The sequence below is a fragment of the Pelmatolapia mariae genome, linkage group LG23, assembly GCF_036321145.2.
Source record: "Pelmatolapia mariae isolate MD_Pm_ZW linkage group LG23, Pm_UMD_F_2, whole genome shotgun sequence".
Taxonomy (NCBI): Eukaryota; Metazoa; Chordata; class Actinopteri; order Cichliformes; family Cichlidae; genus Pelmatolapia; species Pelmatolapia mariae.
Window position 1 is genome coordinate 25,474,067 of NC_086246.1, and position 56,696 is coordinate 25,530,762.

The following is a 56,696-nucleotide window of genomic DNA, read 5'->3' on the forward strand; positions in this document are numbered from 1 at the left end:
CCACAGACCCTCTTTAGTAAATGTGGAGTAGCTGTAAAAGAAATATTAAAAGTTTAAAGGAGCACACATCTGAAACACTCAGTAATGGCAAAATGCTGGCCCCTGGTGGTGAAAAGGTTAGTAGGGTAATGACAAACAGTACCTTTAACCTACATTCTTTCTAATGCCCAGCAGGGGGCGACTCCTCTGTAAGTCTGATTGCATAGAAGTCTATGATAAAAAAAACACTGCTTTTCTCTTAATCTGTGACCTCAGTAAATGCTTTCCTCATGGGTTTATGGTAAACATTGTCCTAATCAGAGGAAACTGAACCGCCCTCTTGCCCAAATATGGTCGCCTCTGAGTGAAACTGAAACTCCCGGTAATTAAAAGGAAGCATACTTAAAAAAATAAGCCCTCTTAAGAAACTTTGGCATGTTCGCGCACACACCAAAAACAGCATTTTGAGCCATTGCTTAAGGCAGAATAAGAAGGTATGTGACTAATGGGGCAGAAAGCTCTTTGTAGTCCTCCAATAACAGGTTGTAGTCATAGTAACAAACCTAACATTTAGTGATAACAATGTTTAGTGTGATTACATATTAGCTTCCCGCTGCAGGGCGGAGCTCCGAAAGCTACTCGAGAACTCGAGCCGTGAGGAACGCTCGTCCTCCAGGTGCCACCGAGACACCTCTAAAGAATTTTCTTCTTCTTCTCCTTCTCCTTCTTCTTGTGTTTGTTTTCTTCTTCAACTTCTTTTTATTTATTTTGGTTTATAGAGATGAATCCCTGCGCCGACCATTTGCATCAGCGTCACATCAACACATTGTGAAACCGGCCGATGACTCACTCTGACGCAGGTCCTTTTCGCATACCTCCCATCATCCTCTCCCTCTCTCCTCCCCCTCTGTCTCTCCACGCGCACGCACACAGACACACACACACACACGTGGACAGATTTTCTCAGGAGAATAACTCAGCTCATGAACACCCACGCCGTTTTGCTGCTCACAGTGGCAGCCCTGCTCAAACAGCCACCCCTCCCCTCCCTGTCCTTCCACCTCCTCCTCCAGTGCAAGTCACTGCTCATGATGATGATGATGATGATGTGTTGCCGCGGCAACGGCAGGAGGTGGGCGGCTCCACGGGCGGTGGGCGGAAGCCAGCCGCTAAGCGGCGTGGGAGGGATCTGCCGAGCGCACCCATCACCCTCATTTTGAAAGGAGCAGGAAGCCGACTGCTTTAGAGAAGGTGTGGGTGTTGGTGAATTATCGCCTCTCCTCCCTGCAGCTTCGTTAGGGATGTTTGTCTCCCCTCCTTCCTTGCTTCCTTCCTTCCCTTCCTCTCTTTTCTTCCTTTGTCTTCTGCTTTTAATGCCACATGCAGAGAAAACGCAGCTTAAACTTTGAGGGCTGCTTTGAGTTGGCCAGTTTTCATGAGTCCTGGAGTTGCTTTTTTAAATTTTTATGCATTATAGCAGAGAAAGAAAGAAACACGAAGCCAGGCTTTAAAAGAAGTTGTTTGTAGTTTTTAAATGACTAGATGAAGTGAAGAAAAGCAAAGCAGGACTGTCTCCAGTCTTTCTTGCTTCCCCTCCCCTTTAATGAAATTTCCCAGCCGTCAGGGTCACACTAGAGTCAATGTAAACACATCAGTATGTGACTTTTACAAAGAGTGAACGTTTGACTTGGTTTGATCATGAACATAGAAAAGATACACATGGAAGTGTAGGAATAAGCTGGTCTGAAAATCAGGTAAATACAGCCTCAAGGTGAACAGCAACATATGACATAAGACATGTTTAGACATTATTTATCTCATAAAACAAACAAAAATGCAGAAACTGTGTGAACAACTAAGTGCACCCCATGATTCAGCAGCTTGTAGAAGTACCTTTCGCAGCAGTAACTTTACACTTGATCAGTGTGGAGGAGTTTTAGCCCGCTCTTCTTTAGGACATTGCTTCAGGTCATTGAAGTTCATGCACAGCTCTCTTAAATCCACACCACAGCATTTCAGTCAGGTTCAGGTCTGGACTTTGACTTTGTCATTGCATCACCTTAATTCTTTTCTTTTTAAGTCATTCAGTTGTAGATAGGCTGCTGTGCTTCAGATCATTATCCTGTTGCATGAGCCAGTTTGGGTCAAGCTTTATCTGTCAGACAGATGTCCTCAAATCTGAGTCAAGAATATTTTTGGTATACAGAGGAGTTCACGGTCGACTCAGTGCCCAAATCATGACCTCTCCACCGCTGTGCTAACAGCTGGTATGACGTCTTTGATTTTTTGCATTATGACCAAACACCTTGATCCAGAAGTCCTGCAGTTCGTTCAGATGTAACTTTGCAAACCTAAGCAGCGCTGCCGTGCTCTTTTTACAGAGTAGAGACTTGTCTCATGTCAAATTTTTCTGATTGTACTGTCACAAACTTTAACATTTTACATGCTAACTGAGGCCTGTAGAGTCTGACATGTAGCATTTGGAGAGAATTTGCTGGGACGTCCACTTCTGGGAAGACTGTGGCATTGTTAACATGCACCTGAACACTCCAGACCAGCAAACTAGCAAAACATCTGCTTTATAGAGGTACTATGGGTTTTCACAAGACTGTTTGTGTATTTTGGCTCAGTTTCTGTTAAATAAATAATGACACGGTGTACTATGTCGTGTGCTGTTGTTCATTTGAGGTTGTATTTATCTCATTTTAAGTCCCGCTAAGGAGTATTTTCATGATGTCCTGTGTTGGTACAATCTTGTAACTTAAAGAGGTAGAGTGTGCCTTCTTTCGCATGAGTTTTTTTTAATGTTTTAAGAGAAATAAAATAGGAGAATAAAAGAAGCTGCTGTAACACAAACAAGCACGTTACAAGCAGATTGTATCATTAAAAGCCTGAAGTTCTTTATATTCTTTGGTTTTACAGTAAGTAGGAGGTCATCAGCGAGCTTGTATGTTCAAACCTCTCGGCTTAGAACGAATCCTCTGTCAGAAATGTGCACATGGTCTGGGACATGTTGGGGCACATTTAATCCCACTGATTTTATTTTTAGAAGCTCACGATTGTTCACTAAAACGCCTGCAAGGGCTGCAAAAGTATGTGGACACCAAAAGATGTCTTATATAGTCCAAATGAACAGCAGTAAAACAGCAGGTATTCATCTGCCGCCACTTGCTGACAAACCTCTCCTCAGCCACAGTCAGTCAGATCATCTAGTTTAGCTCAAATCTGCATAAAAAGGGATTTTTTTTTAACGTAAAAATGTCGATTCCTGTCAAGTAAAAACCCTCTGCGTGCAATTGGTCGGAAGTCCCCTTTGCTTCTGATCACATGGAAATCAGATTTTCAGGCCAAATTCATGAATGTTTCATGTTCAAGTGCACTGGAGGCTTTATTAGTCAGCTCTAATTTGTTTGTTTTATCCTCTTTTGGCTCTCCAGGTGGGTGGAGTTTAGCAAGATAGAGTCAGATAAAAAAAAAAATGTAAAAAAAAAAAGTTTGGGAAAAGTAAAGCAAACACTTTCCGGTGAGTAATCTGCGGTGTAGGTCATTATTTAGTGATGGGCGTCGAGCTCCACCCACGCAGGCCGCAAAGGAGGTCAAAACGAGCATTAAAATGCTGCCTGACTCAGGAGGAACAGGCTGATAATCTGTAATCTGGTACACTGAGCTCTGCAGATTGAATTAGACCTGAGTGTGACACTGTTTGGGAAATTTCTGATGTGTTTTTCTGTGTTTTTTCTGCAGAGCGTGCATGTGGTTCCCAGATTTCTATCTGCAAATCATCAATCTGTCACTTCATGAATGGAAAGTGGCTCCTACACGCCTGTAAGCTAGTCTCACATCACTTTCTAACCGGGAGATGGCACTGTAGATGTTTTTTTCAAGGACACACACACACACACACACACACACACACACACACACACACACACACACACACACACACACACACACACACACACACACAAGGCGACAGTCTGCAGAGAAAGCCCTGAATGTGTGCAACACCAAAATGAACCACAAGGTGGCAGAGCAGCACAACGCATCAGTGACAGTCCTGCACAGGGCTGCTTTAAGCCTCTTTATTCCTCACCACTGTGCAGAGACGTGATGCTTTAATATTTATTTAATCACTTTTATATCTCAGGTCTCTTCCAGGGTGTGTTTCCTTCCAAAGAAGAGCTTTGAATGTCCTTCAAGAAGCCTGGAGAACTATTCCTACTTAAAGACATGGCAAGAAAGCTGCCTAAGAGAGTTCAGACTGTGCTGAAGAATAAAGATGGTCACACCAAATATTGACTTTCAAACTCATTACTTGTACAATCTCTGATTTTTCCTTATATACTGTATTTACATGTATGTTTGCACATGCTTCAATAAATCACTTCCTATTTTCCTACCAAAGTATAAAGAAATGAGGGGTGACTCAAGATTTCTGCACAGCAGTGTGAGTTATATAGCTGTGCAAACTTGTTTATTTGAATCATCTGCACATGATTTCTGCAGGCCAAGCATGAAGACTCATGCACATGAGTCAGTCAGGAAATATTAGGCTTAAAATATTTCAATATAGTGATGTTTATGACATTACTTCACTTATATTGTGTTTATTCTTAAATTCTTGTATATGTGTTATGTGATTTCCAGCATTCGTGTGGCACAAATAATAACATTTCTACAACTAAGAGTGCAAAATGTGCATTTAACTTAAAATGAATGCAGACTTCATACTTGTGACTCATCCGATAATTTGTTTTTTTCTACTTAACTAAAACTGGATGCCTAACTTCCATTGTATCATAAAACATATACTTTCTGTCTCCCCAAAAGTTATGTCTGTGCTACAGCAGCCACAAACAAAGCCTACATGAAAATGGAGTGGATAAAGAAGAGTGGGCCAGTAAAAATTAAAAATAACATGAACAAATAGGTCTAAAATGTATCATGCTTAACATAAAGCAGTTCAAATAAATAGAAAACGTGTAGTAAAACAATAAAATAGGAAATTAATTGAATAAACAATAATAAATGTAAATAAAATACAATGAAATGCTTTGTAAAAACGTGACGTAATACAATATAGTGGCTCTATAAAGTAAAAGAGCTAAAAAGATTAACTATAATAGATTAAAAACAGCCATTAAATGTAGTAAATTCAAAAATATGATTGTTTCTGTTATTTATTGTGTTTATAAAGACAAAAAAATATCCAAACTGTGCCTAAAACATATAAAAATGGGCAAATACTTATAAATAACATAAAATTGTTCGCTAATTACGGGAAGTGATGGAGATAACAGGACCAAAACACGATTCACAACCGTGGGCGGGACTGTTAGGACTTCTCACCAATTAGGTGCGCCCATGGGTCAAGCCCGTCCAATCACAGCTCACGCGGTGGATAAGGTTGGTTGTATCCCGCTGGGGAGCTTTTTTCCGCTGTTGAGTCAGCGGGAGAACCGTTACTCGACCGATACAGCGGCGCTCTCATCGGGAACCGACCTCTACGATCCCTCCACGCGGTCCTATAGTAACTCCACTGCACAGTTCGTCTGTACCACAGGGTTGAAATGTTACATCTTCGGTCTACAGTAACGCTCAAGGAGTTATTCCAGACTCAGCTGAAGCGGCCGCTCACAGGTAGGGTCGGCGTTAAAGCAGCACCTGCTCCCGCCGCCTGCTTCAGCACCCTGAGTCCTGATGGACGGTCACCGGGTAGAGGACGGTTTTCTGGCTGGAGAGCCCCTCAGCACTTGGCCAGGAAGCACGCATTGAGAGGCTTTTGCTCCAATGACTCCACCGGCAAGGACTCTTCAACAGAGAAGTGAGTAACGTTAACAGTAGGACGAACTCAATAGAAAAAAAGGAGCATTTTTAATGGGGCGGTAAACAATCATGACATCAAGGTGCCTTTACCTTGAGGCTTCTCATTTAAAAAAATAAACCAGTTTTACTTACAGAAAGTACGCGGAATTTAAGAAATGCGTCTAATTTCTCATTGTATTTAAAAATTAATCACTTTACGTATAACACTTGCACAAAAAGGGACGTTATTTGAATTTAGGCTTTTTACAACGTAGTTTGGTGCGAAGGGTCTAACGCGCATCACGCGAAGTGGCTAGCTGCTAGCTCGGATGCTCATGTAGCTCAGCCTGCTAAAGGCTGGCAAGGAGGGTTGAGTTTGCCGGGAAACTGTGCAGGTCAGGGGCTGTAGATGAGGGGGATTATGGGTGCAAGTGATCGGTGATAGTGCGCCCTCCTACGGGCTCAGGTCAGTGGAGAGCTCCGGTAGGTAGCGATGGAGGTAAATCCAGCAGCCATTATCGGACAAGTTTAATATATCTAAGATGACTTAGTAGTTCCAGTATGAACCTTAAGGATGTTTTGTGGCATTAACTTGCTCTAAGCGGGTGGCGATTAGTCAGAATGTACTCAATGGAAACTGGTGGAAAGGAAGCTTGCCCCACATGCAGTGGGGCAAGCCTGATATCGTGACCAGCTGCTGGAGGCTGATGCCTTCATCCATCCAGACTCAGGGAGGCATCAGCTTGCACCAGGTTACCCAGCCGGGTCAGTTTAAACGAAACATTAAGGACAACTGAAGCTGGTTAATGTTTGGATCTCCACTCCACACCGAGCATCAGCTCCATGCATATTCAAGGTCACCCACTATTGCTTCCATAGCAGTGCAGCTACTGACCTGAATTAATACACTTATCATTAATTATAAAGCACAGTGTATGCCACATGATGAGAGGCAAAGTAAAGCAAGTCTAAAGTATAGACGCTTGTTTCTGCCTCTGGGGGGGGGGAGAAAAAAAACTATATATATATATATATATATATATATATATATATATATATATATATATTATAAATAAATATATAAACAAACTGCTGGGTAGAGCCAAGCTACAACTTCCAGGTATTTCAGAGTGAGTAAAAAATTTTGAGATACTAACCTGAAATTGTCCCTTATGGATGCCAAAAAATGTTTATTCAGTGGTTGAAACGAAGTTTTATTTTAAATGCCTCTAACTACCGACATAAATATAAGTAGAAAAATCCAGTGTAAATCATTAATAACATTAATAATAACAATAAATTAATCTTTTACATTACTAATAGCAAAAAATAAATAGCACAATGAATCAAAATAAAATAAAGATAAAATAATGAAAACATAGACACAAGTTAAAATCAGTTTTTGCCATGTTAAATGTTTAACACATATATAGTTGTGGACATGTTCTAGGGTGGAACGATCGTACAGCATACATCTTTAATGACTTTAGAAAACAAGAATTTTGTGCACAAGTTTGTATTTATTTGGGATTTTCTCTAATCCACACAGGGTTAAAAGTATACATACAGGCTCAAATATATACATACACTCCCACTAAATGTTTCTTAGCATGTTGCACCTTGATTGGGTGGTTTTGATAGCCATCAACAAGCTCCTGGTATAATTGTGGCTGATATTTGACCAGTCTTCTTGGCATTTCATTAACGTTGGTTGGTTTCTTGGCACAGACTTCTTGTAAGATCCGGAATCAAATGTGAAATGCTGCTCCTCACACACAAGGTCTTGAATAATCAGGCCTTGTCTTATCTTAGAGACCTCATAGTATCATATTACCACAGTAGAGCACTTTTCTCACAGACTGCAGATTTACTTGTGGTTCCTAGAGTATTTAAAAGTAAAGTTGGAGGCCGAGCCTTCTGCTTTCAGACCCCTCTTTCTGTGGAACCAGCTTCCAGTTTGAGGAGCTCTTTCTTTTCCTTTTGTTTCCTTTCCTTTTCCTGAATCCTGAATGTCTCTTTCTCCGAAAGTGTGTCTTTGTCCTGTCTTCATCCCCTCACCCCCATCTGGTCATGCTGGTTCTGCTGGAGGTCCTTCCTGTTAAAAGGGAGTTTTTCCTTCCCACTGTTGCCAAATGCAAGGGGTTATCTAGTTTTTGTGGTTTCTCTCTATTATTATAGGGTCTTTACCTTACAATATAAAAGCTTATTAAGGTGACTGGTGTTGTTGTGATTTGGCGCTATATGAAAAAAATTCAATAGATTTATTATGAATGTCAGTTTTTATTTCTGTTATGAGACCAAACAGATGAGCGTCCCGTAATTTCTATAATGATGCTGAAATGGACAGAAAAATGTCAAAGTAAAATACAGAATTAAAAAAAAAAAATGTATGTATGCCAGCTGGAAAAAAAACGATCTTCCAAATATAGAAATAAAAAAAATGAATAAGTCCTAATTAGTTGTATCAAAAATAGTATAAATTAGAATTAAATAAATTAAATTATGGATGATTTTTGAAATGTATTATGTTTTTGTTGTTTATTTACGTAACTGGTTCCTCCACAGATATACACTGTCATGAATCATCTTTCTTTAAAATCATGAAATTCAGCTATACTAAAAGTTAGCCTACTGTCTATCAAATACATAAGTAAATAAATAGAAAAAACAAAAGAAAATACAGACTAAAAAAAAAATAGAAAAATCTTGGAGATAAAAAGCAGTACAGAGATGAGGTGCTGTGTTTTCATGTAGCGGCATATTAATTGATTTTTGTGTCATTTTAATTTAAATTTGCTCTCTTTTGGACCTCCGTACAAATACAGTGAATGAAAATATGAGTGTCAGAATTTTGAGTATAAATTAACTCTATCATCAGGAGAGGGGGCTGCAGGACAGCCACAGTGGAGGGTTTATAATTTCATTATTTTTAGAGGCAACTCATTAAGAAAATATATAAAGATGCACATAGTTGCTGAAGATCCAGAATGATAACCAGCTGGCCGATCATTTCTTCCCCTCGGAGCAGCTCTGACACCAGCCTGTCTCCTTAGAGAGCTTCCATAGTCATAAAATGCCTCATTGCCCCTGCAGGACAGAGTTGCCCCACTTGTTTCTGTTCACGGACAATTTGCTGAAGCTACCGGCGGCGTTCAGGCCGTCGCTCTGCTCAGCTGACTGGTTGTCAGCACTAGCGTGCCTCCCCCGGAGGTTAATCCAAGTCTGAGCCAAGCTTCGGCTTGTTCTGTGAAGATCACTGTGTGAATTTTATCTGCAGCGTGAATCTTGGTGAGCAAGCAGGTTCATCGTCTTCCTGAAAAACTCAACGCTTTTGAGGAACTCAGTGACTTCTCTCTATTAGGCAGCTTAAAGGAGCTTTGTTTACGTGTCAGGGATCATACATAGACAGCACATTTAGCTTCCAGGTAGAGCTGGGCGATATAAGATTTTTTCATATGACAATATGTTTTTTTCATTTCAGGCGATAACGATATATGTCACGATATAAGCCAAATTATAACGGCGCTGGCACGGCTGGCAGCCTTAACCCAATTTCCCTCGGGATGAATAAAGTATAATCAATCAAATAACTATATTTGTAAGATTTAAATGTGCAGTTGCTCACGAGTAAAATGTGAAATAATCTGCAGCTTGTTTTGATTTAAATATTTATTTCCCATAATAAGTTCAACAGGGTAGATGTACTTAAGGAACATGAGACTTCAGTTTCAGATAAATAAAGGCAAATATTGCAAACTACACAAAAGGCAGCCGCTAAAGCATTGAAGTTTCAAAATAGAACAAACAAAACAAACTACTAAATTGTCAATTCCACTTAGAAACAAAATTTTAATTCTAAAAATAAATCTTAGTTCGTTTTACAGAAGAACAGACAAAATTGACTAACTTTTGTCAATATCAAATAAACTGAGAACTAAAAGGAAATTCTCAATCTCTCCTTGTTGTATAGCTTAGCTTTTCAAACAGTTTTAACAGTTACTTTAGTCTGACAAAGCCGAATGACGAATTAGCGCTTTCAGCCAGAGATTGAGCATGCACCGGTTTATTGTATTTCCAGACTTGCTTTCGGCACAATTTACAGTGCGCGCTACTCTGTTTTTTGTCAGACTTGAAATAACCGAAATACCTTCACACTACGGAACTTCCGTTCGACAATCTCTCCGGCATTGGAACCATCATCGTTTTTTTCTTCAGTAACCTTCGCTCACGCTCTCGGTTGATTTTTCTCTAGTCGGCACACTCATTTCCTTCATTACCCGGGCAGCCCGGCTGCAAAAACAAATACACATGTGCGGCTTGGCACTTGTGCTGTACGTAACAAGTCACGTGACGTGACGCTGCGGCTGTGATTGGTTCGGCTCTGCGCTACTTAATTTGGATTGGCTGTTCTTTTTTTTTTCTTTTTTTTAAGAGGACAAGAGGGATGAGGCCTATCGCAATAGTTTCATTTTTCTATCGAGAAAAAGTTATTTCGCAATAAATATCGTTATCGTTTTATCGCCCAGCTCTACTTCCAGGTGATTTCCATCTGCAGTTCCTGGACAGCTACACACAATATTAAATACCCTGTATAATATAAAGCCTTATAAAAGAGAGTAATATAAGAAGATATGCAAAGAAAGTCTAAAAATCCTCCCAACCATACTCCCACAAAACACATTCTAAAACCTTCACATAGCCACACTCATCAGTTTATGTCCATAATAGGGATTGATTATTGGGTTAGTTTTTCAGTATTTCAGGGTTCTTGTGGGTCATTAAATAGCAGTCTCCAACATCCAACAAACCATAAAAATGTAAAGATCTGTAGTTTAATCTGTAATATCTGTTGTTTTGTTGCTGATCAGGCAGTTCGATTAAGGACTCAGTTTGGCTTTTTACCTGCAAAGTTTTTGATTGTGACTACAGTCTGTCTCGTTTGTGACTCTGCCCCTCTGTAGGCCTAAACTACAACATCGCCAGCTTTTTCTTCAATTCTAGAATGTTTTTATTCACATTCTGAACTAAAATACTGCAGGTGGGAGTCACCAGACACCCCACATGATATGCAATATTTAACTTTTTGTAATATGCTGACTACTGCAGAAACACACACTGTGATTTATCACTGTTTTGCTCTCCAAATTATGTCCTCAAATTAACCTCAGTCAGTATCTGTTTTATACAGTAAGATAAGGTTATCTCACTTCTAAATTAAATTACTGGCAAACTGTTTCTGAAAAAATGGCAATGAACTGATCAATCATGGAAATCACATATCTGTTGCTGTCTTACATTTTTGCCCTCCGATAACCAGAATACAACCAGTCGAGTTGTGCTCATTCACAAAGACTGGTCCAGATTAATGGCAACGGCATCTGTCGGCATTTAAAAACCGTACGGCAATTATTTGCAGTCTCTCTGAGAGTGACTGAAATAGTCCAAGTCAGACTGCAGCTGTTTGCAGAAAGGTTGCACAGGTCTCCTGTTAGAAGGCAATCATCTTCAACAAAAACCTTAATACAACCAGGAAGCAACCATTTTTTTCTTCTTCTTTGTAGATGTAAACAAGTTGCTGTCCTGTGTTTAGCTTGCAACACGAAATATTCGTGCACACATTCACTCTGATGGATGCATCTGGGGCGACTCAGTGTCTCACCTGAGGATACTTCGACATGCAGACCACCTTCTTACACGACCACCCCACAGCTGTTTATTAAGACATAACAGTATTACATATTTATTAGTCAGGGTTTCTTCAGTCAGGTTGTTGGACTGTTTTGTTAGAGTTCAACACATAAGATGTACATCCTGGTGTTTGTTGCTTTCAAACACTGAAGTCTGAAAAGAAAAGACAGACAGGCTCAGCCTGAGCTGCACTCTGACTCTGAGGGCTCTGAGGCCGTGCTTCAGCTAGTAAGGGCTCAGAGCTGTTTGCGATGCAGAGGAGCTCATCCTGCCTAAATCATGTCTTCACTTTTTAATTATTTATTTATTTTAAGCACCGTGAGCTGGCGTGCCGCCCAGCAGATGTCAGGGCCTCGAGCAGATGAGTCAGTCGCATAGATCGATTCGTGCAGCGCCGCCTCTCTCTCAGTGCTCCCAGTCTAATGTCTGCCTCCGCCCTCTCCAACCCACCAGCAACAATTTGTCATGATGCCTGTGAGGTGGTGAAACCAGCGCCATCGATCACATTAAATAAATGCAGCAGATACTGACGGCTCAATTCACACAGAGACCTCCGCCTGTCAGTGCGAACACCTCAGGCCCCGACTTCAAGGGAGTCGCACCATCTGATGGTGGTCTCAGAGGGAGATCTGTGAGACTACGATGGTGATGTATTAGTGTTAGGTCCTGGTTGGAGAAAACAATGTAATGTGAGGGTGAAATTCAGAGGAAATATTGTGATTTTTTTTTTTCCTCATAATTTTGTGAGTTTCTTGCAAATTTTGGTTTGATAAATGTTCCTAATTTTTCTTGTAAAACTTAGATATAGACATGTCTTTGAATTTCTAGCCTTTTTTAGGCAGGATAGTTCAGCGAGGTGACAGGAGAGCAGGCAGAGAGCTCACCTGCTTATTCAGGTGAGCCATGGTGGTGCATAATTTTCCTGCCTTTTTCTTGGTAAGTTTCTGCCTTATTCCCCGTATGTTTGGCAGTTTCTTTGTCATAAATTTAATTTAGTTTTTTCTCACAAATTTGCCAGTAAATTCTTGTTAATTTGCAGGGTTTTTTTCACCATAAAGCTCCCAACTTTTTAAAACATAATGTGGGTGAGTTACATCTGTTTAAACACCTGCCTTAGCATTGATGAAAAAGGTTTGAAGCATTTGTGTTAGTAGTGCCAGGTAAAATACTGATCCTGTGGGGGTCTAGGCACAGAAAGGTCACGTGTGAAGGAAACGTCTCCAGATTCCTGCCTCAGTTCAGTTAGATGCCGCTTCGATGACTCTTCTGGAAGAGACTCACTCATCTGCAGTACAGGAGAGAGTTTTGTGGAGTGGCTGCTGCTGTTTCAGCTTCTGTTCGCGTTGACCTTTAAAAACAAACAGAGCGAGAGGAGGGGGAGGGAGAGCGTGAGCGAGAGTACTAATGAGACCAGCTGAGGTAGATTAATGAGACCATCCAGATGTTCCAGTGTCCACCTCTAACCTGCCTGTGGTAATGATGCTCCCACAGGGGAAGTCTCTCACTCAAGAAGGACCCTCTTACTTCACTATTATTTGGTTACAGTGTCATGTTCATTTCAAGTGTTACACGGTTAAAATCCAACAGCAGCCGTTTCTGTTTCATTTTTAGGCCAAATGTTTATTTATGTGGAAATGGCCGTTTGCTTTCGATTAGAGCTGAGACCTCTGGCTCCGAAGCCGGCTGGGCCTCATCTGTTTCAGTGGTGGGAAAAAATATAGTAGTAGTAGTAGTAGTACTCAGTCATAGTAGTCATTTCAGATTATACTATTCGTTTGTATGTCTCATAGTGCATTTCAATGCTGCATGTTTTTAATGTGATTCACTGTGAAATGGTACATTTAATGTCACAGCTTCTGTTTTATTTCTTGTCCTGACAGCAGCATGATCTGAAGACGTGCACTGTGCTGATCATATGTGTGCTCACTGTTACTGTTTCAGTTTAATGCCACTGTTACTAATTCAGTGTTATCCCTCTTCACTCTCTCTGTCTCCCTGTTGTTGATCTTCTTGTTTTGCATTTGTAAGTATCTTTCTATTTTGTCGTTTTAGTCTCTTTTTTAAAAGTTTTTCAAAATAAAATCTGTTTTCCAGTAGAAGTAGAGGTTTTCTACGGAAAGCCAACAACTGCTTTTACTTAGACATGACCTCACTTCCTCCCAGTGGGTGCGCTTCAGTCCCTCTCTATTCTACCTCACCCTCCATCCTTCCGTCCTGTCTTCCTCCTCTTCCTCAATCACACACTCTCTGATGTGTATTCCTTCCTCACCAGCAGCCTGCATTAATGCGGTCAGAGGTGGAGCACGATGCAGCGACCCCAACATGCTAACCCAGACAGCGTGTGAACTGTTTGTAGTGTTACTGCTGCGTTCCACTGATGCTGGAAAGTCAGAGCTTCCTCCTAAGGAACTGTTAAAGAGTCCGATTTTCAAGTATGGGGCGGTATTCCTCTGAGAGGTGCAACCTAATGTAATCTATTCAAACAGACACACTTTTAAACTATATGTGCACCTTGCTGAGACTTCCTGACTTTTCACCCTGAGTGGAACTTGGCACAAAAGCTATAAATCTGACTTCAACTCGCTGCCAGTGTTTCCTCTCTTGGTTTCTGCAGCAGTGGTGCTCAGGAAAACCCCCATTCACGTCTGTTATTTTAGTCTAAGTCACTCTGTGTTTCTCACATATTCAGGAGCTATGTGTGTATGTCAGAGATGCTCCAATCCAACCTTTTTTACTTCCCACACCCATGTAAATAATAAGCTGTACTCCTTACCCTGAGGAAAAAGACTGGGAATCATTCTTTTATATTCAAAACCACACGAGACTCGACAAAAAAACATTGGTTTTCTCCCCTTTTGAATATAGTACATCCATAAATAGAAATTATCAGGAGGAAATCATTTTTATTTTAGTTGGAAGGACAAACTATAGTTTCAGGAATTCAGTTCAGACTCAGTTTAATTCAGTTCTATAAGTGCAGTCATCACAAGGACGAAAGCAGCTTGAAGTAAAAAGCACTGTTGCTTAAATAAAGTCTCTGGTTTCTCCTTTACTGTGAGTGCCCCTCCCTGCACACAGAGTGGAGTAGACACTGATGGGAAGCTTTTATGCTAATGGTAATGTGACATGTTGTCTCCATCAAATGTTGCATTTGATGGAGACAAAGAGTGAGCGCAAGAAGCTGAGAGTGAAAGCTTCTGTTAATTGTCCATTCCCTCTATTAGATGTTGTAATTTTCTGATGGTTGCTGCTGCTGCATGATTCCAGAGGAAACTCTGCTGATGCTGAAATTATAATCTGGTACATTTCTGCTCTCATGTATCCAAACTTGGCTCCTTTTCTTTATTTCTGGTTGGCTGCTGAGAGGAGCTGCCTGCCAACTCAAGTTTGACCTTCAGACATCCTCTCCTAGCACCAAGCCGCCCCCCCATGATGCATTGCAGGTCATCGTGAGCACCCAGAGCTTTGTACAAATCCAATTTGGTGTTGGTATGAATCATAGCAGAGAGCCTGCTGTGAACCGTTCGTCCCGTCTGCCTCCTGACACGCTACTAACCTTCCTCCCAGAGAAGACTTCCTGTGGACACTCTGCTCCGAATACCAGCCAGGAAGCAGTGCTAGATGCTCAGGTTTCCTTGAAGTGGACATTTTCTGCTCTGATTTCGGTCACGTGTGCGATGTTTCACACTCACACTCAGGTAGTTTTTTCTACTCGTGGCTCTCTCAGAGAGGATAACCCTTAATAAGGCCATCTGAGCACAGAATCCCCACCCACCTCCTGTCCAGAACCTTATATTTGAGAAGGACAGGGAGTCAGAAGAAAGTTGTCTAAAAAGGGGAGGAGCTAAAAAAGCTTGTTTTAGACAGAGGGGGAACTGAGGGGCTGCAGTATAATTTAAAGAAGGATTATTTTGAACTATGAATCATCCAGAGCTGCTCTGGTAAAGACCAAGAATTAAAAATACATGGAGATGGACATGAGCAGAATCGGTTAACTGTGATGATTTTTACCTTTTACTAAAAGCTCATTCTGACCAAAATGCCAAAAAACTGACTTGTAGCCACAGCTAATTTGCAGACCTTGTCCCTGGTTAGGCTTTTAAGACGCACCATATCAAATATAAAATCAGACAGTTAGAATACAGAAACTAATACAAATAGAAACATTAAAAAATCTATTTTAATGATCACAGATTTGCTTTTGTTTAAACTATAATCTTCCATTTACATTAAAAATTTAGTAAGATAATGTTTCAAATCTGAGCCAATTAACTGTAAAGGATGACTAACCAAATGTTGTTGTTAATATTTAGGTATTTACAATAACTGTGTGTTGTTCCTCTTGTGTGGGACTAGTATTGGACTCCATCACTGTCTAGTTCTCCTTCAGTTCAGTTATATTCCAAGTTCGAGTATGTGAAGTTTGATAAATGATTGTTGGAGTTGGGGAGTTAGAACAAGATTGCAGGTATCGATCAAATAAATCGTCATTATTGCCCCCATTTAAATGTTGAACCATTTAAATTTATATTTGTGAGTTGTGAGGCATTTGTGCAAATTTGTTGACTTGTGTTCATCTTCAGCTGTTACCATTTTATAGAGGGAAAACAAAACAAGGTCTAATTGGCTCTGCCAAGTTTTTTTCATTTATTTCTTTATTTGCTGCTAACTCAGCTCTGAAGGATAAAAATGGAGCTCTGGTGACGCTGCAAGTCTGATGTAGGGTTTTAGCTGCCACGCCGAGTGCTAACCCATCACTCTGGTTGTGTGTGGGTTTTTGGTTTTTTTTTGTTTGTTTGTTTTTGGTTTGTTTTTTGGGTTTTCTTCCAGCCACTGAACACCGTCAGCATGCCGGAGGCCTTGGCTAGTCTCCCTGTCCCAGCTGCAACAGTTAAGGCCCAGTCATCACATCCCAGACTGTGTTTTTATCCAGCTGATTGCACCGACACTGCCACCTCACACACAGTGTGAATGACGAGGCCTGTAAGGGTTGTCTGTCATGAAGTGTTGGTAGTTTTTGTTGTGCTGCAGTCTCCAAACTTAAAACTAGGAAAGAAATTTGGCACTAAATTCTCTTCTTGGTTTGAAGCGTTTTTGGTTAAATTCTGTGTAAACTTGGGTAAATCGTTAAATCTTGGGTTTGGTTAGCTTGCATGCTGGGAGCTTTTCAAACACATTCCTGGCTGGTATTCAAGCAAGGTACAATTAACAATTCCTGTGGCCTCAAAGCAGCATATTAACCTCCTGGAAAAGTATGTTACTAAAAGTATGGAAGTATACTTTTCCACAGGTTTTAATGCTGAGGTAAGGCAAGCTGAGGTCGTGTTTTCCTTACTGTTATTACTCACTGCTTCTCCCTGCAGTGAAAAAGCTTTTTCTTCTCCCTCTGCTGCAGCCCCCCCTCCCCCCTCCTCCTGCTGTATGTCCACATTTCCACCACAGCTCCTCACTGTGGAGTTTTTTCTCACTTTTCTGTCTCTGCCTGTTTATTTTTGCTTCCTGCAGGAGAAGAAAGGCGGGCATCCTGCCCAGCCTGGAGGATCTGCTGTTCTACACCATCGCAGAGGGCCAAGAAAAAATCCCTGCACACAAATTTACCACAGTGAGTTATCACAGCAGTGATATGTCTGAGAGTTGGATATTTATGGTGTCGGAACCTTTTGTTAAATAGAAATATTACTAGAAGTAAATTATACAAGAGAAAATGGCCCCAAATCGCCCACAGGAATGGAGACAGAGTAACAGAGCAGATCTCACTTATTATTAAACTTCATTAGGGGAATAATGGAGAAGATTAAGTCATTAAACATTGTGCAGATTTGGATAGATCTTAGAAGTGAAATCAGGTGTTGGCTTAGAATCACATAAACTTGTTGAAGATATCTATGTAGTCTAAATTTCTCTTGGAGTGAAAGTACAGTGGTGTACTACCATCCTGCAGTGTTGGAAACCAGTCTAAAACCAGCTTGAAACAGGAACTTCGGGGTGGTTTTATACAACAGTTCCTCCCCTGGATAAATGACCTATAAAAACTACTAGATGTTGTGGTTATTGTCTTCGCTGCACCCCATCCAGCTGCGGCAGATGGCCAACCCTCGCTTAGCCCGGTTCTGCTGGAGGTTTCTTCTAGTTAAAATTCAGTTTTTCTTTCCCACTCATTGCTCATAGGGAGTCATATGATTGTTAGGGATTTCTCTGTATTATTGTAAGGTCTTTACAATATGAAGCGCCCTGAGGCAGCTGTTGTTGTGATTTGGTGCTATATAAATACAACTGAATTGAATCAGTTATGAAGGTGAAAAGAAGATGGGAAATCCACACAATGTTTACAAATGGATAAATAATGCTGTGGTGACTTAACTGAAATAAGACTTTCATAAAATGTACGACAAAAAGCATTTACAGTATAGCAGCTAAATAAATGCATGTCACACATAAATTACTGACTTGTTGGCAGTGATTCAGCCCTGTAGCTTTCTGAATTATGAGCTCCTCCTGTCAGGCTCTGGAGGAATCACAGCTTTATTGATTTTGTTGTCAGGCTGTCTTAATCCTGGTGTCTCTCTCCTCTCTCTGCACAGGCTCTTAAGGCCACAGGGCTTCGCACAGGAGACCCCCGGTTGAAAGAATGTATGGAGATGCTGAAAGTGACCTTGAAGACAACCTCAGACGGAGCGCTGGACCGACACCTCTTCAAAAAGTATGCCTGTCTTTAATTTACTGAGCAAAGATGGATTGATATGCTCGAGTAGGAGTTTTCTGCACTCTCATTTAACAAACTGCAGCCTAATTGGCTCCGTAAAATTTAATAAAAGATCCAGATGTGCAGCTTGAGTCAAAAGCCAGATGTTGGATTTTACTGTTATGTATAAGAAGACAGAACCTTGCATTATTGAGACTATATAGATATTCTTTATATATAAATATTTCGTGTTTTTAGCTGTATCCTGTGTTTAAAACCCTGCCTGCTGTCCCACCTTTATGACCAGCATCAGTGTTTCATCACAAGAATTATTAAAGCTGGTTAGAGTCCTCTGTTTGTCCCTGCAGCAGAACAGGGTCACTGCATGACATTAATCATTCATCATCCCTTGCTTTGCACGTCAGCAACCTCATCTTCAGGTTTTCATCACCCAGAAAAATCTGCTCAGGGAAAACTGGTAGACTTCAATAACTGGAAATCAAATTGATAATTAGGAGATTCATAGGTGAAGATTTGGAGTAGATTTGGCGCAATCTGATTGTGTTTCAGTGTTTGGAGGTTTAATTTTGACACTGGCTGCTTATTCTGAAAAGGAAAAAAAACAAGGTGTTTTTAGTTTCCACTTTGCATAAAACTTAACAATGTTCCTTGTAATCTAACTCAGAATGATGGTGCACTTGAAAAGTCCACAAATTTACCTCCTGCCTCCTTTTCCACATGACTTTACTTTGACCTGAGGACTGAGGAAAAGGAAAAACGGCAGTGCTCAGAGAATACAACTGCACTCGATCACGGCCGATATGTTCTGTGATGGTGGATGTTGCTGACTTGGGTCTGCAGGGGGGAAACTGAAACGTGCAGAAGGCCATCACACAACCTTCAAATTCATGTTTATTTGGTAATCAGAACATTTTTAGCCACACAAACCTGTTGTTGAAACACAGCTGGAGAGGAAACAAAGATATGTGGAGTAAAATGACATCCCCACCTCCACCCTCACCCCCTTGTGTCGTTGCATCACTGCTGTCTGATCCCCACCACCCTCCCTGGAGGAAACGACAGTGAGACAGAACTGGGTGGCAGCTTGGTGAGATCGGGCATATGATGGCTCACCGGGGAGCGAAAAATCCTCACTGAACAGACCCCGAGCCAGCGCTCCTGGCTGGCGTCCATCACTTCCGCGCCCCGGGCTTATTTATAGAACCTCTCAGAGGGAAGCACGTGAGCGGGCGGTGGAGTGTAGCGTGTGTTTTCTCTGCAGGGATTAGACCGCTCGGATGCAGTGAGATAGCCAAGCTGTAAATCTCTCTGCTAACGGAGAGCTTCTATCTCGCCGCCTTGTTACGTGGAGCCGTGTTTACTACGAGGTCTGCATCCATAATCGCTCGCATAGGCCCAGGACAAAATCTGTAAGTGGTAAAAAAGCCAGACCATGCTGCTTTAAGGGTGATCTAGTGTACAGATTGTGTTGGGAAAAGGAGTACATATTTTCTTTTATTGTTTAATTTTAATTCCATGCTGCGAGGGAACAAGCGGGGATCTTTTCCTAAAACTACAGCAGCCGCAGCGAAAGGTCAACAGAGTTGGCCGAGTTGAGCTGAGGATACAGCTCTCCCAGAACGGTTACTGGAAAATTTTAGCCTGGAAATAGAAGCTTTGAACCAGAAAAGCAAATATAGTCAGGCCCCTCTGTACACCAGCACCACAGTCGGTCTTTGAAATGCACACTTTCAGCTTTAACTCAAGGGATTTAATAAAAGTATTTTATTAACTCTTTTTTATTAATTAGACTTTTTTTTTCTTTTTCTTTTTTTCTTTTTACACAATTTTTTTTCTTTTTTACAATTTTTAGACCCTCAAAAGTACTTGGACAATTGACTGACAAGCCCGTCAGCCTTTATAAGGTTTATAAAAAGATGCAAACCACTGGTTACACTCAAAAAGAGCAAGGCCAGATTGGACTTTACCAGAGAATATCTGAAAGAGACTCCAGAGATCTGGAAAAAAATGTTTTAGAGAGATGAAACCAAAATGAGCTTGAACCAAAGAAACGGCTCCTGGTCTGAAGCATATCACATCATCTGTCAAACATGGTGGAGGTAGTGTTATGGTTATGGGCATGTATGGCTCCCAGTAGAACCAGACCACTGGTGTTTATTGATGATGTGCCTGCTGACAGAAGCAGCAGGATGAATTGTGAAGCATACACGGCTATACTCTCTACTCAGACTCCTCAAGTTTAGGTGTTATTAAGAGGAAACGAGCTGAGTGAGGGAGCGCAGACTCACTGTATTTAGTCTTATCTCGTGTTCAAAAATCAGAACATTCCCTAATTATATCTAATGTTATATTTAGTAATGCGTGACCTTAAAAGCTTTGTGTCCATTAACTAGCTCCATACTTGTCGTTAAAGTCTCAGAGGATTTGAAGCAGTCATAAAGGTCAATAAGGACATTCTGTACTCCTCAGCCTAAATATTTGTCCTCTTTCCTGCCTCAGATGTGTCCAGAGCAACATCGTTCTGCTCACCCAGGCCTTCAGGAAGAAGTTTGTTATTCCAGACTTCCAGTCCTTCTCTGCTCACATCGACGAGCTGTACGAAAACGCCAAAAACATGTCTGGAGGGCAGGTCAGTGAGAGCAGAGCTGAGTAGAACTGTATCTAACCATTCTTTATAGACCAGTTTTAACATTGTGAGTCATTTGTCTGTTTGTCGAATACTTTGTGACATTAAATAACAGCCGGGACAAGATGGTTGGGAATGAGGAATAGGTCAGATTAAACCTCATTGTTTCTTCACCCTGTAGGTGGCAGACTACATTCCCCAGCTGGCACGCTTCAGCCCAGACCTGTGGGCCGTCGCCCTGTGCACAGTCGACGGACAGAGGTACTCTGACTACGTGTAGAAGAACCTACAGAGGATGGTTTCTTCACCAGAAGCTTTGTAGTAAATGTATTTTTCACAAGTGGCTGTCAGATATGAGAAAATAGGGATGTGGTCAGGCCTTTATCTGTATAGGAAATGGTAAAAGCCAGACTTATCATTACGTAGATTTAGAGAGATTTTCTATTTCCTCTGACTCTGAAAAACTACTAACATACACCTTAAGAGTTTGAAGGTATAAGAATGGCAGTGCAGTGAGACACTTGTGTCTTTTGCAGGCACACTGTCGGCGACACCAAAGTTCCCTTCTGTCTGCAGTCCTGCGTGAAGCCGCTGAAATACGCCATCGCCGTTCATGACCACGGCACCGAGTACGTACATCGCTTCATCGGCAAAGAGCCCAGCGGCCTGCGCTTCAACAAGCTCTTCCTGAACGAGGACGGTGAGGAAACGGTCACTTCACACCTTCACATGGCGCACAGGTGCATGCACTCTCTGTAAGAGGAGCCATTCACGTGGCCTGGTTTCCATGGCGCCATGTTAAATTGTTAAGGAGCGTAGCTGGATAAAACAAAGTGGGCAGTGTGTAACGGAGACAGAAAAAACCTGAAAAAGAACAAGCTGTTGGCATGTGGTTCCTTAAAAAGCAGGCAGAACGGAGCAGCCGAGACACAGAGGCGCTCTTTTAGTATCAGTCCTGCAGTGCAGGGGAATCAGAGCATGGTTTCCCACAGGTCTGAAATACACCGAGGATGTCAAGCGATATCAGTTATCACAATATAGAGCAGGTCATTTGTTCTTTGAGCACAGTGGGCCTTATGAGCTAAAAAAAAACATTTCTGGACTCTACTAGAGTAACTTTGCATCTTGCACAGTTCAGAGTAATCCTCATACAGCTGTGGTCAGAAGGTTACGTTCACCTATCGTGGGCGTTAATGTCATGGTGATTTGGGGTTTTGGTTGAATCATTGTGAAGCATACGTTTTTAATCAATTTAAAAAAAAAACAAGAAATGAGTGAATAAGTTTGAATTTATTTTGGATTGGATGGCGTGTTTAGGTGCTCAACTGGGAGTGTTTAGGGAAGCCATATGTTGACTGTTGTGAAGAGTGTGTTAGTACTTTGCACATATCACATGTTTAAAACACTCCTTCCATTCCTTGTTCATATGTTGTTGTTGTTTTTTTTTTTGTTTGTTTGTTTTTTTGTTTTTTATGGTCTGTCTCTGGTTTTATATCTGTGAGATTATTCTGGTTTTGTTTGCTTGGATAAAAGAGATGTTGACAAAGTTTAACTTTGAGGATTTTATTTGCAGTTGAAAAAAGCTTATAAATTGGAACATATGTTACTGCAATACTCACCATGTCGAAATGTTAAAGAGCAGTAACTTGGTGAGGTGAAGTGAAGTAATCTGATATGTTGGATACAAATACGGTTAGCAGTTTTTGTTCAACCTTAATAGAGTTGGGTTTTATTGTGTCTGTAGCTTCTCTGAGCGGAAACTGGTGTGAGAACGTTTCCAGGTTTCCTCTCTTTGTTGTTATCAAACCGAGCAGAGAAGTCGGTGGTGGCACAGATATCCCAGCTGTTTATTTTCCCTTTTAAAAAAAAAGTGAAAAGAAGGAAACATGGCTCTTCCTGTTGCTTACGACGATTACAACTCAGAGGGGAAGTGTTGTAATTGTGCCCTATATGTTTTTTTAGTTCACTCAGTAGATTATTCACTTATGTTTTGATCTCTGGCATAAAAAGGCTTCCCTTCTTTTTCTTTTACTGTATACTTTTTGAGAAAGTAAACAGTAAGTCACGAATTACTGTGTTCCCAAGTTGCTTTTCCAAGGGCTTGTAGAACAAATCAGGTTCAACATATCCAGGATATCTTAACTTCTATTTCCTGTCCTGCAGATAAACCACACAACCCCATGGTTAATGCTGGTGCTATTGTCTGCACCTCCCTCATTAAGGTAAGCTTTTATTCTACATATATTCACTGTGGAAGCAAATGTTCAGTCACAACCCCGTAAATTTGATTTGAGGCCCCTGTGATTTTTGCTTCTTTATCATTTTATAAATCCACATATGTAGATTTACGTTTTACTCCCTTAAAGATGATTTTTCTGGATGTCTGACTGGAGCAGGGAGTAAAATAGTTGGAGAGAAATTGAATGGAATAAAATTATAATCGTGTGCAGAACGTGTTTCTGCCAGATTAGCGTATACAGGGAGATTAAGGTTATAGATAATCATGCTGAAAGGGGATTTGGTTGAAAGCGGCATCGCTCGGAGATCCTGCGCACACACACTCCACTGAGGGGGTGGAGCTGGAGAGCAGCTTCTTCCAAGCAGGTCAGCTCCACCACATTTAATCAGAGAACTGTTCTATTACCCGAGTGTTTCATTAAATATCCTCCTCTGACCTGCGTACAGACGCACAGGGAGCTGGGGTGAATACAAGAGCACCACCTGCTGATTGAATCAAAATTAAAAACTCCTTCCTCATTTGGCCGGTAAGGATGAGTCCAGGAGGGCTTTTTAGAGAGGAGTTTAATTACATTCAATAAGAGAGAGATGGAACACAAAATCAAACAAGTTGGAAAATCTTCAGGCAAATCCTGGAAGTGAACATGTTGGAGTGCTTGTAGGAAACAGCATTGCATACTTTATTTTTCCCAAAAGCTGGAAAATGGTTAAAGCAGCCAAAAATGTCTAGCTTACTAAAATAAATACAGTATTGCAACAAAATGGCTGAAAAGGTGAAGAAGTATTTCCATTACATAGAAAATAGAAATAGACTGAGTGAGGCTACTAACAGTGGAGTGGTTTATAAATTAGCAGGTCAAAACTGAGCAAATGTGATGAGGGAGATACAGGGTAAGGGCAAGTTTTATGCATGTTTATCTCCAGAAACAGTACAGCAATTCAGATCAAGGACAGGCAGCTGAGTGAGAACACATCTGAGGTCAAACTCCTCAAGCTATAATAGCTGACTTGCAGGATAACACAGCAGCCTTTATTGCCATCAGATTTTGACCCAACACTGTGAAAAAGTGTTTGTCCTGTTCCTGATTATCTATTTATTTGTATGTTTGTCACACGTAAATGTTTTAGATCATCAAACAAATTTAAATATTAACCAAAGATGACACAATTAAACACAAAATGCAGTTTTTAAATGAAGGTGTTTGTTATTAAGAGGGGTAAAATGTGAAAAAGTGATTGCCCTCTAAACCTGGTGCTGAGCAACAACTCTAAATGTGCCAAAGCTCCTATTTCTGCCAGCTCTGCGAGGCCCCAGATACAATATTAAAGTCAAGGGAAGAACTCTGGTTCATAGCCACTGGTGGGCAGAAAAGTGTTTCCACTGATGGTTGTATTTTGTATGTTGGCAGACATTTCAGTATGTTACGTCCCAGATCTGATACTAGAGGGAAGTAAAAGAAAACTACATGAAAGTGAGTTTGTGACGTTGCAGAGCTCTACGTGCCGACTGCTGAGAAGAAACGAGGATACTCTTGTGTTCTCTGCAGTTTTTATTTTGGAGATGTAGAGATATGACTTACAAACTCAAAACACTGCAAACTCCTCAACTAGCTGTAAGAAGAAAATTTTCTGCCCATAACACCCAATACAAAAATCTTTAATCTATACCCTGACAGCAAGAACCAGCCCAGAACTCCACCTTATCCTAAAAGAGCAAAATCACAGCAGTTTTCAGCCTCAGACTTGATGTTAGAGAAGAGCAAAAAAATTGCACAATTAACTCAACGAAAGGAAAATAAAGCCGCTGTGCTTTCCACTATCGTACTGTCTCTTTTCATAAAGGGGAAATTGACATGTTTGAAAAGATTTCCATAAACTAACACTGCTTCACCATTTGTTTAAAAACAGCAGCACAACTCCAAAATGATGTTAACACATCTACTGGACTGTGAAATGTAGAAGATTTAGGGAAAGGATTATATTACATCAGGGTTAGTAATTCTTTGTGTCCATCATTATGCTTTTATATTGAAAAGGTCCTTATGAGTCACACTGTGGGTTACTCTCGAGGGAGGAAGGATTTAGGATTCATCTACAGGAATCCACAGAAAAAGAAAATGATATCTATAAAAAAATGAAACTGAGTTCTTTAAGTTTGTGATTTCGTTATGACCCAGTTATTTAATAGTTTTAAGTGTGAGAGAGGTCAGCTATTCTATTCCTGATTTCCTTATCCAAATCTCCTCCCTCCAACACTATAAACAGCCCAGCTTTCCATCCTTAAAAAGAAACATTTTATGTTGGTAATGTTATGATGAATCATCCCGTGTATCTCTTTTGGTAGAAACATTGTATGAAGATGATTGTTGCAAATTAATATCCAGCTGAGTGGACATAATGTATGTCGTCAGCAGAGGAAAAAGGTTAACTTTTCCGCTTCTGATAATCATTCCCACAAGATGTAAAATCAGCTTTCTTGAGTCCCAGCCAATCACTGTTTAAATCACTTTAAACGCTCTCCTTTGTGATGTACCTTTTCAAGGCTCGTTGTGTGGTTTTATGTGTTGTTGCATATTTTACAGCATTAGGATCTTTGGGAAATTATGACCACACAGCCTCAGGTCAATGACGTTGGTAATTTTTCCTTTTTAATTATTTTTTTCCCTTATTTGATCTGGATTTGTGAGAAGCTTTAGCCTCCACATGGCTGTCTATGAATGTTTTAATGTTGCTTTTTATACTTTTCCGCCTGCATTTCCCCTCCCCCCCTCAAAAAAACCAAACTGTTTATACATCTGGATTATAAACAGTGCAGCTCTGGCACAAACACTGGTTTTATATCATACTCCATTCTTCTCTGGAGAGGGAGCTCTTTTTTTTGTGCATATGTTTCTTTTCAAGCAATTTGTTTGTCTTTAGTAATCGGTATGAAAGAATAAGTCGTGTTAGTGGTGATGCTCGTAAATTCATGGGGATGTTTTGCTGTCTTTATTCAAAAGTGTGGTCCGTCAGTTTGAGAAACTTTTCTGGCGGCAGATTAAGAGCTCCATCATATGTTAGAGAAAAGTAGGAAGAATCACACACTGATGGGCTCAAATTAGTCATAATATATTCATTAAAACATCCGTTTTAATTCTCTGAGAGTGATGATTTGTCATGAGCAACAAGGACAATATAACTCCAGACTGAGTTATGTTTTCGCAGCCATCTCCAGAGTGCCTAACTGGATTTATTTATTTATTTTTATCACTTGTTTATTTACAGAAGCAATCATTTGTTCACGATGTCAGAGAGTTAGGGATTGGTAGGCACTAGTGGTGCAACGGATCACTGTTGATCCGTAATCCAAACCGATCCCACTCCATGGTTCGGCGCGCACGTGATCTGAAGATTCGAAAAAGAAGAAAAAAAAGTATGTGTATGGTGTGCGTGGTCAGTCTGTCAAGCCATAGTTATGGCCAGCGCTAGCGGTCCAGGTGGAGGAGCAGAGGAGTTTGCGGTATTTAAGCAGCCCTTTGCTGCCCAATCCAACCAGGCTAAAGCTATTACAAAAGCTATTGGGGTGTTTAGCTGCAGACGTGAGGCCGTATTCCGTTGTGCAAAACAAGGGGTTTAAACTATGATGAACGTGCTTGAGCCACGCTATGATATCCTGTTGCGCGTCCACTTCAGTGACAAGATCGTTCCAAGCATGTATGAGCAGGAAAAGTCTAAAGTTATGGCTGAACTGTCCCAGGCATCTGCTGTTGCCCTAACTACAAATGGGTGGACCTCCAGGGCAACGGAAAGCTTCGTGACCGTGACCGCTCATTATATCACAGCGGAGTGGTAGATACAAAGCCCTGTACTGCTCTATATTGCACCATAATTTGTTTTTATATAATTGCGTGGAATGAGTCTTGAGTTGAATGTTTTTTTTAATAGGCAAAAAATACTTAAATAAGTAAATGGCGAGTTAAATTTTTGTTTTTTTTGTTTTTTGTTTTTTTTGCTGATCCTAAAATTGAGCCGATCCGTGACTTAAAACCATGATCCGATCTGAACCGTGAGATTTTGGATCCGTTGCACCACTAGTAGGCACTGGACTGAACTTCTGTAGATCTATTGTTTTGCATCTATAATTAACACGAGGGCTTTCAGTGCCTCATATAATAATATTTAACCTTATATAGTCATATTTAGAGTGATGCACTGAGGAGGACAACACTGTCTTCCTAGAAATAGGGGATCAGGACCCCCGGGTCCCACCTTTGATTTTCACCTATGGTCACAACAGATTCATACATCACTTTGGGTAAGCAAAATGAAAGAGTAAAGGTGAAGCTGGAGCCCAGAAAAACTCTACAGGCAGCAGTAATTATAAATATCTGAGGTGCAGTTTAAAAGTAGAGCAGCAGCTTTCAGGGAGACTGTTGCATGATCTGAAAATGAGAATTCATGCTCAGGCTGTTGAATAAAGGCAGTAACGTTCCCCGTGCTTCAGGCTTTGTTGTTCTTGTCACATTTGGCCAAACTTTTGGTTTTTGTCTGATTTAAATAGAAGGAGGTGAGTTCACACTGCGAACCACATGACTGAGTCTGTTATCTGAGAGATAACGGTCACTCACTCCATCTACTTTTGCTGTATTATAGTAATAATGATGAAGTTCTGCAGTGTTTAGTAAAGTTTTACATTTGGTTCTTATTTATAGGTTTAAATACATTAGTGCTATATCCGTAACTTGATCTGGATCAACAGTATAAATATTTCTGGAAATGTTTATAATTTTACTGTAATAATAAAAAATGTAGGGAAACATGATTTAATCAAAGGACTCAAATAGAATCGAGTAGAGTTGAAACAATTTAAATGACATTAAGTTTAAAATAAGTAAGATTTCATTCTACATCAACATCTGTATTTGTCAGTTATTGTAATTATCAATAAAATCTGTAAACAGGCAAGACAAAGAAATGTTAGCCTCAGAAAAGTTGAAGCAACTGTTGGGCTAAAAATACAGTGGCTCCTACATTTCCCACAGTGCACCGGAAGTTTTCTTTGACTTTGACCCTTAACCCCTTATTTTAGGGACTAAAATGACCAAGGAGTGAAATGATATTTTATAAAGCAGACGTCTTTAAAATGACTCTGCTGTTGTTTCTCATACTTCAATCCAAGTAGAAGAAAAACTTAAATGATACAAACATACTGTGATACATAATTCATTCAAAAATACCTCAACAAACCAAATCTAGATGATCTGGTGACTCTGTAATACTCTGAGATCAACACAAACTGTAATGAAGTCTTCTTTACAAACATCTGGTTTGTAGAGATTCAGTGATTGGACGTGACAAGAAATGCAAAAAAGGGCTTCAGTGTTAAAGAAACCTAATATTTCACACAGTTCCCCATCGTCCACGCCACACCAACGCACCAGTTACTGTAAATGACTACAGAAAGCTGTAGAAGAAGCAGATTGATAAATATGAACTTAATTTTGTGGCTCGCAGTGTGATTGCACCTTAAAGTCCAATCACGTAACCATACAGTAAACACGCCTGTAGTAATCAGTAGCTGTGCTCTTAAGTCACTTATTTAAATGAACCTTGTATTTAATTCTCTATTCAAAAAAGCAGAAGCCCCAGTGTGGATTTAACAATTTTCGTTCACCTCCTCCATCTCCAGCTAGTCTCCCACCTCTAATCTTAATTCATCTGACGTCATGCCTGAATGGCCTTTTTAACTGGTCACATGAGTAGTGATGTAAACCTGCACTGTTTTCCTGCCGTAGCTTAATTTCATAGAGACGTGGATCATACGTGATAGTGCTAATGTCGTCACACGGGTGACTGTTTTTCATGCTTTTATTACTGCAGTTTTTGTTTTATGAATATTGTGATTGGTTCTGTTTGTGTTACAGCAAGGGGCAAGCAACGCCGAGAAATTTGATTATGTGAGTACTATTGGGAATATTTATTAAATATTTAAATATTGACTGAAGGAGAAGTTTCCAAACTGAAGTTATAAAAAAAATGTCAGGGCTACATTATTCTTGGAATTATACCTTTTTCTTCAACACTTACAATTTAAAATTGTTTTTATTCTCAAAAATTTGATTCTAATTGTGAATATTTCTACTTTATTTTCAATTTTATTCTTGAAATTTTAGCTTCATACTCAAAATTTCATTGACATTTGTCAAATTTGAATTTTATTTTTATATATTGTAGTTTTATACGACATTATTCATTAAACATTTTTCTTTAATTACGGTAACTTTTCTGTTGTCTTTAGTCTTGACATAGTTTTTACTTTATTCATAATGTTTTTACTTTGTAGTCTCAAAAGTTTGGTTTAAATCTTAATATTTAATATTCTTAATATTTAGACTATTTAAAATTACAATTATTATTATTTTTTGAATACTTTGAATATCCCTTTGTCTTTAAAATGTAATCTTTAAACTGTAAAGGATGATTTTATTGTGAAAGTTTTAATTTTTTAAGTATTATTTTAGTTGTAGAATTTCAGTATTATATTCCAAATTGCAATATTTTGGTTAAAATTTAGATTTAAGTTTATGATTTTGTACTAAAATTATAAGTTTATTTTGGATATTTTAATTTTATTGTTGTAATTTCACGTATAACTGATGAAGTTACAACAATGATTTTCTACCCAAATTTGTATATTTTTTTTCTTAAATTGAGTAAGTGTTAATTCCAGAAATTGTGACTTATTTGTAGAAGTTTCAGTTTTATTCTTTCAATTTTAACTTTACTTTTTACAAAAACGTCAGCTGCTCTACATTATCATTATTATCATTATTATTATTATTATTATTATTATTTTTTATATGTATCCTCAGTGTCCTTGAGCCTTCTTCGTAGTCTTGTGTTTGTGTTGTGTATTTACTCTGAATCTGCTCTTCTGCTCTGCAGGTCATGAACTTCATGAACAAGCTGGCAGGAAACGAGTATGTGGGCTTCAGCAATGCCACGTGAGTGCAGCAGAGTTAGAAATAAAACAGATTTTCCGTGTTTAGATGAAATGAAGCACTTTAATGTCTTTGACAGATTTCTTGTTTACAAAACAGTTCTGCATCTCTGAGGTGAATCTCAGGTCTCGCAGCAACTTCCTGGTTCAGTTTGAGTTCATGTAACAGGATCTGAGTCACATCACGAAATAAACCTCTCTCTTCTCTCTGTGTGGCCCAGTTTCCAGTCAGAGCGTGAGTCTGGAGACAGAAACTTCGCCATTGGCTACTACCTGAAGGAGAAGAAGGTGAGATTAGATGCTGCTGACAACTGAGCCGGGATTTTTTTGTTTAAAAGGAAGTTTTTCTTCCTTTTGTGAACACACTATATTTGCGATTTCATTCTTAGCTTTTGTATTTTTAATTTTATTTTCGGTATTTCTGCATAAATATTAGGATTTCTGTTCCAGTAATTAATCAGTTTATCACATTATCACCTGGTTTATCCTTTGATGTCTCTTGGTTTTCCTCTTTTCTGTTTGAAGAAAAGCAGCAGGTGTGTTACGGGTTTCCATTTTAAAGTGTTTTTATCTTTAACAGTGTTTTCCAGAGGGGACAGACATGACGTCCATCCTGGACTTCTACTTCCAGGTGAGTAGAGCTCATCCCGATGCAGTGGAATCACTAATGGGACAGGATTTTTGTTTGTCATTGTGATCCAATCATTCACGAATCTTTGTTTTTCAATCAGTTGTGCTCCATCGAGGTGACCTGTGAGAGTGCCAGCGTTATGGCGGCAACTCTAGCCAACGGCGGTTTCTGTCCAATCACGGGCGAGCGTGTGCTGAGCCCTGAGTCTGTGCGAAACACCCTGAGTCTGATGCACTCCTGCGGCATGTATGACTTCTCGGGACAGTTCGCTTTTCACGTCAGTATCTCCTCGTCCTGATCTCATGTTCAACCTGCTACCATCTCCCTGTTTTCCCGTTTTGCACCAGAACTTTAAAAATCTACACATTCTGTCCTTATCTTGTCATTAAAAAGGCTATTTAATTTTACTTACATTAAAAAAATGTTAACTTTACAATTTTCCCCAAACTGCAGACAATTGCAGGGTTTCCTATAACTTAGACAATTGAAAATACAGTGCTCTACTACTGGAAAAAGTTACAAATAATAAACAAAAAAGCATGTTTACTTATGTCAGTATGTTTATAACTTCACCGGTTAACCGTTTTCTCTTTTTCACTCATCTCCATAATTTTCCTCATAAGTGCTTTGATCTGTTGCTCATACCGAGGCTGCTATCCAGACTCTGAGCTCTGGATAGTTTTAGCTTTGTGCTCTTTGCCCGTGATAGCTTCTTTTAATTGTCCCTGTTCATCTGGGTGAGGGTGACTTAAGTGTCTGACTAGGTTTTCATGACTGCAGTTTCACTAACAGTGGGGAGCCTCCATGCTGACTTGTAGTTAGCAAACCTGAAAGCAACCATCTCATAATCAGACATGCATGAGGCTGATCTCCGGTCAGGGCCCAGAACGCTGGAATTCTGCTGATTCTGTCCATCTCTAATTTTATGTTTTTCAAAACAAGACGAACAGCAAGCGATGGATGCTAACCAACAATATTTACAACTTGTAATAATTACAAGAAAAACTTTTTTTATTCTTTTAAACGTTTTGGACTAAATTGAAATAAAGTAATGAAGAAATAGACACAAAATCCGACTGTGTGTTTGCTTTCAGGCTAGGGAGTATTCAGGAATTTTCATGTCTTAAAATTTGCCTTTGAGCCTATCGAAGGTGGCGACTTTGTGTTGCTTTAATCAATAAATAAGACTTTCCTGTCATTTCAGGCCATTTAACCAATTAATGTATTTTATGCTTGAGTGAAGCAAACTCCAATGTTGGTGACAACAAGTTGAAAACATTTTTATTACAGGCCTGGGGATTTTCCTTTGGCATAGGGCCAAAATCCCCCAAAGGGTGGACATCAGAATTTCTTAAATGCAGAAAAATCGCAGAGCTGAACACATTCAAATCTTCACAGAAAACTCTTTTAAAATGGTTTAACTGGGTCTCAACTGACCAGCAGCGCCATGACTTATGTTACCTGTAATGGTTTTCTGGGGGGGGTTGGGATCTGTTGGTTACTTTAAGAAAGATGTGAGTCACACTTTTAACAGGTAATCTCACATCACACATTCTCTCTTTCTGCCTCAGGTTGGTCTGCCGGCTAAATCGGGTGTGGCTGGCGGGATCCTGCTGGTCGTTCCCAACGTGATGGGCATCATGTGTTGGTCTCCTCCACTCGACAAGCTGGGTAACAGCGTCAGAGGCATCCAGTTCTGCACGGTAACGTCATCTTTAAAGTCATTTCCTGGACTATGCTTGAGTAGCTTTGCATGATTCAAAGTTCAAAATAATCCTTTATCTCCTTTATCTCACCCTAAGATACTTTTATTATTCTTTTTGAATATTTGAGTCATGTTTTCTCCTTTTAGGATTTGGTTTCCCTGTGTAACTTCCACAACTACGACAACCTGAGGCACTTTGCAAAGAAGCTGGATCCTCGCAGGGAGGGAGGAGACCAGAGGGTGAGCGCCAGCACCATCAGCCTTCATCCTTCTCCGTTTTCACAAGCTCGACTATTTTGACCTTTACACGCTGTAAATGTCCTTCTGCTGGAGTGCGGTGTTAAAATCCTGAATGTTTGATGCATATTTTGAGCCATAAAGGCTGCCGTTAGCTTGTGTGCTGTGATCTTCTTCACAGTGAGTAATGTCTGAGTTACATTACTGTGGGGTTCAGATTGAAAAAGACTGATCAGAAATCACCAGACATCACTACCCAGACTGCACTGCAACATAACTAACATAAGCGGAAGTTCCTTTTAACGCACCAACAGAGATCATTAATGTAATTATTTTGATTATTTTCTACAGTTTAGAGCAGTTTGTGTTGATTTTGACTCTAAAGTGTCACCATAAAAGGCAGATTACCCTCCTTGTTTGTGGAAGCTTAATCCACAGCGCCATCTGCTGGAAGATTACTGCATCAGCTGTGTTATTTTCCAGCTTTACACAACCTGATCATTGGTGTCTTTAAAACTGTACATTAAATCACACGTAATACAACAAATATTAGTTTTTTCAGTTCTACCATATTTCAAAAACACAGTAACACTAAGATATGATGCATTATTATAACATCACGGTCTCTGCTTTGTTTTCTTGTGTTTCAGGTGAAGTCTGTGATCAACCTGCTGTTTGCTGCTTACACAGGAGACGTCTCAGCTCTCAGGAGGTACGCCAGCTCTCAGGTTTAGTGTCAGTAACACTCAGGACCGTTCGACAGCACGGAGACATTCATTTGATTTTAATTTCATATATGATTTTTGGCATTCAGCGATTAGAAAACAGAAGAACTAGGATAAACTTTTGGATTCATTCATTTTTCCACCACACACAGATAACAAGCAGGTACACAAACCTCTGTGCAGACTTGAGCGCTCACCATCTGATGACAGAATCTACATCACTTGGGCCCAGGCACACCAATTGGATTATTTGACTTGTTGGTTTGAAAAAAAACTGCACTAAAACTTGGCACCAAATTAAATCAACAGGGTCCTGCTCTCATCTTTACATTTTGCTACGTTCCTGTAAATTAATATTTCTAAATTAATCTTTGCAGGCTAATAATATAAAGTCTTTCATTCCATTCATTGTGCTCCCATGATGGATGTGAATAAAACTACTCGACGGTTCCTCTTTTTCTGCTGCCGATGTTCTGCAAACACTGCAGGATTTTGACACTTTGGAGGGGGATGATAATGTATCTTTAGTAAACTGATCATTTTCCTGAAACTAGCGAATCATGTTTACTGGATAGTTGTCTATGGCCAAGTGGAAAGTGATTGGTTGATTTCAGTCCATTTCAGTTGAGAGCTGGATGGATACAGCCTCGCTTTTATGGACGTCTGAACCGATGTTGAACAGTTCGCGTTAGAAATCATTGCAATGTTTTTATTATTTAACATCACTCGCATTAAATCGGAACTGCTTAGTGGGAGTAGCTCACACCATCTGTTGTATCCACATTTATTTTTTGTTGTGTGTCTGTCTGTCTTCAGACTAGTCCTGTAAACTTCAAGCTGCTCAGTGCAGGGGAAGGCTGTGATTAGCACATGGGGACACATCATCAGTACTGATTTAGGGACCGCTTAAATTAGCTCTTTGCATTTTCATTGGCAGAGCCCACATTTTAAATATCAGTCAGTTATACTCATGCAATTGTGGGAAGCCAAAATCAGGGAGTTTGCAAAAAGGGAAAGACATCTTTGCCTGTTTTGAGTCTATTCTGAACAGCTGAGGTGCAGCATGTCCACCAAGGAAAAGGAGGTAGAGGTCTGATATGAAGATGTCAGCCACTAGATGGCTTTTTTCCCCCCAGTTTAGTCTGCAAACATCACTTCTAATCTTCTGGTAATTTACCTTCAGCACCATCGCAAAGAGCTTGAAACTTAAAGAAACCCACATGATTGAACCAAGTCCAAATTTAAAAACTAAATGCAGTCGCTCCTGGTTGTTTCCACATGGCTCTCACTCCTTCCTTCCTGCTTGGCTGTTCTGTCTTTGTGCAGGTTTGCGCTGTCCTCCATGGACATGGAGCAGAGGGACTACGACTCGAGGACAGCGCTGCACGTGGCCGCCGCTGAAGGTGAAATGCGTACAGTCAGGTTGTTGTCATGGCAATTACTCTGTTCGGTCAGCTGACCCGATGTTTGTGTGTTTCAGGACATGCTGAGGTGGTCCGCTTCCTGCTGGAGGCCTGCAAGGTCAACCCAGTTCCCAAAGACAGGTAACAGAGACCACACTTTACTTTAGTTATCTTTTTAATAAACAAATAAATACATGTAAAAAAAAACTTACCTAGATAGATAGAGATGGAGGGAATTTCTTTGAGCCAGATGTGTTAAATGAAACGAGGTGGATTTGTGTTTAAAGTTCTTCGTGTCTGGTGCAGGTGGGGGAACACGCCGATGGATGAGGCCGTGCACTTCGGCCACCATGACGTCGTCACCATCCTCCGCGATTATCACAATCAGTACACCCATCAGGAAGGCAGCACGGCCAAGAAGAACGAAGAGAACCTGGACGGGATGCTGTGATGGAGAATGCGCTGCTCAGGTGTGTGAGGCCGGGCGCTTGCCTCCGCCGGCGAGGGGAAGAGATCAGGCGGTGCTTTAGACAAAAAACTGGAAAGATTGCAAGTAGACTCATCGCTGAAATAACTGAAAACAAACCTTTACAGTATCTGTTAGCGCAGCAGCCGCCTCCCTCCGAGTGTAAATGCTCGTCATCATGTTCTCTTTAGGTGTCGTTGGGTTTTTGTATCGCGTGTGTGTACTCTGAGTGTGGAAGTACTCTTATTTTCTGTGTTTCAGCTTTTACGTTGACGGTTCTTTTTATTCTGAACATCAGCAACAGGAAGCAGCAGCTGTATAAAACCTTTGTTATGGAATGTAACTCCTCCCCCCCAAACACTTTTTGATGTGCGTTTGTGATAATCGATGTAAGATAAACTGTACATTACTGTAGTGTTTGTGTATATTAACCGAGGACGGCGAGTCTCTGTAAATAGGTGTAAAAAATGTGTAGTCGATCGGTCTCTTGTGGTGATTGGTTCAGATTTGATGACAGTGTGTGTTTCAGTCAAACTTTTGGAAAGTATTTGAACCATAAAATTATTATTCTTCTTTTTTTTTGGTAAGCAGCTTTTTAATGTGGCGACAGATGAGTTAAAAGATTTTTTGTTTTTATTGTTGTTGTTTTTCCACTAAAACTGGAATTTTTCACCCTTCTTTTCTTTTATTTACTATTTATTTCGGGTTTATTATTTTTGTAAAGTGGTAATAACGTAAAGCAAGCCAGCCAAAGTTCAGTTCGTACTTCGTCTCCTGACCATTGAAAGCGTTTCTGCATATCAGACGCGACACTGCCAGCGCTCCTGCAGGAAGAGTGAATGACTGTAAACATGCAAGAAAATGTTTTTCTTACACTTTGTCTTAGTTTAAAGAAGTCACAGCAGAAAATGGATGCACTCAGCAATGGAGATATTTCAATACTTTTATTTTGAAAGTCTGTCTAGTGTATTTCAGTATGTGGCATAAACAGTGAGTTGATTGGTCCCTGTGAGTTGCTTTAAAGTAACTAAGGAGTACTGTGAAAGTTGCTACTACTACTCTTACTATTCTAGTTATTATCACAAATCCTTTAGTGGCATTGTTTGAAAACAGAAAGCGTCACATTTTAATCAGTTTAAACATTTTAAGGTCTTGCTAATGGAGACCTAGAGACTTGTCGCTGAGTTGAAATTGGTTGCAAAGAACGTGTTGCTCTGATAGCCAGCAGGTTGCTGTGATCGCCTGTTGTTGGCATCGAAGATGCCGACCGGTCTGCAGAGGTCCATTCTTCATAATTTCTCTACCACTCAGTGAGCAGTTGGCAAGTGTTAGACAAGTTGGAGTCTTCCATACAAACTGCACAAATGCAGCAGCCTGTTAGCCACTAAAGCGAGGTGTTTGCTACACTAGTCTTTGTAACCGACCTTAAAATGAATACGTATGTTTCCCTAGCAACCTGTACGTTCTCTAGGATTAAGATAACACAGAGCAACTCGACAGTTTCACCTTACTTTTCTTTTGACTTTATATATCATCTGTATATCTTATAGATGGTTCTTAATCTTTCTCCTCATTGAACTTCTTTTTAAAACTTTATTGGTAATTCTACCAGTGTCTGAGGACAGCCTCTGTAGTTTCTAGGCACAAATTGTAAAATCCCCCCAAACAACATTTAAATGCAGTGTTATTTAAATGAAGAATTAAAAGAATCTGCTTGAGTACTTTTTTTTTTTCTTTCCTGCTGTAGACGTGAAAATTCCACATGTAAATCCTCGGATCTACATCTTAATTAATCCTGCATTTTAAGCTAGTTAAAGTTGGAATTAAAAACATTCAGCATTCGTTTAATAACCAGTGAACTGCTTCCTTTGTTGGCCCTCTCATTTTCTGCTGTTCAAATTTAAAGGCTTTTATTTTGAAGGCGCAGTCATACTTGAAAAGCAGATGTGTTTTTGTGTGTCTGAAGCGTGTTTGACTGTTTTTACTTCTTTTTGAGCAAACAAACTGAACAAGACAGTCTGTAACGTAATCCACAACTTAGAAAATCCACAAAAACAGTTTTTGTTTTTTTCCTCAGGTTTGGATCAGTTCATACAGTTTACATTTCAAATTAAAAAAGGAACTTAAAGGAAGCACAAAACGCCAATATTTTTGACAGTAGTAGCAATAGAGATGACGTGATTGTAGGATGAGGTGAATTGATCCAAATCAAAGTCCAGAGTATTCTGAATGTAACGTGTTTGGTGTTGTTCTGTTTCTTCTTCATGTGTATGTAAAGCTGCTGCAGCTCACTGAGCAACTGCAGGCGGCCCAGATATTTATTCACAGAATAAAAACACGGAAAAACCAGCTGGCTGTTTGAGTTTTATATGAATGATTTAGGAGGTTCCTTCACTGTAATGATACTGGTTAAACCCACGACCATCTCCATCGTCACGTTTTAATATCTCTTTTCTCGTCTGAAAAGATGGCTCAGGCGATACAAGAGCTACCACACACTTTTCTTTATTCCACCTAAAAAAATGGGAAAACTTCAAGAGCATTTCAGTATTTCTTTTCCTTGATAACTCAATGGGTAGGCTTTTTACTTCCTTTCACAGCAGGTGAAGGCTTGGTCAGATGAAAAGCAGACCAACCCTTTTGTGCTTCACTTTTCAAGTCTCTAGAAGTCACTGACAGACCCGAGGTTGAACCCACAGCCAGTGAAAGCTCAGAATAACCGACAAACAATGCGAATGACCGAAGACAACAAAAAGTGCTAAAACTCTGTAAATGTGTAAAGAAAAGAAAAAAGTACCTTTAATGTGATGATATAAAACTGACGTTTAACTGGCTGAAATTAAATAAGAGAGCAGTAGGTCTTAAAATATAAAACTTCACCCGTTTGTATTTGATCAAACAGATTTTTTTCCCTGACATTCAAAGCCTTCAACTTTTGGCATTACTCGAGTATGTACAGTAACATATTTATATAAATGTATTTACAGGCAATATGGTAGTTGTTGGCTGGTTTGGTGATATTACTCATGTCTCACCTGGTAACACTTTACTTATGACTGAGTAGTTTTAGCATTTTATAGCCAACAGCATGTGTGGTTTGTTTTTAAATACAATTTTCTGTGAAATACATCACTTTCACTTTCTCTTGTATTTTGGTTAGAGTGAAGGTTAAGATTGGATGGGTCCCATGAGATTTCTTTGGTTTTTAAGTGAGCCGCAGCACTCTTGACTTTGGGCTGGAGAATATTTAACTTGTAGGAAACATTTTTGTGTACAACTGGTCTAAACTTTGATCTATATATTTACAGCAACTGTCCCAGTCTAGAACCAGTTCAGAATAATGGAAGAAATAGATTTTAAAACCAGTTTGAAACATGGTGGCAGACACATGAGGCCAGTAGTCAGGATTTCATCTTATCTAGATAACTCGCTCCAGAGCAACAGGTTTGAAATTAAATGACTAGCATCGCCACTCCTGGAAGATCCCTCTGACCTCTGTGTGTCAACGCCAGAAGGTCTAAAGTCTTTGTGTTGTGAAATTTTTTTTCTAAAACACAATTTTACTCCGTGACTTTTTTCCTCCTGTTGGCTGTAAACAGTTCAACAGTTTGTTCTTTAAACATTATACAGTCCCCAACAAAAGTTTAAGACCAATTAAAAAATGTTTTGTCTCACTCCCATTTCTTCTTGTTGCATATTGAAGCTCTACCTGGAACCTTGTTAAGATCCAACCATGCAAAATATGATTATTTTTTTGCCATTTTTCGAGTCTTAAACTTTTGATTGGGACTGTATGACCCTAAAAGAGGATATCTGTTTGTACTTTGCAGGTAGACTAAGCGTATTTGAATTCTGTTTTTATTTTCTTTACTCTCTGAGCGCTACTGTACATAGCGCCGAAGCAGCTGAAAGACTAAAAATTGAAAACCATCTTTTTTTTTAAATGAATTTATTGAAATACTCTTATAATTCAGATTCTCCTGCGTCTCAGTGATAGAGCTGTGAGTCTCAACTCACTTCCTGCCTTCACAAAGTCTAAACTTTATTAACGTATTAGATCTTTTCCAGTCTTACTGGCCAAAACTTTTGAAGAACATCCTTTGAATAGTATATTACCTCACAATGCTTTTCCTCTCACACTGCAGCATCTGTTTTTACTCTGCATTGTTTAAACTTTCATCTTTGTAAAATCAGTTGCTCTGTTGACAGTACATGTATCAATAGTTATGATTACATACCCTATTGATACTGATGTTACTTGGCCCAGTTTAGAAGCAGCTGAAAAATATCAGTGTAAAACCTGTAACCTTAACAGTGTGTTAGTTCAGTTTAACCTCCTAAGACCTGAACTCTTTCATGGCATGCATTTTTAATTTCTCTTTGCTCTTTGGGCTGATTGGGACCTGATGAATGTAAAAACAAAGAATTACCTGATTTTTTCTTTTTTTTTACCCGATTTTTGTTTCTGAGAAAAATGAGATCCACATAAGAGGACATTTGTTTTAAATTTTGATAGAACAGTGGCAGCATAACGTCCTCGTAAGTGGATATCAGGCCCTTGTAGAGCAAAATTTTGTATTTTGGTCTAGACAACCCAAAATGTGATGTCCATATATGTGGACGCCAGGTCCTAGGAGACTAATTTAATTTTATACTTTTTATATAAATTTATAGCAACTGTTGTTTTAATGCTTTTTGTTATAAAGGTAAAGACCAGACAGTATTACTGAAAGAACCCTAACCATCAAATGATCCCCAATGAGGAGCAATGGTGGGGAAGAAGAACTCCCTTTAAACAGGAAGAAACCTCACAACAGGATCAGGGAGGGGGTTTTTTATACCTTAAAAACAAAGCATCACTGACTCATTTTAATACAAGCATTTATTATACTGATAAAATGAATCCAAACAGTCATTTATGATGATAATTTCTCATGAAGCAAGCAGAATCACATTTTAAATGCTACAGTTTTACAGGAGAAGATACTGAGGGCTTTAAAGTTCACAGTTAATCAAAAAGAAACACTATGTACAAATAAAAAGGAGAAATTTTTCTCCTGTTTGTGAAAGGTGACCGTGCTGTCAAAATCGTACAGGAATCTAAGAGCAGAGTACATAATCTGATGATCTCTGGTGAAAAGTACAGTACTAGGAGAAGAATGAAGGTCAAAGGAATATGACTTCCCTTCAGTTTCCATCTCGAAAGTCTGCTGCACTCATCTGAAAAGAAATAAGTAAAATTTGATTTAAATTTTTTTATTTTTAATATAATGCCAAATCACAACAACAGTTCCCCTCAAGGTGCTTTATATTGTAAGGTAAAGAACCTACAATATTACAGGGAAACAGAAAAACCCAAAAGACAAACTCTTGACACAAAAGGTGCTGGCAGTTACAGGGTAACAGGGTTAGCAAGGAAGAAGAGCTTCATGCTTTTATTATCAATGTTCTCATTTCAACAAAATTGAGACAATTTAGGCCAAAATACATCTGGGAAATATTCTCAGCTACATGAAAAACAATGTGTCCTGCAGCCAGTGGTCTAAATCACACAGTACAGAGCTCAACATCATAGAGGCAAACTGGATTACGTGAAAAAATACAATACTGAGACCAAGTGCAGCTACCGACTCAAATAAAAATAAAAACAGACAGAAACCAGTCAAAACTCATGTCAAAAAAGGGTCAGAAACCAGTTCAAAGTCATGCTAGAAATGGGCCAGAAACTAGTTCAAAGTCATGTTAGAAGTGGGTCTGAAACCAGTCCAACATCGTGTCAGAAACGGATACGAAACCAGTTCAAAGTCATATCAGAAATTGGCATGTCAGAAGCCAGTCTAAAAACCAGTGGTGCAGTTTAGTTTACTGGTTAGCAGGCATGCATGCCTTATAGCTGAAAGCTTGGGTTTGGTCGACCAGCAATCCTTTACTTCATCTTTCCTTGCACCCTCTCGCCCACCTTCCTATCAAGTCTTGACTGCTAAACTGCCAAATAAATGTTAAAATCTTTAGAAACTCTTCCAAAATCATGCCGGACCCTAAACTTTGAAAATAAGAACGAGGAGGGCTGTCCAAATCATGGACGGCGTTGTCCTGTCAGATGGATTTTTTTTTTAAAGAAGAAAAAAAAATGGAAATAAACTTAATCTACCTGGGTGGCCCACACAAGTGAGGATGATGTACTAAACACTTGAGGGAGTTTAAACATTAGTATGGCAACATGCAGCAGGTGTGTCAAAGCTACACCGACTAAACTTTAACACACAGCAGCGCAACACTGAAGCTGCATCTACCTGATGGTCAAAGTCTTCGAGATCCAGCAGATTGGTGGCCTGAAAGCAGACCTAGAAGACAGACAGAAACATTGTAGAGGGATAGACAACAGGAACAGCTGATGCAGTAAAGGGGGCCTGGAGCCTGTCCCAACACTAGAAACTGGTGTCCATAAAAGGAAGCCCCTTTTCAATGACATCATGCAGTGCCAAGAGGAAAAAACAAAACAAAAAACTGTTTCTCCAGGGGCAGAAGGTCATTTATACTGCCATGTTTTTAAAAAAGAGCCAAAGATTACTCTAAATTTCTCTCTCTTTTCATCTCTAAATGACATCAGAGTGTAAAGATTCAGCGCCAGCTGCTTTCAGACGCCATCAATATGCTCCTTCACCATTTCTAACTGATGGCCAAGTGAGGGGAATCACTGCTGATGGGTTTTGGACAATTGTCCCCATTCAGAGCATGCAGAGCAAATTTCCATTAATTTGCATCTTTGCGTAGAGAGAAGACAACAGTAACATGTTTTAGGACGTATGATTCAGGTTCACCCTCCTGGTTGTATCAAACTTGATGGTCTTGCTGACAGGACCTCTCGGTTTTGTGGCGACCTCGTTCACCAAAAAATAAGTGCGCGCGCACACACACACACGCGCGCATGCACGCGCACGCACACACACGCACACACACACACACACACCACTACTGACATATTCAAGAATGGAAACAATGAAAGTGAAGATGAACCAGAATCAGTCCAAATCCTCGGGCCCCTGCTTGCCCGCTGCAATCTGCATACTGCCACAAGGTGGTGCTGAAAGGGCCACCACACAGAAAGCAGCAACGTGGTGACTAGAGAGTCAATGACAGCCAGCAACTTCAAGTGATGATGGGTAAAACTGAGGATTTGAGGACACATGACCAATAAGCATGTGATATTAACTTGTCCGCCATTTTGCCATTGTGACGATGTAAGATCGAGCAAATAAAGTTCCACTCACACACGCTTAGAGACCAGTTGTGAGAGAGAAATGAATTGTGATAGTTGCTGGGAAAATAATTGCTAAAGCCTCAGTTAAACGGACTGACAATTTGGTCCCTGACAACCACCTGTTGCTAGGGAAAAATGCGTATTGCCCATCCGATTGGCAAAGACCTCCTTGTGAGCAGTTGGACTTGTCTACAGACATTGCCCAACTGCTCAAGATCGTTTGCCTTCAAAATAAAAGCTCTGGCAAAGGGTGACAAAGAGTGTCTGTGAAGGTTCTCAGTCATCCAGGTCATCATAGTCTAAAGAGCTTGGAAAGAAAAGCGTCTGGACTTAAAGCCACTTCATAAATGCATGGCACAACATAGAAGAACCTCCTCCACGGGACAAGACTCAGCTGTTCATCTGCATCTAAAGGACAAAGGTCACTCTTTTAAGGATGCCAATGTTCACATTTTGGACAGAGAAGACAGATGGTTTGAAAGAGGAGTGAAAGAAGCCATCTATGTCCACTGTGAGCGACTGTCTTTGAACAGAGGCGGTGGTTTACAACGCCAACTGTCTGCCATCTATAATCCAGTTTTGAGCTCCCTTCCCAGACACCTTAACGCCCACTCACACCCTGGGCCATCTGACCTCAGTAAATCACATGATAGGGTGGGGCTGGGCTTCACAAGGGGTACACCCGAAACCTTGGCTGATTGTGACCCACACCATTTTCACACCTTGAACTGTGTGATTCGATAGAGGATCAATTGGGGGTCCATGACCCCCTTGGGGACAATACCACAGGGCTGGGACTCTCCACCAATTGCTCTTAGAACTGAAGAAGCTTCTCAGATAGAAGGTGAAACATCTTAAAGGAAACTTAAAGAAGTCCAGACGCATTTTTTTCCAAGCACCCTAGGTTACAAAGATTGCAACTTTTACTTTGAAGGTGAACAGACTTCATTTCTGGTTTGCGTTGTACTTTTTTGAAGTTTTACTACTGCTCGGCTAATACCAAATTTATAGTTTAAACAGTGCTGACTCACCACAGCGTCAATGTCTCTGGGGCTCACGTACTGCTCCAGAGCCTTGTAGTCGTCCGGAGACATCGGCATCATGTTGTCCTGTAGCCTGGACGGATGTCTGAACCACACAGACACAAACTCTGATTACACATTAAGTCTTTCTCTTTAGTCATGATGCGTTTGTTTCTCTCTGCTTACACTTCTGAAACCGAAATGAGCTCCGTCTTCATGTAGCCAGTCTTGTCCGTGTCCTCAAACTCCATCGGTTCAGCAGCTGGAAGGTAAATGAAGCTTGGATGAAGGTCTGCAGAGTATCAGAGTATTTATGGGCGAAAACCAAACGTGACGGCAGCTCTTACCCTCTGATGGTTTGGGGTAGTACTTCCCAAAGGCCTTGTCTTTGGGTATGTTGGGGTAGAGGAAGCGAAGCGGGTTCTCTGGGATGTTTTCCGCTGCCATTACCTTGTAGGTACGGATGATGTCGGGGAGCGAGACGGCGGAAAGCTCCTTCTTCGTGTACGGCTCCACGGAGTGGAAGACCGGCTTGTCTGCGTGGAAAAAGAGACCGAAGATATTAAATCTGAGGACCAAACCTCCTTCAAACTTACTTCTTGCACAGGACATCAAGGCTATTGGTTCATGTGGTTTGATTTGAAGTCGTAGAGAAATCTCCCAAAATAAAAATGTCTCGTCAGCCACTAGAGTGCAGCCACATCTTTAGAGACATTTAATCATGAAAACCTTCAAAATTTCAAGTTTTGTGTTGTTGAAAGTGTAAATGAAGGTCAAATGAAGTGACTTTATCTAATTACCGTGGACGTCGTGTTCGATCCAGGTGAAGGTGATGGCTCCCTCTCGGCTGCTCTCGCTGAACCTGAGCAGGAAGGTGCCCGGACACTTGTCAGTCAGCAGAGCCTTCTCCCTCTCCTTACTGATGAATCCCATGATGCAGCTGCAGGAGGAGAAAACAAACAAACTCACGTTTACCGTTTAAATTCTCCCCCCACGGACTCTCACAGCTTCACTAGAGCGCCACTCACCCATCGTTCCAGAGGGACAGCAGGTGTCTTTTGATCAGATCCAGGATACCTTCAATCCACAACCAGAAAGGGAACGCCTTCTCGTTTGCGCTCTGCTGCTGGACGAATCAGAAAGTCTGGTTCAGTGCACGATGAATAAAAGTGATTAGAGGCGAATATTTGTTGGCTCAGATCACGAGGCAGCCGCTCCAGAGTCAAGGCTTTGGAGCAAGCTGCCTGAGGAGGCTGCAGCCATGGGAACGTGGCTCAAGTGTCAGTTATACTCAAAGCTTTTAAAGATTGTTTTAATGTTATTTGGGAGTAAACTTAGGGCCAATAGAAAAGAAGCTGATGACAAAGATACCCACTTGTTAGATGGATATAGATGCAGACACTGATATAAATACACTATGTTGCCAAAAGTATTCACTCAGCCATCCAAATCTTAAAATTCGGGTGTTCCAGTCATTTCCATGGCCACGACTGGATAAAATCCACCACCTGTCCATGCAGACTGTTTATACAAACATTTGTGAAAGAATGGGTCGCTCTGAGGAGCTCAGTGAATGAATGAATGAATGAATGAATGAATCCAGCATGGTATCGTGACATGATGCCACCTGTGCAACAAGTCCAGGCATGAAATTTCCTTACTACTAAATATTCCAGTCAGCTGTGGGATGCAGACTTTCTCCAAAGTCAATCACCAAAGACTGCCAATGTAAAGTGTCAGATGCAGTGGTGTAAAGCACTCCACCACTGGACTCTAGAGCAGTGGAAATGTGTTCTCTGGAGTGAAGAATCACAGTTTTCAGTCTAGACAGAACTTGTCTGACTGCATTGTGCAAAGTGTAAAGTTTGTTGGAGCGGTTATTATGATGTGGGTTGTTTTTCAGGAGTTGGGCTCAGACCCTTAGTTCCAGTGAAAGGAACTAAGAGGGTTCAGCATATCAAGACATGTTGGACAATATCATGTTCTCAGCTTTGAACAGTTTGCGGATGGTCCCTTCCTGGTACAACATGACTGTGCACCAGTGCACAGAGTAGAGTCAATGAAGACATCGATGAGTGAGCTTGGTGTGGAAGAACTTGACTGGCCTGCACAGAGTCCTGTCCTCAACCCGACAGTTTGACCTCACAAATGTGCTTCTGGAAGAATGGTAAAAAATTCCTCAAAACACTCCTAAACCTATGGAAAGCCTTCCCAGAAGAGCTGAAGCTGTTATAGCTGCAAAGGGCCAACATCATATCAATATATTATATACTGCCTCCAATATATTATTTGTAACTATTTACATCAACACCTGCATAATTGCATTTTTTTTTAAAGTTTTAACCTTTGTGATTGTTACGTTGCCCTCTGAGTCTCCTGGTTTTAAAGGTCTTAAATAATCAGGCCCCATCTTATCTTAATGACCTTGTAGTACCATATCACCCTATTAGAGCACTTCGCTCTCGCTCTGCAGGCTTACTTGCTGTTCCTAGAGTATTTAAAAGTAGAATGGGAGGGAGAGCCTTCAGTTTTCAGGCCCCTCTTCTGTGGAACCAGCTTCCAGTTTGGATTCGGGAGACAGACACTATCTCTACTTTTAAGATTAGGCTTAAAACTTTCCTTTTTGCTAAAGCATATAGTTAGGGCTGGACCAGGTGACCCTGAATCCTCCCTTAGTTATGCTGCAATAGACGTAGGCTGCCGGGGATTCCCATGATGCATTGAGTTTTTCCTTTCCAGTCACCTTCTCACTCACTATGTGTTAATAGACCTCTCTGCATCGAATCATATCTGTTATTAATCTCTGTCTCTCGTCCACAGCATGTCTTTCATCCTGTTTTCCTTCTTTCACCCCAACCGGTCGCAGCAGATGGCCCCGCCCCTCCCTGAGCCTGGTTCTGCCGGAGGTTTCTTCCTGTTAAAAGGGAGTTTTTCCTTCCCACTGTCGCCAAAGTGCTTGCTCATAGGGGGTCATATGATATGATTGTTGGGTTTTTCTCTGTATTTATTATTGTGCGATCTACTGTACAATATAAAGCGCCTTGAGGCGACTTTTGTTGTGATTTGGCGCTGTATAAATAAAATTGAATTGAATTGAATTGAATTGGTTTTGAATATAAATTCAATCATTATCAGCTGGATAAATGAGGCTTATCAGACTATGGCTCACCTTGCAGAACTTGGTCCAGGGGATGAGTCCCTCTGGGTTCCTCTGAGCTTTGGTTCCTTCACAGAAAAACAATCAGGTACAAACATCTGCAGGTTATTCATGTGTACTGTAGGTAGAAGTTTATTAGCACAGCAGTGACAGTCGGCCATTTGTTGACTTTGAGCCATTCGTTTTGGTCTGCAGCTCTCTGAGCCTCGGATCATCTTATATTTCATCAGTAGTAAAGAAACGACAGATTGAGGGTTATGATCTTTAGTTATCGTTAAGGTTTGAGCCTGTTATGAATAAAACAGAGACTTTAAAAGATATTTAGTGGCCCTAAATTTTCTTAAAACGTTACCACGTTATTTTTGTGCGTCTCACCGAGCAGTTTATCAGCGAGCATGTTGAGCTGCTCCTGGTTCAGGCCTCGCTTGGTGACGGAGGAGAACTGCCAGCTGAGCACCTCGGAGAGCTGAGACCACTTCGCCGCAGGAGGGGAGAGGAAGAACTTCAGGTTCTGGAAAACATGACAGTTGGAGATCGATAAGAGACAAAAACGAGGGTACTAGGAGGTGCTAGGAGCGGACTGAAATCAAAGCGTGTTCTCACTTTGGGCTCCGTGGTCAGCATGTTGTACCAGAGGATGGAGGCCCAGCCACTGGGTAGCTGGCAGACGTTGGAGATGACGACCACGGGCAGAGAAATGGCCTAGAAGTAAAAAAACGACAGGAGGAAGCAGCAGGGTTTAATCTCCTCTATCAACTCCAGTTTAATTCTGAGCATGAACAAAGGGCAGGCAGCGGGTCTCACCTCAAGTTTGATGTCGAGTCCGGACTGGTTGAGCTGCAGCTCCGACTCAAAGCTGAGCGAGTGGAGCTCCTCGGTGACGATCAGAGGACCCTGAACACCCAGAGACACACTCAGGTTACCCAAAACACACAAGACCCTTCCCCAAGCCTCTGCAGGAAGCATGCAACGTTCCTGTAACTAAACTTCACTCTACATCACCAATCTACACGTAAAACCACATCAAATATAGTTTACAATCTTTCTCCAACAAAACAAACTATGTGTCCATATCTGTCCTTACGTCACATTTACAGAGGTTACATATAAAGTGGAATAAGGTTCCTCATATAGCTATGTAAGCTGTAATGCAGGACAATGAATTCTTATCTTTTTTCTAGTGTGCATTACATATAAAATGATTTTTTAGGCCACTGTTAGTTCTATAAAGTTCTATAAAATAAAATTTTTTCTAAAGAACTTTTATTTTGAAGCATTCGCACTAACATGCCCTGGGAAGCTGAAACTGTGATTTTCATGTGACATTCAGCCTGGACAGTATTACTAATTTAATGGTTATATTCCACCACACAAGAGAATAAACGCAGAGAAGGAGGGTGCGCTCCTACAGCTAAAGAAGAGGAAGAAAAAACATCCAGGTAGACGAGTCTGTTGCATATTGAAGGCCTCTATGATGACTGCAAAACAGCCAGTATGTGACCTGCAGTCTCAAACACACAGAGCAGGTTTGTGTATTATATGGAACAAAGTTTTAAAGGCTCTTACGTCATTTGTTCTGTTTCCAGGTCCTTTCTGTTCTTTGAGTTGCTGTATGGAGATTAAGTTGGAAAGGTATCACTATTAGGGTGTCAATATATATATATATATATATATATATATATAAATAACCAGTGGAAGGGAATACTGTGGGTTTAATACTAAGACACTGATTTTACCAAATGTCTGAACTCTGCTGCCAGACTGCCGTTGGACTCCTCCATGTTCATGACTTTGGTGTTTGTCCCCAAAATGTTAAACCTCCTGAACCTGATTCAAAGATGATCAATGGAAAGCTATTAATCAGCTGCGTTACTGAATAAACACGTTATATATTTCAATGTGTATGAATGGATTTCAGACGTACCCTTTCTTCTCTGTAACATCCCTGAGGAGAAAAAAAAGTGTTACATATTTGGAAACATCCCAGCATGATGATTCAAAGTGTCAAAAGCAAAGGTGAGAATTTGCTTACTTATCAAACAGGGCCTTGACTTTGAGCTGGTAGTTAAACTCTTGCAGTTTCACCAGAAACCTGAACAGAAAGGAAACGAGACTGAAACAGGAAGCTGACGCACACCAACGGATAAACATCACCTGACGCGATTTCTGCGTTTTCATTTCATTTGGGTACAAAACAAAGAAGGAAAAATTCAAGTCTTATTTTATTTATTTTGTGGGAAGGAAGAACTCTCTTTTAACAGGAAGAAACCTCCAGCAGAGCCAGGCTCAGGGATGTATAGATAGTATGGATATCAGTATCAGATCAATACCAAGCATGACAGGACCAAGAGTGGTAATAAACTGTTTTTTTTTTTTTGGTTTTTTGAAATTATATAAATTAGAAATTATATAAATTATTATATAAATTATATAAATGTAAAAATGATTTAGTGGTCAGGGCAGAAAGACAAGTAAACACTTCACATTTAACTTCTTACCGAAGTTTCACCGTAAACTGGACGCCTGTTTTCAACACCAGTGGTCTCTGTGGGTGGGTGGGCATGCAAGGCTGCCTCTCTACAACTAGAGAGCTTCACACAGATCAGAATCCAGGTTAACAGCCAATAATAACACTCAGCAATAATAATGATAATAATAATAATAACAATAAAGAGTGAAGGGTTTCATACTTGGAGAGCAGGTTTTTGAGGAGCTCCAGAGCTCGGGCTTCCAAGTAAGCCTTCTTCCCTGTGATGGGGTCGTTCTCATAAGTGAACTTCTGCTCCAGCTCCTGCAGCTTCTTCAGGTGCTGACGGACCTGCTGCAGACTCTCCGCTACTGCCGTGAACCTGCAGGAGGGCGAGGACAGAAGATCAGTTAACACACCAACATAAAAGGTTGTCAACAGATGAAGCACCCAGTCGACCGAGGAACTGTTCATGAACTGGACCTGGATTACTTTTGGTTCTCCATTTACTTTCAGTCATTTATCTCCTCCATTTAGGATCTTTCCATATCATTTAGTGACCACTTTCATCTGTTTATCTACCATGTTACGTCTTTTATCAAACTATTTTAACATCTTATTAAACCCCTTTAACTTTTCTTCTCAAACAGGTTCACATCCTCGCAGGTGTTTAATCAAAGTGAACTGATGAAAAAAAACTGATGGAAAAATTAAGAGGTAGACGATGAGGAAGGTGAGGGAAATATTAAATATAGGTGGAAGAATGAAAAAGACAATAAGATTGATGGCTAAGTAGAAGAGGAAGTGAAGAAAGAGGCGATTAAAGAGGAAGAGATGGGATGGAGAGGGCGGCTCACCAGTTCTGTAGCTGGTCCACGCAGGCGTTGGGCGGGCCACCAATGCAGGCGATCTTCTGACGCTGCTTCCAGTCGGGCAGCTCCTCGGAGATTAACTCTGCCAGCAGGGCCTGAGTGATGTTCAGCAGCTCGTTCAGCCCGACCACAGCGTCCTAAAAAATCAAAACAAAAAAACCCCCACACCCAAGAGTCCATCGCATCAGTCACATCAAATGTCCTGTTATGGCGTTTAAAACTCCTCAGAAAGAAAAAGTTTATAACATCAAAATGACTTTATTGTTACAACCCAGTGACCTCAAAGGGATTATCTGTTAGTCGTGTTTCTCGTCACCTGACGCTTGGCTTTCAGCTCAAAGCACATCCTCCCGACTGTCATCTTCTCCTTCTCCAGCTCCTTCACCGTCATGCCGTTCATTTCATTCTCTGCGGAGGAAGAAGGAAAAAAAATCCACACAATTAAAACTTGGAAGCAACATAGATTAAATTTTAATATGAAGTTTTAAGAACATTTAATATATGGCAGTTTGGAAAAGCCCTTTCACTCTGTAATTTTACCAACGCGAGCTACTTTGTTCCGATTTTTTAAGATCAGAATAAACAGATCTGACCAATCAGATCACTGCATTTGGCAACAAGTGCGCTTTAGCTCAAAACCTCAAAACTCAGTCAGCTCTCTGAAATTATTTCTCTGCCTCCAAGAACTCAAATTGCCCCTTGACATGTTGATCTTCACTGTATTACCAAAAGTATTTCCTCAGCCATCCAAATCACTGCAATCACATTTTGGGGTTTGGCTCTACAGCTGAGCATGAACGAGTTTTCTGATTTCCTCACCTCTGTTCTTCAGTGTGTTGACTTTGAAGTCGTACTCGTCCTGCAGGTCTTCTACGTTCTTAATGTTCTGATCCACCACCTGAAAAAGTCAAAGGAACCGGGCCTGTTAGAGATTTTCCAGCAGAGCCAGGCCAACCTCGAGCTGGGACCTACACACTGCGTATAGTTTTACCTGGACTATGTGCTTCATCTCTTTCACTTTGTTGTCCAGCTTCTGTTTCTCCACCACCATGGCCGACACTGCCCCATCGGTCTCATCCTACCGAAACAAAGGTCACACATTTTAACGTCTCCGAAACAGAAACAGGTTTAGACTCTTCGGGATCTTGAAAAGCAAAACTGAATTCAGGTATTAATTTAGACATAGAGGTTAAAGCTCTGCTAAACAACAAAATCAGATCAAGATTACACCCACTCCAAGTGTCTCAATCTTAAGACAAAATCCGCTCTCCTTAGCTAACATTAAGCATCATTATCACGGAGTATATCATAGTTTTGATAGCAAAACTGCATCAATCTTAATGTATGTGGTGTAGATGAACAGAAACCCGTGCTGCTACCCTCATGTTTGATCAGATTTCTGGATAAGGCATTTAAAAGTAAAGACAAAGAAGAGGGAAGAAAACCGAGAATCGCAAAACATGCTAAATAAAGAAGGAACACTTGTTTTAGTTTTAAGGTGTTCAGACTTTTCAGGTATTTGACAAGTCAGGTATTTGACATGTGTTCTGACTTGTAGACGTACCACTTGGGTCATAGTTTTGTCCACTGATCTGTCTGCAGAGGAGCAAATTTTAGCCAGTTTCTCATCAGGGCCAAAAACATCACTCTGGGATCGATGAGGATATCACAGGCAAGTATTTCCTTTTCCGGGCATGTCCCACCGGGAGAGGCCCCAGGGCAGACACAAGACACAGCTGGCATGCCTTGGTGTTCCTCCGGATAAGTGGAGGAGGTGGGTGGGGATGGCTTGGGAGAGGGAGGCCTGGGCATCTCTGCTTGGGCTGCTGCCCCCGCGACCCGGCCCCGGATAAGCGGAAGAAGATAGATGGATGGACAGATGGTATTAAATGGTACTTTTAAATTAAAAGTAATTTATCCCACAAGCGTTGCAGTTTTATACATGACCACAAAAAAAAAAAAAAAATAGGTATAAGGGGTGTAATGAAGTAGATCCTTTCCAATTCTTTCTATCTTTTAGATCTAGTAGAAGGTCGCTTTAATGTTCTGATTACAGCTTGTGGCTGTGAAATAGAAAATATCCGTGGTCGTGTATTCTGTGTAAGAGTGGAAAGATATCACGCAGATGAAAAATTACTGGGAAAAAAAACAAACAAAGGATGATTTTTTTTTTTACTCTGTGAGAGTAAGAGAATATAAATAGCATGAAGATGAAATGGTTTTTACAGCTTTATTTAATGCACTAAAGTTATAATACATAACGAAAAAAAGCTGATTCTGAGGTTGTTTCTGTTGATTTTTCATTTTGAAGAATGAGAACTCAGTCCCTGTGTGCATATTGGGCTTTGATTCATAGAGCATGCAGACATGTGTACGCACCGTGCATCAGCATGATTTTGGAGCATTCAAGCAGCCATTAAGTTGGAAAAGTAATACAATTCTTATCATTTGTTCAGCTATTTTTGTCTTGAAAGCATCTTTTCTCTTGCTTTAAGTTGCATCTGGTAGGATTTACGATGGTCTTCCAGCACCAGAAGCTGGCTGTAATCCACCTATAAGCTGTTTGAATCCTGAACACTCGTTTATAACTTAAACCCCAGATGTGTGAGCCTAAAAGAAAATGTGTATTTAAAGCCAGAGTCTGATTAACGGAAGGATTTAGATCTGTCTGGTGTTATTCTGCTGTTATAGTTATGTTCTAACAACGAAACCGAGCTGCAGCTTTTACCTCGGTGCTCTTTGCAATCTCCAGTATCTTCAGCTCCTCCTTCAGGTTTCTGGAGATGATCATGGCCATGTGGACGGGATCTTCCTGGAAGCGATCCTGGAGAGAGAACCGCTCGTACTTTTAGTTACATAAAGGAATTTAACCTGCCTCACACAGAAGTGTTTCGAATCCAGGGTCGGACCTGCAAGTTTCTCTTGATCTTGCGAATGTTGTGCTGCAGCAGGAAGTTGTTCTCCAGAGCGAAGCGGCTGTGTTGGTCGTCCAGCTGAGCGAGAAGGTCGTGGAAACGAACGGTGGCCAGAGAGTCCTGCATGGCCACCGTGTCCCTGAGGAGACCACAGTAAGTCTTTAAGTAGCATGAACAGAAGACGCTCAGTTTGGGGTTAACCTTGAAAGGGTTACAAATTGGTTTTCAGCAAATGCTGTGCTTCAACAAAACCTTTATCCAAATACTGAGAAGTCCATGATTATCAGTCTCATTAGCTCAAACACTTTTGCTTTGGTCTGATAGAAATCTAGCAATGGAACCGTTAATGAACAGATGCTGAAATGATGACGAAGGACAGGCATTTCTGCACTTTTACAACCAGGATTTTATGGGCTGTGAGGACTTTTTTTCCACATGTAATTAACTTTGTGCAGCTGAACCAAAACTCTCAATATGCGCAAAAATATCCCTGCATTGTGGATACAATGTCGTGAAGCTTTCCATATCCTTGGTGACCCTGGTGTTTTCCAGTGCAGGACCATAGATCCAGATCCACGTTCACGAGTGTGAGCTCGCTTCTGTTTGGTCTACGATGCCGATACAAATGCACCTACAGTTTTCTTTTCCATCAGGACATCCGGTTTAACCTTTGCTTTGATTTATTTTGCAACCTTTGATTTTCTTGTTTCAATGTTAGTTATTCCTCTTTTTTTTTGTATGGAGGGGATATGCCAGATAAAAAATTTAGGTAAATCAGTACAGGTATTACAATAAAAACAACTTTTTAATGGTTCAAACGAGTCAATGAGAAACGTTTGCCAAAAAAAAAAAGAAGAAAAAAAAAGACGCTGCCCTTTATTCGGACTTCTTACCAGTCGATGCTTTCAATCCACTTGCTCAGGTACTGCCGGATGTCCATGGGGAACGAGTCATCGTACAGCTGATCCACCTGCTCCAGGTACTTGCTGTCCAGCATCTGAAGCTGGCCCCACTGCGCCATCTTCTGGTGAATGAAAGCTGCTCTGTCAGGATGTTTTTCGATGTGGCACAGCCTACGTAAAAGACGGGAGAGTCTAAAAGCTGCATTCTTACTAATGACCAGCAGGGGTAACCTGTGAGGTAGCCTCTTCCCCTGCTCAGTGATGCCAATAAAATAAACTCTCTTGGTGTGTTTTTTCGCTAAAATCTGTATTTTCACATCTTGCTAATTAAACATGAACTTAATTTTATTGCTTTTTATCTGTGTTAGTGTCAGAAATAAGAGGTAATCAGTGCCACTCAGTTTCAAAACAACAGGTAGGTGATGGCCAAAATGCTCAGCTTCATGATTTTCCTAAAAAAACAGAAGGTGGCTACATATATACAGGCTTTTCTACCGAGCATCAGGCAAGATTATTCGCCATTTTAGTTTCACAGATAAGAAATGTTAAAGCGTTTTTTCTGTCATATATATCCTGTTTCGGTGGTGGATGTTCATATGAAACATGCACCAGAGCTTCAAATAATGAGGACAGTGTATGTGCGAGTAATCACTGTAGCCTCAGACTGCTCTAAATACTCAGTTTCATTCATTTATTTTCCTACTCTTTGATCTTTATGATGTCATGGAGGGCACATATCTCTAACATGTGCAACAAAAGTCTTGATAGTGAGGGGCAGCCAATCAGAGAAAAGTCAGCTTAAAAGTGAAGGAGCTAAAACAGCTTAGACAGAGGATGAACTGGAGACCAAGTATGAGATAAATAAGGATTATTCTGATCTGGGAATCATGCAAAGCTACTCTAGCAGAGTCCAGGAGTGAAAATATGGAGCTGGAAATAAGCAGAAAAAGTCTGATTTTATATACTTTTTCACTGGTGTGTCATCAAAGACTGAAGAAAACCCTAGCCGGGTTATTAAACGCCCACAAACGCAGATCATGTGTGTGAATTTATTGACATGTATGTCACATTTCTGTCTGCAGTCTTCAGCTGTAGACACACAACAGTTAATAAAAACATACAGAATCTATTATCATGAGGCTGTGAAATAAAAGTGGCAGAAATCTGAGACTTTTTAAAAACCCTTTAAAGGGAATTTATGCTTTTTGAGAATTCGCTAGACGTGGATACTCAGTTAAAGTTTATATACAGTGTAGATGTGTGTAATAATCCTGAATGAATAAAGGAAACATTTAATAGTCATTTGTTCAGAGCTTGGTTTTCCAAGAAGTCATCTTAAACCCATAAATATATGAGGATAATTCAATAATTTGAAGACCTAATTGAAAATTATTTTTTATTTCTGACTCTCCTTGCATTACTGTGGACAGAAGACAAAGGTCAGGAAGCTCCACAACATTTTTCTCACTACAGAAAACCAGCTGCTTGTTTACAGTGTGAGAAATTGTGAAATTATAAGTGCTGACTCGAGGATTGTCACGGACTGCCACCCGCCTCCTTCCTGGCTCAGTTCTGCTCTGACTTAAGATCAGAAAGTAAAAGCAAAGAAAGATGTGTGTGTGATGATGTAAAGGAACATCCAACACTGATTTCTGTTAAAAGCAGCTGGATTTCATAGACACTGAAGCTCATAAGCTGTAATTAGCTGCACAGATTAATTCCCATATTGTAAAACAGGATTGTTTGACAGCTAAAGAAGAGACAAATTAACCTTTTTGTTGTTTACTTTTTTTTTTTTTTAAATCAAACTCAATCTTATCTGTATTTATCTTGTTCTAAGTGGCTAAACCTGAATGTAGGAGGCGTCTAAGGTCAGCTTAGGTTTCAGTTTCCCCACAAATGCGACTCTGCCTCCAGCATCAGTTAAAAAATATATCATTAAGAGTATTTAAACGTATGTGTATCTAGATATATGACCTAATTCCACATTCATAAGACGATCATAGCCAATAAATCCATTTCACAGCTTTAATTTTTAATCTTTCTGGCTCCCCAAGTCACTTAAGGCAGCCCTGTGGTTCTTTCCAGCTCTCCTCAGCCAAACTCTAATCGGTAATGTGCCTTTTTAAGGATTCAAGCAGAGCCCCTTATTTTAACATCTAACAATTCAAGATTCAATAGAGTCTCTACATGTTGGTGCCTCACCTGAGAGATCGGCATATACAATAATTCATCTGGTGTTACACATCGACTAAGATCCCGACTTTTACACTGGGTTGACGGGTAATTATTTACGTTTCGGACCCCTAATGGTTGGCGGTATGGACGTAAGCGTGTAAAAAGTTAAGATTTTATTTAAATAAGAGCTACGGACAGATACACAAATATTAACACATACACAGAGGAACGCTTATATCGCGTAAACTGCCATCAAGTGTTTCCAGGAGTCGTTTTTTTAAGCATTACCGATTAGCAACGTCAAGTTTAAGTGCTCTCCTAGCACGGCTTGCTGTGTAAAAAAAGGGTCACAGAGGCGATTTATATAAAACAACGTCACCTTTTGAACATGTAAGTCGTGTAACTCACCTTTAATGTAAAGGTAACGTGTACAAGCTTCCACAGGAAGTAAGTTGTGTTTCCGAAAACGCTTGCGTCCCTAAATGTGCCAGAAACAAGCCACACAGCTCTCCTACCTTTTTTCTACTCCGGTGGCGCAGCTTACTTTACGGAAACACTATCAGCCAATCACCGCACACCATTTACGACAAGCCCCCGCCCTTTTCCACGAGACAGCCAATCACAAAGAGGGAAAAACGGCTGTTGTTGACAGCTACCAAGCTTGCCTAAAAAAAAAATACACAGAGGGTGTTTTTTTTATTTAAAGCTGCCCCTGCAAGCATAACATCAAGAGTCAA

At 40.4% G+C, this 56,696-nt stretch overlaps 2 protein-coding genes across 11 annotated transcripts; one reads left to right on the top strand and one right to left on the bottom strand.

Annotated features, from left to right (window-relative positions):
* The first annotated feature begins 5,413 nt into the window (after positions 1 to 5,413).
* Positions 5,414 to 37,534, top strand: glsa (glutaminase a). 5 transcript variants are annotated; one of them, XM_063467415.1, is made up of 18 exons: positions 5,414 to 5,803; positions 16,978 to 17,074; positions 18,054 to 18,172; positions 20,675 to 20,804; positions 20,983 to 21,062; positions 21,338 to 21,501; positions 22,965 to 23,023; positions 28,943 to 28,975; positions 29,964 to 30,022; positions 30,240 to 30,306; positions 30,599 to 30,649; positions 30,750 to 30,926; positions 32,221 to 32,352; positions 32,502 to 32,594; positions 33,242 to 33,303; positions 34,643 to 34,719; positions 34,797 to 34,860; positions 35,026 to 37,534. In XM_063467415.1, the coding sequence occupies exons 1-18, from the start codon at positions 5,550 to 5,552 to the stop codon at positions 35,168 to 35,170; spliced, it is 1,863 nt and encodes a 620-aa protein (XP_063323485.1). In that variant the 5' UTR covers positions 5,414 to 5,549; the 3' UTR covers positions 35,171 to 37,534. The 5 variants fall into 5 exon arrangements, with proteins under 5 accessions (XP_063323485.1, XP_063323486.1, XP_063323487.1 ...); XM_063467416.1 differs by having other exon boundaries at positions 16,984 to 17,074; XM_063467417.1 differs by lacking the exon at positions 5,414 to 5,803 and adding an exon at positions 13,601 to 13,638.
* Positions 37,535 to 40,074: 2,540 nt separating this feature from the next.
* stat1a (signal transducer and activator of transcription 1a) lies at positions 40,075 to 56,489 on the bottom strand. 6 transcript variants are annotated; one of them, XM_063467753.1, is made up of 25 exons: positions 56,368 to 56,489; positions 53,773 to 53,900; positions 52,874 to 53,018; positions 52,693 to 52,788; positions 50,956 to 51,042; positions 50,784 to 50,862; positions 50,281 to 50,372; positions 49,950 to 50,101; positions 49,316 to 49,474; positions 49,124 to 49,216; positions 48,658 to 48,717; positions 48,550 to 48,570; positions 48,362 to 48,452; positions 48,192 to 48,233; positions 47,430 to 47,519; positions 47,229 to 47,327; positions 47,001 to 47,136; positions 46,638 to 46,693; positions 44,497 to 44,594; positions 44,269 to 44,408; positions 43,816 to 44,004; positions 43,655 to 43,730; positions 43,478 to 43,574; positions 41,479 to 41,529; positions 40,075 to 40,405 (listed from the first exon to the last, which is right to left on the bottom strand). In XM_063467753.1, exons 2-25 carry the CDS (start codon positions 53,898 to 53,900, stop codon positions 40,373 to 40,375), a joined length of 2,310 nt encoding a protein of 769 aa, XP_063323823.1. In that variant the 5' UTR covers positions 56,368 to 56,489; the 3' UTR covers positions 40,075 to 40,372. The 6 variants fall into 6 exon arrangements, with proteins under 6 accessions (XP_063323823.1, XP_063323822.1, XP_063323821.1 ...); XM_063467752.1 differs by having other exon boundaries at positions 53,773 to 53,903; XM_063467751.1 differs by having other exon boundaries at positions 53,773 to 53,952.
* Between the last annotated feature and the right edge of the window lie 207 nt (positions 56,490 to 56,696).

What these genes read in the sequence shown, in the direction of transcription:
- stat1a (XM_063467753.1), bottom strand. Translation starts at nt 53,900, where the DNA reads ATGGCGCAGTGGGGCCAGCTTCAGATGCTGGACAGCAAGTACCTGGAG. An exon ending in TGGATTGAAAGCATCGACTG is followed by an intron (nt 53,019 to 53,772) that starts GTAAGAAGTCCG and finishes TGGTCTCCTCAG; the next exon opens with GGACACGGTGGCCATGCAGG. An exon ending in GATGTTACAGAGAAGAAAGG is followed by an intron (nt 48,453 to 48,549) that starts GTACGTCTGAAA and finishes TCTTTGAATCAG; the next exon opens with GTTCAGGAGGTTTAACATTT.
- glsa (XM_063467415.1), top strand. Translation starts at nt 5,550, where the DNA reads ATGTTACATCTTCGGTCTACAGTAACGCTCAAGGAGTTATTCCAGACT. An exon ending in TCTGCACCTCCCTCATTAAG is followed by an intron (nt 23,024 to 28,942) that starts GTAAGCTTTTAT and finishes TTTGTGTTACAG; the next exon opens with CAAGGGGCAAGCAACGCCGA. An exon ending in GCACGTGGCCGCCGCTGAAG is followed by an intron (nt 34,720 to 34,796) that starts GTGAAATGCGTA and finishes TGTGTGTTTCAG; the next exon opens with GACATGCTGAGGTGGTCCGC.